We start from the raw sequence: 72089 nt of genomic DNA on the forward strand, positions 1-72089 counted from the left end.
CTGCCACCTTGCTAGATTCATTTATTGTTTCCAGAATTTTTGTAGATTCCTTAAGATTTTTATATATGTGATTATTTTATGCAAGAATAAAGAAAGTTTTGCTTCTTTCTTTCCAGTATCCATGCCTCTTTTTCTTTTTCTTGCCTTGTTTTGCACTGCCTAGGACTTTCAGTACTGTGTTAATTTAAGGACTGAAAGCAGACATTCTTGCCCTGTTCTCAGTTTTTGGGTGAAAGAATTCAATGCTCTTTATCAGGTTGAGAAGTTCCCTTTTTTTACTGGTTTCCTGAGACATCTTAAATGGATTTAAATATCACATGCTTTTTTTGCATTTATTAAAATAATAATATGATTTGTGTCCTTTATTCACTAACTTGGTGGCTTAATTTGTTGACTTTTTAAAGTTAAATCAACCTTGGATTTCTAGCATAAACCCCACTTGATTACAATATAGTGTCTTTTGTATATGTAGCTAAATTTAATTTGCTAATACTTTAAAAAATTTTGTATTTGTGTTCATGAGAGATATTGCCCTCTGGTCACCTTTTTCTCCCTCCTCCTCTCCCTCTCCCTCCTCCTTCTTCTTCTTCCTTGCCTTTTTTGTTTGGTTTTAATATTAGAATGATGCTGTCTCCTAAAATGAGTTGGAAAAATGTACCCTCCTCTATTTTCTGAAAGACTATAAATAAAATTGGTATTATTGTTTTCCTTAAATGTTTAATACAATTCACCAGCAAATCCACATGGTTCTAGAGTATTCTTTATAGGAATATCTTTAATTACAAATAAAAATTACTTAGTAAATATAAGTCTATTCAATTTTTCTATTCCTTCTTAAGTCCATTTTGGTTTTGTTCCTAAAGGAATGTGGCCACTTTACTTACGTTGTCAAATATATTAGCATAAAGTTGTTCATAGTATTTCTTTAATGTCCTTTTAAGTTGTTTAGGCTCTGTAGTGATATGCCCTTATTCACTCCAAATATTGGTAATTTGTGTCTATTCTCCATTTTTCTTGATCAGTCTAGCTTGAGGTTTATCAATTTTACTGATTTTTTTAAAATAAAACAGATTTTAATGGACAGTTAAAAGAAATGACCAGAGAGAGAAGCGTGTGAGCTCACCAAACAAGGATTTCAAAGTAGATTTTGTCATTATCAACAGAAGTTAAATGAACAAGTTACAGTTCAAATTTGAAGGGAAGAGCCTGCCATTGTTGTTCCACACCTGGTTGTTGCTGTTTACATTCCTTTTTTGAGCCTACATCTTCATAAGCTTTTTAGCAGGTATATGTTAAACACTTCTGTTCCATAGTTAAGACAGAATCAGAGGCCAGGATACTGACAACCGACTCATCTGTTTTTTTCTCTATTTTTCCTTGACTATATCTATTACCTTGGCTTGATTTATAAGCAAACCCTGGAATATCTACAAAAATAAGTGTTTTGTGGTTTATCTAGAAACAATACAGAAAATATTCTTGTTATTTTTGGTGAGGAAAATCAATTTTGTTTAGTATATTTCAATCTATTAAGATATAAAATGTGAATTTTGTCTGGGCACAGTGGTTCACATCTGTAATCCTAGTACTCTGGGAGGCTGAGGTGGGAGGATTGCTTGAGGTCAGGAGTTTGAGACCAACCTGAACAAGGGTGAGACCCATCTCTACTAAAAACAGAAAAAAATTAGCTGGGTATGGTGGCTTGTACCTGTAGTCTCAGCTACTCCAGAGGCTAAAGCAAGAGGATTGGGTGAGCCCAGGAGTTAAAGGTTCCAGTGAGCTATGATGATGCCACTGCCCCCCAGCCTGGGCAACAGAGCAAGACTGTCTTAAATAAATAAATAAACAACTCATAAAAAAACAAAAAATGTAAAAGAAAATAAAGGGAAAATAGTAAAGGTAGCAAAAAGTTCAGATGTACAAAAATAAAATAAAATAAAATGTGAATTTTGTTTTAAAAAAGTTCTTTTGTTTCATTGATTTTTTTCTGTTGGTTATCTTCCATTTTATTGATTTCTAATCTTCTCTTCACTATTTACTTCTGTTTCTAGTTTGTTGAGATGAAAGCTTAGATGAATGACTTTAGACCTTTCTTTTTTTCCTAATGTAAACATTTAAAGCTATATGCTTTTCTCTAAGTTGAGCTTTAGCTGAGTACCAAAAATTTTGATATATTGAGAGCAGGATTTCCAGCTTCTTACTGGGAAACTTCATGCCATCAGCAACCAAAGAGACAAATATGGGTGATGTTGAGAAAGGCAAGAAAATTTTTGTTCAGAAGTGTGCCCAGTGCCACACTGTGGAAAAGGGAGGCAAGCACAAGACTGGGCCAAATCTCCATGGTCTCTTTGGGCGGAAGACAGGTGAGGCTGCTGGATTCTCTTACACAGATGCCAATAAGAACAAAGGCATCACCTGGGGAGAGGATACACTGATGAGTATTTGGAGAATCCCAAGAAGTACATCCCTGGAACAAAAATGATCTTCGTCGGCATTAAGAAGAAGGGAGAAGGGGCAGACTTGATAGCTTATCTCAAAAAAGCCACTAATGAGTAATAATTGGCCACTCCCTTATTTATTAGAAAACAGAAATGTTTCATAACTTTTTTAATGTGTACCATAATTTAACTGGTCTCATACACCAGAATTCAGATAATGAAAGAGTGACAGAATATTTTTGTTGGACAGTCCTGATTTAACTAAGACTGGCTTGTGGTTATTCGGTTTTTTGTATTTTGATAGTAATTCCAATACAGTAAATGCTATCACTGTTTTCCCCTTCTGAAGATATGATTGGATTAATTAGTAATGTTCAACTTTTCACAAGGATGGTAAATTGCCATTTCAAAACCTGTTGAAGATTGGTTTTATATTTAGATTTACATAACTGGTTATGTGAATATATTTAAATACTAGGGAAATCCGTTCACTGTCTTGGAACCAAGCAAGACTCACTGGTGTTTTTTGGTTTGTTTTTTGTTTTTTTTTTTTTTTGAGACAGTCTTACCCTGTTGCCCATGCTAGAGTGCCGTGGCATCAGCCTAGCTCACAGCAACCTCAAACTCCTGTACTCAAGCAATCCTCCTGCCTCAGCCTCCCAAGTAGCTGGGACTACAGGCATGTGCCACCATGCCCGGCTAATTTTTTCTACGTATTTTTAGTTGTCCAGCTAGTTTCTTTCTATTTTTAGTAGAGACGGGGTCTCGCTTTTGCTCAAGCTGGTCTCAAATTCTTGAGCTCAAACGATCCACCCACTTTGGCCTCCCAGAGTGCTAGGATTACAGGCGTGGGCCACCATGCCAGACCTCACTGGTGTTTTAATTTGTGTTTATTAGCCCGTTAAAGGTGAAGGCTGGAGATAAGGTAGCAATGTTTACTTTATATATTTTTGGTCTTCGCTATGCCAATCTAATTTCCCTGTGTCTACTAAAATGCTTCCTTTTATTTATTGAAAGGCATTTTAGTGTGGTTTATGTGTAACATCAAATAAAGAATATTTAACACTTCTCACATTTTATAGACAATCTACAAGGTTAAATGCTTTTAAAAGTCAATGTGACGAGAAATAGCAAATTAAACTTTTGAATTCTTTACTACCTAAGTCAGACTAAGTTATAATTTAGGATTGTCTTTAAACAGCTCTTCAAAAACACATAAAACTGTAGAACTTCTGTATATGTGTGATTGGTAATGGTGCTTTTACCAACTCATTAGAAGGATTAAAGTAGAGGAGATAAACACAAATTTAAAAATTATATGTGATCATAACTTAATTAAAAACAAAATCACAGATCATGAAAAAAATTTTTGATATGCTGAGTTTTCTTTTTCCTTAGTTAAAAATATTTTATAACTTTCTTTGTGATTTCTTCTTGGATTCATGGAGTCTTTAGAAATATGTTGTTTAATTTCCAGATATTGAAGGATCTTCCAGATATCTCTCTCTTGATGATTTCTAACTTAACTTTACTGTCATGTAAAAATTTACTCTGTTTGATATTAATCATTTTAAATTTAAACTTGTTTTATGGTTTATCTTGGTAAATGTTCCATACACACTTTATAAAAATTTGTATTTTGGCAGTTTTGGGGACAAGTTTATTAAGAGTTGTGATGGTTACTTTGTGTGTCTTGGCTTGGCTGGGCCACAGTGCCCAGATATTTGATCAAACATTCTGGATGCTTCTCTGAGAAATATCACTTTTGTTTTAGATGAGATAAATATTTGAATCCGTGGACATTAAGTAAAGCAGATTACCCTTCATAATGAGAGCAAGCCTTATCCAATCAGTTAAAGGCCTTAACAGAACACAGCCTGGGTTCCTCCAGGCAAGAAGAAATTTTGCCAGGAGACTAGTCGTGGGCTTGAACTGCAACTCTTCCCTGTCAGCCTGTCCTACAGATCTTGGACTTGCCAAGCCCCTACAATCATGTGAGTTAGTTCCTTGAAATAAATCTCAGTAGATAGATAGATCCTGTTATTTCTTTTTCTCTGGAGAACTCTAATACAAGAGTGTTGTTTACTTTTTCTATATACTTGATAATTTTTTGTCTGCTTGTTTCATCAATCACTAAGGGAAGAATGTTGATATCTTCAATTATTAGTAGTCTTATTTCTTTCAGTTTTGTCTTTTTTGCTTTATTAATTTTGAAGCTCTATCATACCCATTTAAGATTATTAAGTTTCTTGATTCCTTTACCATTTTGAAGTATCATTAATTTTTGTTAATAGTTCTATTTTAAAGTCTGCTTTTTCTTGCTATTAATATAACCAATCCAGCTTTCTTTTCATTAGTCTTCGAATAGTATTTCATTTTCCATCCTTTTACTTTTATATTGTATGCATCTTTGTATTTAAATTGGGTTTCTTACAGACAACATAGAGTTGAGTTCTGCCATTTTATCCAGTCCAATAATCTCTGCCTTTTAATAGGAGTGTTTAGTCCACTTATATTTAATTTGACTAGTGATAGATTTGGGTTTAAATATAATATCTAACAATTTCCTTTCTATCTATCATATAGATATTTTGTTCCTTTTTCTCTCATCTTCTTTTGGATTAATTGAATAAGCTTTAAGATTTTTTAAAATCTCCACTATTGGTTTATTAGCTATACCTCTTTGTTTTATTGTTTTAGTGGTTCCTCTAAGGTTTCAATATGCATCCTTAACTTATCATCATCTACCTTCATATAATATTATATCACTTGAGTTATAATGTGAATCTTACAACAACAGGCTTCCATTTCCCCTTCCTCTCCTTTGGGCCATTGTTTTCTTGCTTTCAACATAGGTTCTAAACCCAACAATGCATTATTGTTATTACTACTACTACTACTTTAAACATTCAGTAGTCTTTTAATGAAATATTTAAGATAAAAATCTTTTACTTTAGCCTATTTTTTTTACCATTTCCAATATGCTTTATTGCTTTATATATGTCCAGGTTTCTACCTAGTATAATTTCTCTTTTGCACAATGTACTTCCCTTAACATTTCTGGTATTGCAGGTCTGCAAGCATCAAATTCTCTCAGCTTTTATTTGCCTAAAGAAGTCTATTTCATCTTCATTTTTGAACAATATATTTGCTACATAAAGAATAAAGGGGTGATGCTTACTTTTTTCTCTCAGCAGTTTAAGGATTGTTCCATTATCTTCTAGCTTGAATAGTTTCTGATAAGATGTCTGTGAAAGCAGAAGAAAATTATATTAATTATAACAAACCCTACTGCAACCCCAGCTGAAAGCCTGATAGCAGTGTTTTGAGAGTCCCTGAACCAGAAGGCCAAGCTAAACTGTACCTAGATTCCTGATCACATGGAAACTATGAGCTAATAAATGTGAGACATAACCCACACTAAGTTGTGGGGTAATTTGTTATGCCACAATAGCTATCTAATTCAGAGAATATCCTAAAAACTTCCATGCAAAAAAAATTAGTTACATGCAAAGTACCAGGAAGAAAGCATTAGACTTCTCAAGAGCTGTTTTTAAAATTGTGAGGGAAAATTAATTCCAATATACAATTTGGACCAGCCAATTTTTTAATCAAATGTCAGAGTAAAATACATTATCAGACATGTAGCAACTGGAACCAATTATCTCCCATGCATTGTTTTTCAGTAAGCTACTGAAGGATGTGTTCCACCAAAACAAGAAAATAGACCAGATAAGAGGAAAGCATAGAATTCAGGAAAAAGTGGATCTAAACCAAGATTGAGGTGAAGAGAATTCCAAGAATAAAAGTAAAGGGAAAAACCCAAGATGTTAGCTATGCAGTAGGCCAGAACAACCATCCACTTTGGAATAGATGAGCTATAGAAATGTATGCCAGGATAAGAAATAAATACCCAATATACAGCTCAAAAAGTTGAAATTAGTTGTCCCTGGGTGACAAGAACTAGGTAAGGATGGGAGATGGTGTTGAGCAAAGCACTCCTATCTCACCAACCTGTGGGGAAATTCTATCTTAATCCCTATCAGGACTTCCTCACATCCACCATTTCCCCAAATATAATTTATTTCCTGGGTTACATAACTGATGTGTCCATGAGAAGATCTAGCTTCACACAGAATCAGTCCTAAGAGTTCAAACATTGTTAAACAGTCTCCATCTCTTTTTTACCAGATTTTTGCTCTGCTTTATTCTGCATTCATTTCACTCTCAAGCAAGCATGCTCCCAAAGGCACTGGGTCTTCATTGCTCTAGAAAACTCCTGCAACTGAGTCTCATTGAACCAATCACGATAACCAAGAGAAAGAGAATGTGATGATTAGCCAGGCCTGAAGAACCAAATACATGAAAAGAGCCTCCATAACCACTGAAACTTAAGAAGTGAGTGTCCAAAATAACTGAATTGTGCGAACACGCCAAGTGGGCCAGGTGGGCCTGGTGAATTACCTGTGACAGCTTTCCTTTTCCCATGAATTGATTTATTATGGCCTTGAGGGAAAAAGGAAAATTACCCTTGAAGGGGTAGACAGGACATTTGGAAGGGAATGAATGTAACTAGGTCATGCAAAACTGGAGTCTTTGGAATCCCGTACCCCAACCCAAACTATAAACATGAAACAGCACAAGGGGCCTAGAGAACTGAAAGTCATCACAGCTGAATACGGGAACTGGATACCCGAGGCTAGTTTACACCTCCACTCCCTTCTATTGCCCTGATCTTTGCCAGAGATAGGTCCCTGGTGAGGGAACAGGACATTTGTTGCCTTTGGCTGCACAATGTCTAGTCCTTCCTAGCAGCACCTTGATCTACATTTGAGAAATTGCTTCTCCCCAGAAGGTTGAGGTCTGGTTGAAATAGCATATCCAGGTGCTTGCCTGCCAACAAGGGAGGGTCAAAGGGTCATATCTTATTTTTCTCTACACTGGTGCAGCCAGGGAGTCAGAAAGCAAACAAAACTGGCCTGTGGGCTGCTTCCTAAAGAAAAGGCTGAGGGACATTCAGTTCGGTGGTGGTATCCTGGCCATATCTTTCTGCAGGGATTGTTACTGTGGCTCCTGCTTCCTAGTTCTCTAAGTGTGTTTTTGTTCTTGCCCACTTTGGAGCATAGTTCTTCAGGTTCCCATTGAGTCTGTGATTCTGAAAAATCTTTCCAAAAATTTTCTCTTTGCTTAAATTTGATTAAGTTGGTTTCTCCTACTTCTTGGAACCTAACAACCCTAACTAATAACTGTGGATTACAGTAAATTGAATGATGCCATTCCTACTGTATCAATGCTATGTCTAATTTTGTTTCTCTATTGTAAGATTATTATACCTCCTGCCAGGTTTTGTAAGCTCTTATAAATCAGGCTAATACAATCCTCTCTCTGTTAACACCACTGGCAATCAATGGTAATTTAATATATACACTACTCATTTTTGTGTCATAATATAATGTAAAGGAATTTAAGCTGATGGCCTAAACTAGATCCAAATATTATAATTACCCATGACACTGATAATATATTGATTAGGGAAAATGCAAACATGGAGGAGCAGGTGTAGGTTAATTACACCAAAAAAAATGTGTAAGTTAAAAGCACAAGAAACAGGCCAGCCTCGGTGGCTCATGCCTATAATCCTAGCACTCTGGGAGGCCCAGGCAGAAGGATCACTTGAGGCCAGGAGTTTGAGACCAGCCTGAGCAGGAGCGAGACCCCATCTCTACAAAAAATTTAAAAATTAGCTGGAGGCCGGGTGCAGTGGCTCATGCCTGTAATCCTAGCATTCTGGGAGGCTGACGCAGGTAGATCGTTTGAGCCCAGGAGTTCGACACCAGCCTGAGCAAGAGCGAGACCCCGTCTCTACCAAAAAAATAGAAAGAAATTATCTGGACAACTAAAACTATATAGAAAAAATTAGTCGGGCATGGTGGCACATGCCTGTAGTCCTAGCTACTTGGGAGGCTGAGGCAGAAGGATTGCTTGAGCCCAGGAGTTTGAGGTTGCTGTGAACTAGGCTGACACCATGGCACTCCAGCCCAGGCAACAGCGTGAGACTCTGTCTCAAAAAAAAAAAAAAGAAAAGAAAAGAAAAAAGAAAAAATGAACAATAAAAATTAGCTGGGTGTGGTGGTGCGCACCTGTAGTCCCAGTTACTCAGAAGGCTGAGGCAGGAGGATTGCTGGAGCCTAGGAGTTTGAGGTTGCAGTGAGCTATGATGACACCACTGTACTCTAGCCCAGGTGATAGAGCAAGACCCTGTCTCATAAATAAATAAATACAGAGGAAATAGAATTGAATAAGGGACAATACAACCTAAAACCCAAAGGCTTTTAAAATAGTGACTTATAGCAATTTCCTGTCTCCTACTATGTTTCCCTGGCCCTGCTGCTTCTGGCATTCGTGGCTGTTCAAAGCTAGAGTGACAGTCCTACTTTACCTGGATCTAACAATGTTGCTAATGTGCTAACTCAAAACTATTCCTTTTGGTGGAAAAATTAGACAAGTTACAGAATGTCTGCTATCTCCTCTGGGGCCGTCTGGGACAAATTATTGTGTAACCCTCCTGCAACACACACACACACATGCTTTCATTGGGCTGAATGTGGGGACCAATATGAACTCAAGTTATTAATAACATCTGCTTATATAATTGGACATTGTCAATGGGCAAGAGCTGGGCCAGAGGGGATTACACTCAATTGTGGAAGGGACCAAACTGTTCTTTTTGGTAATTAGTAAATCACTTTTTTGAAAAAGAGTGTCAACAACAATTGGGATATATAAACCCCAAATCAGCCTCTGGCTGTTCACTCCATGGATAATTAAAAATTACACTGCGTGCTCTAGTAAATACAAAAGCCTAAATCAAATGTTTCTGTGAATAAAAGGGAAATACCTACTAAGTGTCCACTGGTATCCTGGGTTGAAGCTCAAGGATATCGTTTGATGGAGATCCTGCCCGTCCCTCTCAGAAGCACCCACAGCCCCCTTGACCCAGGTGTCCCTCCCCACACTCGTCCCTCTCCCCAGGGGTCTCCTTCTCAAAGAGCAAAATGATTCCCAGAAATGTTCTGGGTTGCCCAGTAAATGGGTTGCTAAAGTTGTTAAATTAAGTCCCTCATATTCGTTACACACACACACAAAAATATTAAAAGAGCAAACAAAACTTGATTCCAAGAAGCCTGGCAGTGGAGCCTCCAGTGTGTGTATGCTTCTCCATTTCTCCTTCCATGCACAGATTAGTAGTACACGGCACAGTCTTAAAATTTGAAACCATGATCTTTATTTCCACAAGAATTTGGCATAGAATTTCCACAAGAATTCGGAGCAGCAGGGAACCTGACCTCAGGAGGCTGCAGAATGATCTCCCGACTTTGGTAAGCTCCTGTCTTCCTGTGCACTTGCCCTCCGCCACTGACCTCTCCAGCCCTGGGTTGCCATGTTTACACTCACCTCTATTTAGTTCAGAACCTCTCGTCTCAGGTAGGAATCATAAATCAAATATTTTTGTCTAGCCTAGTGTTTCACCCCCCCCATCTCGTTCCCATAACATCCAATAAAAAGATTGAATATCCTGTCTTCCTCCCTAGACTAGACTGACTAGCCATGGGCATCACCATGTCTAAATAGCAGGTAGGCATTTCTAGCCTTCCTCAATTTGTGCTGGATCATTTATAGTGAATGGTCTATAAAATCTGTTATTGGTATATCAGGGATGGGCCTGAATCTTAATTTAATCCCCTTTATAGATCCCAAACTATAATATCCTGAAACGTCTAAAGGAGAACCAGGGAAATCACCATGCCAGCCAGACTGACTCATGGAGTATATGAAAAGATGAGGCTCTGACACAAGTTGCCAAGAAAGTGGCCAAAACCTCATGAAAGACGTTGAGAGAAGAACTGGGGAAAAGCCCTCAAGAAGGTTCTGTCTCCATTTCCTGTCCAAGTATGACCCCTAAGACCGTACCCCAGCCTCCCATCTCAACAAGAGCTGAAGACCTAATCACTGGGTTCCTCCCCCTTCCCTGCCCCCAGAGTCACCTAAAATCACCTTGTGTGGAGTTGCCACAAGTTTCCTGATGTTCCACTTCCGAAGATGCCAGCCGGAGATGCCAGGAGCTTTGCTATAAAGTGCCTCTTAATCTCACATAAAATTAAGCCTCAAAGCATTAGCACTGAACCCCTTAAGCCATTAAGAAGGCACACCCCAGAAATAATTAGAATATTTTTTATCTAGTAAAGGCAGAATATTTGCATATTTTAGAATACATGAAAAATGAAATAAATCTCTCCTCAAATAAATCTAGACCTCAAATAAATGCAGAAGGCCAGGTGAGAAGGAAATTCTTTGTATTTAAAAAAAAAATCTTACTCAAATAAGAAGCACTGAGAAGATATATTTTCTATACATACAAAGAGAAATTACATATAAAGAGAGGAAAATTAAAGATTTGGGGACTGGATTATTATTATTATTTTATAATCAGTTTACAGATTCATTTGGATTTATACATTGTAAACTTTGGTATAATAAAATAATATCCAGTCAGTAGGAAAATGCTACATATTATAGGAGGAAGCTCAAAAAAGAGACAATAAAAAATTTTAAAGGCTTTGATACCACTTAATATTTACTACATCAAATTTTAATGAAGTACATGAAATTATGTGTATTCTAATATTTCAAGAAATTGAATAGAAGCCAGAATTGGAGTGCCCATCCAGAACGTGTGTGTATGAATCTTAGGCACAAATATTGCGCTTGGTAACTACATACGGACCAGATATGGCTAAATGAAATTTTTATACAGAACTGGGGAAATTCATTCGCTTGATTTTCCCTTCACCTCCATCTCATAAAGTAGACTCTGAGAATACTTTTCTACCATCCTCAAGGGTTTGATTATCACAAAACAAAAAAATCTCTTGCCTGAAAACTACCACCTTCCGAGAGAACTGCCAGCTAGTTATGCCGATGCCTTTCCAGAACTGAAAACATAATCACACATGATCCATGGAATACAAAGCCTCACGGAATGAGTTATGATGCGTGACTCTACAAGAAAATAATTTGATTACACATCCTTAATGGCATATAGTATAAGGATAAAAATAACTGCAAAGAAATCTTAAACTATATTTAATAATTTTATCAGATAACAAGTAATTAGATTGATTTTGTTTGGAATCAAGATTTTAAGTATAAACTAAGGAGAGGGAACTAATAAAATCAAAATGCTTTAATTGGGAACTGTAATGTCAGAACCAAATTAGAAATATCAATAGGAAGCCGGGTGAGGGGGCTCATGTCTGCGATCCCAGCACTTTGGCAGCCTGAGCCTGGAGGATCACTTGAGGCCAGGAGTTTGAGACCAGCCTAGGCAACATAGTGAGAGTTTTGTCTCTACAAAAAAAAAAAAAATTAAATTAGCCAGGGCCCCCCACTGGCCAAAGTGTGTCAATTTGAGCAATAAAATATAATTATTATTGCCGTTGATTAAATCACATTGAATCTATGAAAAGCCATGAGTCCATCATAATATACAGGAGAAAGATTTGGATAAAGTTGAAAAAAGATGGTGAAATTAATAGATTATATTACTTTTGAATCCTTTATTCAAACATACTATTATTTTGACTCATTTGCTTTACCAGTGAAAAGTACAAAATTTAGTAAATATTAAGTACATAGAAAGCGCTTTCTGGCTTAAGGGAAGATGTCAATAGAACGATCCTGTAAATTGTGACCACAAGTTGGACAAAGTCATTCAAGACAGCCAAATTTCATTCAAGCAGATAAAATTTCAAATATCTATGAGCATTTTACGGTCTTAATAATAAGAGAAAATTGCAAGATACCATTAAACTCAAAAGTCTCTAAAGCCACTTTGAAAGACGTTTGCATGTCTTAAAATCTTGTCAAGTTAAAAGGTATTTAGAGAAGAAGTAAAAATATATCATGTATCTTAAGAGTCAAAATACAGAATCCGAGTGAGCAGGCCACAGGGAAGCAGCCAACCTCCGCGAATGCACAGAAGAAACAGGCAGTGAGCTTAGGTTACCTCCGGGGATCTGCCCCGCTCAGACTGTGCTGACCACGGGAAAACTATACGGCTGTATGTGTATTTTTCTGATATGGAAACAAGTCTGTGTTATATTGCTGGGTATAAAATTCAAATTTCAGAATAATATTAAAAGTCCACTTAAGTAAAAAAAAAAATTAATGATACGGTTTTCGAGTTTGACTCTATAGCCTTTGTATTGGAATTTTTAGTAAGGCGTATGCATTCATCTACACCTTTACAGTCCGAATTAACCCATGGCTGCGACTGCTAACCAGGCTCCCAGGGCCCCGGCCCGCGCTCCCCCGCGCCCCGACGCCGACTCCGGCCGCAGCCCGAGCGCGGCGCCGTCCCGGGCGCAGACTCCAGCACTGCCGCCCCGCGCGCAGGCGCACTCGGGCCGGCGCCCGCGCAACGCGGCCGTCATCAGCCGGGCTCTGTGCGTCGTTGTTACGCCGGTGGGGTTTCGTGGCCTTTTAAAAATGTCTTCCAAGGGGTGACGTGACGGCTCGGAACTGAAGTGAAAAGTTACTGCGTACGCAGAAGGCCAAGCAGGACCCATCTTTGATCGTCTTTGGGGGGGGGGGGGAAGAGACGGCCCCGGCCACGTGCATCGGGCGGACGAGCCGGTTTGCGAGACGCGCACGGACTCCGCAGCCGACGAGGCCCCGGGAGCCGAGCGCGCGCAGGGGCGGCGGCGGCGCAGGCCGGTCTCCCGGCGACCCCGGAACCCGGGAAGGAGGAGCCGCCTCCGCGGCCCCGGCGTCCCGGAACCCCGTGCGCGCCCGGCGCTGCGGCGGCTGCGGCCCTGTGCGCGCGGCACGCCGCCGGCGACCCCGGAGCCTCAGGCTCCTCGATTAAAATCGGAGTAAATGAGCTATTACTTCTGATATCTTTTGCCGAAACTGATGAAAAATTTGCTGTTTGGCTGATATTGAAGTATCTTAACAGTCATGCTGCCAATGAAAGGGCAGAAGACGTAAAAGCGTGACAGCCTCACGCACAATCTCTGCGTCCTCTCCTTTGTTTCCTTTGTATTTCCATGTGGTGCCTACCCTGTTGTCAAATTTCGTTCTTTGCCTTTGTTTAGGGATGACATAACTCATTGTATTTATCAGATTAGTGATAGCCCTCCACGTTTTTAGTATATTCTGTACCAATAATGCAACGTGCTTTTATATCTTTAACCTCAAAATTTAAGAGCAGGAAAAATACTTAAGTTAAACTTTAAATTAGTTTAACTTAAAATAAGTTACTTCCGCCCTGGTATGATAGTTTTACACCAACACTATCAAATCTGTTTCCTATTAATATAAGCCCATGCATGTTTTTAATGAGTTTCACAAATAATAATTAGCATTTAGGTGTTACCTACGCTAAATCAGGGCCTGATCTAAGTATTTGAAACCCTATTAATCTTCACAACAATCCTGAGGTGGGCATGTTTTCCTCACCTTGCAGGTGAGGAAACTGAAACTCTGGCATGGTAAGGAACCCAGCCCATCAGGCCCCGGAAGCCTTTGCTCCTTACCCTTTCTCACATACGAAATACTATATATTGCACATATGTGTGATAACAAAATCAGGATTAAAAATTAAATTTAAGTAAGAACATAAGAATTTATGTGCTAGTCGCTACTCACAGGGAGAAAAAATAGGGAGATAGATCCTGCTTTCCGGGTAACTGCAGTTTGCTGACTAAGAGAACTATTTTAAGATCCCTTAAAAAGGAAACAAAAGCTCTTGTAAAATGGTCACTCAAATAAATATTCTTGGGCAGATTGGCAGATGACAGATCTAATGAACTTGGGGTTTGTGGATACACAGAGTAACACATTTTTAATACCTTATGTTTTATGTAAATAGTAATATCAACTTTAAAAATGAATTGTTTATGTGATTATCTTAAAAATAAAGATTATATAACAAATCACATCATTTGCATTATGAGTAATACCTAGGGAGCTAAGGCACTCTATTGCTCTTATTCTGCTAATATTCACAGCACTCCTAATATATAATCTTTTCAGAGCCTTGGATTATAATTCCAACTATGTGATGGCTATTGAGTAAATTTTGCAGTGTAGATATATTATAGAATATAATTGTATTTCTTTTGTATTTTTCTCTACTTATTGTCATCCTTTTATGTTTTGGGTTTGCTACAATTACACACAACTGCATTTCCTCTAAAATTCCACAGTTGACTGGGTGTGGTGGCTTTTGCTGGTGATCTTAGTACTTTGGGAGGCTAAGGTGGGAGGATCGCTTGAGCCCATGAGTTCCAGACTAGCCTGCACAACATAGCACGACCACCTGTCTCTATAAAAAATAAAAATAAAAAAATTAGCCAGGCATGGTGGTGCATGCCTCTAGTCCCAGCTACTCAGGAGGCTGAGGCAGGGGGATCACCTGAGCCCAGGCATTTGAGGTTGCAGTGAGCTATGATGTTACCACTGCACTCTATCCTGGGCAACAGAGAGAGACACTATCTCAAAAAAATAATAATAAAATATTCCACATTTTACATTTTTTAAGATTTTTGTTGTTGTTAATCTGGACAGGACTCCCCAACTTGTATTCCAAAATAATAATGTTTATTTTGATAATTATTGGCCTAATTTCTTACATGAAAAGATTAAGGCTCAGACAGGTTAAACATTATACATAAGATCATATCCTAAGCCACACAGATAGCATAGAATAGAAATCCTATTCCAGGGCTTCACGGACTTCAAATTGCTTATGTAAATGCTCATGTTTATTAACTTACCTTTTCAGAGCCAATATACTGCAGAAGCATACACTGTCATCATAAAAATGTGGTTAGCCATCACCTTTATGCTCTAAAACACAGAGGTTCTTTACAGGGTACTTTAGAAGAAGGAACTTTACCATTTAATTTTTAAAATGTAGATCTTAACACTTTTGTGTGTTTTTTAATGAACAGGGTAACATTGGTTATTTTCCCAAAGACATAGTATGAAAATTAATTTTTTATTATAGAAATCAGAAAGGAAGCATTTATTGTTTGATGGCAAGACCCTGAATTTAATTTCAACATCTGATTTTCCACATTTTGTATAGGTACCAGTGATTCTGTGCCATTTGTATTTCTTCAGATTTTTCCTCTTCTACAATTCTCCAATATCTGTTATTATTTCAAGGTCTGATCATGGCTCTGAATTACATTTGTTCTTTTTGCGTCCCCCAACTCTAATTCAAAACTTCTGCCACTCATTTGCTGCGCAGTCTAGAAGCTCTCTTGCAAGGAGCTTACTGAGTGAGGCAAATTGTGAATTGCCTTGGAACAGAAGGATTGTTAGGAAGTCAGTATGATGCTAAGAAATCTTGTTAATTTGCTATATGAGCTGAATAAAGTGTAAGAGAATTCTCCTTCCCCCTGATGAATTGGGATGTGTGTGTGTGTGTGTTGACCTATATCAGTGATTCTATTTGGATTGATTACTTTAAGGTTGCAGGTTTTTATCCATATGAATATTGCACCTAATTTTCACCATAAGTGGTTAAACAAATGTCTGCTGTTTGTATTTCAACCCTTCCAGCCCATAACTGCTGGGAGCGATTTGATGCAGCTGGAGAATAACACTAACAATCATCTTAGCCTCCGAAGTGTGAACCGATCTCATTCTACTTTGTGGTCTTCTTACCCTAAGGACTGATAATGTTCAGCAAATGAGACTTGAAAAAAGCCCGTTTTATTATAATTAAAGAACTAGTGTAAAAAGGAGAGTGAGTTCTAGGGCAGCTCAGTGCTGTTCATCTGGTGAGAGCTTGTTTTTATAAGACTTCACTTGACGTGTGGCAAGGAAAGGCTTTCATCTGAAAGGGATTGTTGAGCTTCGTTCTGATTCCCGGCCCCCATGCGATAAAAACCCTCGCTGAGTGACAGCACAGATGTAGCTCATTTGGAGAAATGAAGGAAGAGGAGAAAAGGGCTGGGGTGGAATGAAGGAGTAGTCAGTTATGCTCCCAAACTCCCGCGGTTTCTCCTGTTTTCATTCACCGGAGCGACTCTGAGGTCCACCTGGAAAGTGCGATGCCCTCGCCTCTCGCCCTGCGGCCCCACCTCCCGGGCGAGTTGTCCCCGTCCCTGGACTCGCGGCCCTGCAGCAGCCCTGCCGAGCTCCCCGGGAAGGTGGGGAAGCTCTTCCTGGGGGCCACTCCTCCCCGGGCCCCGCGGCTGCCTCGCCGTCTGGCCTGGTGCTCTATAGACTGGGAGCAGGTGTGCTTGCTGCGGAAGTTGGGAGCTGGAGGGTTTGGCTCGGTGTACAAGGCGACCTACCATGGTGTCCCTGTGGCCTTGAAGCAAGTGAACAAGTGCACCAAGAACCGCCTAGCATCCCAGCGGAGTTTCTGGGCTGAGCTCAACGTAGCAAGGCTGCGCCACGACAACATAGTGCAGGTTGTGGCCGCCAGCACGCGCACGCCGCCGGGCTCCAACAGTCTGGGTACCATAATCATGGAGTTTGGTGGCAATGTCACTTTACACCAAGTCATCTACGGCGCTCCCGGGTACCCTGAGGCGGGGGAGCCTCACTGCTCTGCTGGAGAACACTTAAGTCTGGGGAAGTGTGTGAAGTATTCCCTGGATGTTGTGAACGGCCTGCTCTTCCTTCACTCACAGAGCATCGTGCACTTGGACCTGAAGCCCGCGAACATTTTGATCAGTGAGCAGGATGTCTGTAAAATTAGTGACTTCGGCTGCTCCCAGAAGCTGGAAGATCTGCTGGGCTTCCAGACTCATCCTTACCACCCAGGAGGCACATACACCCACCGAGCCCCGGAGCTCCTGAAAGGAGAGACCATAACACCCAAGGCGGACATCTATTCCTTTGCCATCACCTTCTGGCAGATGACTACCGGGGAGGTGCCTTACTCGGGGGAGCAGCAGCAGGTGCTCTACGCGGTGGTGGCCTACAACCTTCGCCCGTCCCTGTCGGCCGCTGTCTTCAGCAGCTCCCTGCCTGGGCAGCGACTCGAGGACATCATTCAGTGCTGCTGGAGGGCCTGCGCTTCTCAGAGGCCAAGTGCTGAGCTGCTCTTGGTGGATCTTAACTCTTTAAAAGCTGAACTTGACTGACTGCAAACCTGTATCAAGATAAGCTTTTGTCTTTGTTTCTATTTGTTTTTAAAGAAGTGGACATGTAGAAGAAAACATTCCTAGGATGGAGTTTTAGAAAATAAAGTTACTAAAAACCTCTTTAGTATTAAATGCTTTCTCTAAGACAAATGGCAAAGCTACAAATTTGGTACCTGTATTTGTCTCAGTAGTTAATAACTAACATTTTTCTTTTATGTAGTTATATGCTTTGCTTTCTGTGGCCAATGTGCTTACCTTAACCATTACATAGTAGTGCATTTATTCAAATTTATTGATAAAACCACTTTGTCCAAAACGGAACTCCATTGCAGAAATGCTAAAATTTTGTTAGGTAGATAGCGAGGGATTCTGGGATCTCCTAGGGACGCAACTCGGTGCTGTTGCCCCCATCGTGGTCCTGCCCCACCCTAATTCTCCATACCTGGGGGAGGAGGGAATACACTATGAATCTGCCAATCAGAACTTGGAGGCCAGCTGCAAACGAATCCAGAGGACTCTCTAGCCCACAGGCCAAACAGCATGGGTACCATAGAGTCCGGAAAGTGACCTAGAACCCACATGCATAGTTAAGGCTCAGGTCACCTGACTCCTAACTGTCCAATCAAAGTGGTTCCATGATGACCTCTGAACCACAAAGGAGGTCCCTCTCCAGGCACTATAAAATAAGACGCAGACCATCCCCAGTCCCTCTCTTTGCGCTTTTCCTTTGGCTCTCACTTTGCTGCAACAATGGGTCTTGTGGTCATCTGTGCTGCATGTATCTTGCTCTGTAAACCTGTACCGTGCTCTTGCCCTATAATCCTATCTTTCCTCAACCCTCATTTTTGTGCTTACCTTACTTTGGGGTTTCTGGTCATTCTTTGGCCATAGGTGCGCCAAGAACTGAAATTTTCAGACTAAAACCTGACATTTTCTATAAATTCACATGTCCCCATACCTACCACCTAAATACAAACTATTTTTTTTTAATTTATTTTTTAAAGACAGGGTCTCACTGTCACCCAGCCTGGAGTACGGGGCATGATCATAGGTCACTGCAATCTGGAACTCCTGGGCCCAAGTGACCCTCCCACCACAGCCTCCTGAATAGCTGGAACCACAAACACATGCCATCACGCTGAGCTATCAAACTACTAACAGTGTACTTGGTCCCATACCAAATCAATAAAAACTTTTTAAAAATTAATTTTTCCCACTCCTCCCAATAGAATTTCTTGTTTGTAATGACCTTCAACATAAAATTCACAAGCTGAGGCAAATTTATTTTCAAAGGAATAATATGTTAAATGGCATATTGTAATATTTTGAATTTGTGCATTGCCATGAGTAGAAAAATTTTGCTAAAATACTTTTAAACTGAGTCTCTTTTACGTGGTGTTTGAGCTCAGAAGTAGATGACAATATAAAGTAAGATTGTATGATGTGAGGGCAGATGATAACCTTGAGGAATAGTGGAATTAACACTGGGACAGGAGAGCAGACCGATAGAACTAGATTGTCCATTCTAGCTGTACTGGTACGTAGGATATAAAGAAGGTGGTAATTGGATCTTGTCATTAGGACAGCTTTGACTTTCTTTCAGCAGTTTCAGTGAGTGGAGCGATGGCCGGGAGAGGGAACAGCAAGGGTTGGAGGCAGCAGGGCTGCCAGGGAAGGAGGGAGAAACAAACCGTAAAGGGGTATAAGAGACACAGGAATGTTTGGGGACTTTTGGTCTGGTTTAGTTTATTTTTAGGGTAAAGAGGGTAAGTTTATTTGTGGAATAAGCCAAAGGAGACAAAAATAATAAAATTTAAAAACTTGCAGAAGAGATGAAGCGTAGTACCTGGGGAAGGAGATTGCAGTCTGGAGAGAGAGGGCATCTCTTCCCAGGATGGGAGCCAACGAGGGTGGGGACTGCCCTTAGAGACACGCTGACAAGTAGGAAAAAGGGAGCTGAGGGAGCCCGACCTGTGGACTTCTACGTTTTCTCTTCAGCTTGGTTGAGGGTGGGTGTCTGCAGAGTGAGACCATGGTTTAGAACTGTTAAAAAGCAAAAGGGAGCTGTATATGGCCATGTACAATATTAACAGAGTGCTACTAACTTTGTCCAGGTAGCTTGAGGAACAAACTATCCAAATAATTCCCTCCTCTGTTTATTGTAGCAATAGGAGTTTATGTTGGTAAGTTTAAAATATAATTAAGAAAAATTACAATGGAGCAGTTTTGTTTCGCCAAGTATGTTAAAATGAGACTCAGACTGAATCTCCTGCTGAACACCTCATTAATGAACTGCCAGTGAGCTACATGAGGATCCTCTGTTAAAGACGTTAAAATCCAGAACTGACTTCACAGCTTAGATTCAAGTATCGGCCTCTCCCACAAACCACGCAGAGTGACAAGGTAAACAAGGGAGAATAAACCCTGTGAACTCCATAATCAGTGAAAGTAGGAGACAGAGAAAACAAACTCCAAAATATATACAGTGATGCCTAAAGACTGGACAAAGCTGCCAGGAAAGAATGCAGGCAATGCAGGGGATATACTGGGTGTCAGGGACCAAGAGATCCAGCAATAACAGATCCCAGAAAGACCTGCAAAATTAGACACCCTAGAGAACAGAAATCCTCTGGGAAGTGCAAAAGTTGGGGAAGAAATTCCTGAGAACAGGGCTCAGATCAAACAGCTAAGTTTACAAGAGTTGGTGGAAAAGAAGGAACAGAAATTGTTAAGGAGGGTCCAGCCATGCAGAGCTCAGGAAGTGGCCGCAGAACTCAGCTCCTGACATGAGAGGGTCACTCTGGGGTGGGGGCAGGGAATACTAGACAGGGGCAGAAGCCTCCTGAGCCCAGTTTGCTTTGGACAGAAAAAGTTGTGGCCGCATGGAGAAACCCACAGCAATGTGGCATTGAAAGGAAACAAGCAGACAAGGAAGTCTTAGTTGCGGAAAGACCCCCTGGTGGGAGGTAGAATAAGCTCACTGACTGCTCCATCTGCAATAGCTAAGAGTCCAAGGATATTACTTAAAGCTGACATATCAACTCAGAGGTAAAGGCACATTTAACAGTAAGTACAAAGATAAATATTAGGAAAAATGATACTATTGACTGAAGTTACGGTGGGGAAGAGGGAAAAGATACAAGCTGTCATTGGCTATCATTGCTCCTAGAAATAGTAAATAGATAGATGTGGTCCAGGATTGAGAAAATTATATACAGACAAACGATAGAACTGAAAAATAATAGGGACACATAAAATTGAAATGTTAACAAAATTAGAAAAGAAAAATCACCATTTGTCTGGAAATTTTAAAACTCAAGCAACTATGTGTCAAAAGAAAATGCTAGTCAAAACTGTACCAATTCTAGAGAGAAAGAATAATGAAAATACTTATATTAGAAACTATGGGATAAAAATAAAGTAGAATAAAATTTGTAGTCTCAAGTGCTAATAAGAAAATAAAAAGCAAATAATTTAAAAATATGAGTCAAAGTTAGGAAAAGAACAAAAAATGGGGAAATTTAAAAACAGGAGTTAAAGCAGACATGAGTTAAAAGAAATAGAACAAGTAAATGAATAAATAAAATACTTTGTTAAATAAAAATTAAGACAGACAAACCACTAGCTAACTTAATGTTACAGCAAGTGTTATAGGGGGTGGTCGGGAGGACAAACCCAGCCTCACACAGAGAATCGGAGAATCAAGGCTTATTCACCAGCGGGCTCAGAGGGGTCTCACCACAAAATTCTGAGCCCCGTCTACCCGGATTTTTCCCACTTTTATTAAGTTGGGGTGGTCCGAGGGGTGGGGTCTTAGGTGGCTAAGGTAATAGGTTAGTTGATGTATCAGGTAACAAGTTAGTACTATGTTGATGCTCCAGGTAATAGATTAGTTGATGGGCCAGGTAATAGGTTAGTATTATGCTGATGTGGGTCTTTCGTGAGGGGTGGGGGTCTCAGGTGGCTGATGGGGGTTTCCCTTATCATTAAAAGAAATAAAATCATATATATACAAAATTAGAAATAGAATAATGATCAAAACAGGAAAATGCTTGTCATTTTAGGAGGAAACTTTTTGTAATGATAGAAATAAATTTTAACACCTAGGAGAACGTATAATTTTCTAGGAAACTATAAATTACCAAAATTGGCCCCAATGACAGTAGAAAGTCTAAAGAGATCAATTTCTATAGAAGTAGAAAGGGTTATCCAATCCCTCCTGTCTCCAGAGGCATTAAGGCCAAAAGTCTCATTGACTTTTACAAAACCTTAAATACCAGGTCATCGTGATGCTACTGAAGTTATTCCAGAGCACTGAAGGAAAATTTCCAAATTCCTTTTAAGAATAACATTTACACCAAAACCTGACAAAGATTGCTTTAAAAAAAGAAATTACAAATCAATCTTATTTAAAACTACCAGTGTTGGCAGGGTGCAGTGGTTCACACCTGTAAACTCAGCACTTTGGGAGGCCAAGGCAAGAGGATTACTTAAGGTCGGGAGTTTGAGACCAGCCTGGGCAACACAGTGAGAGCCTGTCTGTACAAAAAATAGAAAAATTAGTCAGGTGTGGTGGTGTGCAACTGTAGTCCCAGCTATTCGGGAGGCTGAGGCAGAAGGATTGCTTGAGCCCAGTAGTTTGAAGTTGCAGTGAGCTATGATGATACCACTGCACTCTTGCCCAGGCAACAGAGTGAGACCCTGCCTCAAAAACAAAAACAAAAACAAAAAACCTATCAGTGTTAATAATTCTAAGTAAATATTAGTGAACAGAATCTAATAGTTAATTTCAAAAATCATTCACATGATATTTTTAATCATGTGGGTTTCTTCCAAGGTTTCTTGCATAGAGCAATGCAAGGATCGTTCAATATTAGGAAGTCTATTAATTTAATTCATCACATTAGTAGGTCAAAAGAGAAAAATAAGAATGTGTGCTGAGAAGACATTTGACAAAATTAAACATTCATGCCCAATTATTAAGAGACTCAAAAAGAGGAATGAATCCTTAACCCGATTTTAAAGATACACACACATAACCAATGTTAATTTCTTAGTTTTTATAAATTTCTTAGTTTTGGTTGTATAAGATGTTAAGATTAGGGAAAACTGAGTGAAAGATATACAAGAATTCTCTGTACTATCTTTGCAGCTCTCTATATTTCTAAGTAAAAAGTTATCTTCTGCCATAGAAGTGTCAGAAAAAAAAAAAGTTAAAAACTTAAAAAACACATACATTTCGGCCCCAAAGCCACCATCTTAACAGGAAATCCCTGGAGGCATTTCCACTAAAGTTAGGAACAGTATGAGAACGCCCACTATTGCTGCTGTGATTTAACATTTTGTTAGTCATGATATTAAAAAAAAGAGAAGGAAATTTAAGATCTAAAAATTGTAAATAGAAAGGAAAAACAAATTCTCTTTGCAGATTTCTATTTTCAGGATGGATACTTGAAAAAAAAAACACCCCGAAGAGAATTAATAGAAATATTAATTCAAACATTAAGAGAATTGTACAAAGTCAGAGGATATAAAATTAACATACAGAAATCAATAGGCTTCAAACATATAAACAAAAACCAGCTAGAATTTATAAAAGAAGAGGATTCCTTTCACAATACCAATGAAAAAGATAAAATATTCTCTCTGACACAGCCATGGCCTGCATGGTTGGTGATACCAAAGCCAGAGGATGGGGCACTTGGCCAATATGATAGGGACATTAATTATATACAGGAGGGCTGAACAAGTAAGTAAATATATTGAGGATAAGGACAGCCAGGTTTTGTTAAGTGTTGGCAAAGAGGATTACAAGAACAGAAAGAAGTCAGGAGTAACCCCTATAATGTTGGATTGAAATTGAAATTGTATCAGAGTGAACTCATACTTTTTCAGAGATGTAGACAGATACAGAAATAGATGTAAATGTGTGTGTATATGTGTGTATGCACATACATGTATTTCCTAGTTTTGTCCTTTGGCAGAGACTAAAGTAATGACACTCTGGAGTAGACTTAGCCCCCAGATTTTAGTCTCTGTATTCTGACTTTTTGGTTTCTGAATTCTTAATTATCCACAACAGAAGGAAACCAGGACTTCTTGGAAAAATGGCTGATTCCAGAGCAGGGAAAATTCAAAATGAACCTGGAAGATCTGGTGACTCCAAATAAGGATATGCTCGGGAATGATAAGGACACAGGAGCTAGCTTGAAGGGTCTCCTACTGGCCAGCCTGAAAGAATTTGAGCATTAAAATAATTGATGATAGTAAATAAAATAGGAACAAATAGTCATAGTGAATAAAATGGGAATTTCTACTGATACAAATAATTAACTAAATAAATATGGGAAAAAGGAATGTTCTACCTTATAAATAATTAGCTAAATAAATATGGGAAAAAGAAATGTTCTACCTTACAACAGAATGTCAATTAATCTTAATTACTAATAAATAACAAATTACTTATCAATTATCTTCACAGTGAAGAAGTCCTGCTGACATTATCTTGCAGTGATATGGAGAGATATACAGATAGATGTTTTAATCAAGTTCATGTCACCAGCAATGGGACAAGTGTGCCACCTCACGTGAGGCACTGAGAACACAGCACCACTTCTGTGGTGGTCCTGAGAAAGATATATAACCTGACTCCAATCATGAGAAAACGATTACAAACCCAAATTGGTCTATACACTTCAAAACTATCAAGGTCATAAAAGACAAAGAAATACTGAGGAGCTGTCGTATGTGGAAGTACATGACAACCCAATGTAACACATACTCCTGGATAGGATGGTGGTCCTGTAATGAAGATTATTAGGACAACTAATGAAATCGAATGGAGTCTCAGTATTATATACTATTATATCTGTTTCTTGGTTTTGATAGTTACACTGCAGTCATGTTGGACATTGTCCTTGTTTTTAGGAAATACTCAGTGAATACCAAAAAGGTAATGAGGTATCATGTCTGCAACTTACTCTCAAATGGTTCAGAATAAAAATAATCATAAACATAGAGAATAAAGTAAATGCTCAAACTTAACAATTGGGTAATCTTTGTTGAATGAAGAAAATTTGGGAGATCTTTGTATACTCTTGCAACTTTTTCTGTAAGTTAGAAATTACTTCAAGCTAAAAAATTAAAATGAAAATACCTAGGCAAAGCTTAATAAAAAACGTGTAAAATCGTTTTGAGGAAAACTTTGATCTTGCTGACATACCAACAGACATATGAACAGGTTTATTCATTTGCAGCATTTTTGTTAGATCAAAATGGAAGCAAGTAGCCATCAATAAGAACTGGTTGGATTACGATACAGCCATATAATAAAATACTATGCACATGAACAGAAAGAATGAAAAAGGTTTTTACTGTCAATGAAAAATCTGCATAATATACTTTTAAATTAAAAGCAAGGTGTAAGACAGTAATGAATGCAACTGAGTGTGCCACAGTATGCTGCTTTTTGTGAAAGACAGGAAATAAGAACACATGTTCATATGTGTTTGTATTTGCATAGGAAGACTAGAAAACAAAAAGTCATTATCTGTGGTAAGGAAAAGAGTTATCTGTGGCAAGGATAGGCATGACAGTTTTCACTGCATACCTTTTACATTTGATTTTTGAGCTATGTCAATGTATTGCCTGTTCAAAAAGAATAACATTTAATAGTCACACATATTGAAACATAAAGGCCGGGCGCGGTGGCTCACGCCTGTAATCCTAGCACTCTGGGAGGCCGAGGTGGGTGGATCGCTCGAGGTCGGGAGTTCGAGACCAGCCTGAGCAAGAGTGAGCCCCCCGTCTCTACTAAAAATAGAAAGAAATGATCTGGCCAACTAAAATATATATAGAAAAAAATTAGCTGGGCATGATGGCGCATGCCTGTAGTCTCAGCTACTTGGGAGGCTGAGGCAGGAGGATTGCTTAAGCCCAGGAGTTTGAGGTTGCTGTGAGCTAGGCTGACACCACAGCACTCACTCTAGACCAGGCAACAAAGCGAGACTCTGTCTCAAAAAAAAAAAAAAAAAAAACATAAAGTGAAACCTCAGTCTGCACAAGTATGCTGTAAAGCACCTTGAGTCCACTTTTGCTTGTATATCACACTAGTTCCCTTTCCCTTCATCCAGTTTTCCTCAAGCTAGCTGAATCACGTAAACCTGCTTTTAACTGTTCCAGGAAATTCGTTTTTCTCTAACCACTTTCTGAGGTTCAAAGCAGAGGGCAGCTGACAGGGCCATAGCCTTTGAAGGAAAAAGACTGAAACGCACCACAGTTAAGTTATGCCCCTCTGATAAACACTCCCATTGCACTGCACTCCTTCATGGCACTCATCACTCTTGTAATTACTATTTTCACTGCTCAGAAAAAAATCATCATTTTTATTGTTATCATAGCTAAAATTTATTGAGAGTATTATGTGCCAAGAATTGTAAAGTGTTTTACATATATAAAAAAATAAAATCCTCACAACTAAACTAACATATTTGCTGTTATTATTTCTTTTTTAAATATTAGGAGACTGAGACCCAGAGAGGGTAAGTAACTTGTCCAGGGTCACATAGCCAAGTAATGGGGGCAGAACCCTTGTCCTTAACCATCACACTCCACCACCTGGGATGGTGGTGGTGGCAGGGAATACCCTGCTTTCAGCTTCATTATTTCAAATATTTAAACAATTTATTTTATCTAACTCATTTAATAAAACCAAGAAATTACTATAGAAGACATTATTTGACACAAATATTAGAATATTGTAATTGAGACAGAAAAGGTATATGAAAAATACAATGTAGTACCCAATGCTAAAAAAACGAAATAGTTTATAGTGTGTACTTAATACTTTCCTTCACATTGATCATAAAGTAACTCTTACCCATGTAGACAGATATTCTGCAAGCATAGATTTCATCAACATATCCTCAGCATCATGCCAGGCTCAGTGGGGGAAAGCTGAAGTACACATAGACCCAAGAGTTGATTTTACATTCTAGTTGAAGAGATCATGCACTACTAAATTTAATTCAAGATTTTAGAGATACGGGCTGGGCAGGGTGGCTCAAACCTATAATCCTAGCACTCTAGGAGGCAGAGGTGGGAGGATCGCTTGAGCTCAAGAGCTCTTGACCAGCCTGAGCAAGAGCAAGACCCTGTCTCTACTAAAACTAGAAAAATTAGCCAGGCATCATGGCGCATGCCTGTAGTCCCAGCTACTCAGAAGTCTGACGCAGGAGGATCACTTGAGCCCAGGAGTTTGAGGTCACTGTGAGCTAGGCTGATGCCACAGCACTCTAGCACAGGCAAGAGAATGAGACTCTGTCTCAAAAAAAAAAAAAAAAAAAAAAAAAAAAAGGATTTTATAGATACCAATTTCATTATTGGTATGGTGAATACATTTCCAAAATTTGAAATTGCTTGATAAACAGTCTTGGAAAATGTTGGAACCTCTAGTGAATGACGAAAGGCAAAACATACTCATTTATCTCTGTTCCCTCTTAAAATCCTCATTACATGACAGTAAATGGATTTTTTTTAAGGCATTAACTCACAAAAATAAAAAGGATGAGAGAGAAAATTATAGGAGCAAAAGTTTGGATGCTGGCAAGTTCAATATGCTCTAGAAAGTTTAATCCTGGGCCAGCAGCAGGGGAAACTAAGAGGCAACCTGAGTTGTACAACAGAATGCCCCAAAATCATGTCATTGGCGGTTGAAATTCACAGGATCTGGCAACTGAGCTAATACCCTATAGGCAGGAAAATATGAATAGTCCAAGTAAATAGACATGAAGATACTGATGATGGAAGTTCCCCAGTAAAAACAACAGAATAACTTACAGTGAAGCTTTCATTCTTAATGATCCATCTACATGTGCAGAGTTAGCAATCAGCTTTTAGTGCCCTACTCTTAAATGGGAGCAGATAGCCTAGTTTATTTCTGAGTAGATCCTTTAATATGAAAGAGGAAGAGCAAAAAAATCTTTACTATCCTCAGAGACATATAAAAGGAGCTATGGGCTACATGAAACAAAAATAAGATTTTTTAAAACTAAATAATAATGAGCTCTTGGAAGTTAAAACTATAATAATCTAAATAAAAAATTCATTAGAAAAATTGATAAATACAGATAAGAAAATCTCTCAGAGAGTAGAGAAAATTAAAAAATTGAAAACAGCAAAGACAAGACAATTGGAGGATCAGTCTGAGGAGTTCAACATCTAAAAAATAGAATAATAAAAATAGTGTAAGTTCCAGGAGAAAATTGTAAAAAAGCCACTTAAGAAACAAAAGTTTTCAGTTTGAAAGGATGTATCAATTGCCCAGAAAAGAGACTATGAGAAGGCATATAATCATGAAATTTTATAGTATTGAGGCAATAGAAAAGTTCTAAAAGCTTTCAGAAATTAAAAGCAAAAGCAGGTCACATACAAAAGACAAAGACACTAAGACAGTGGAGGACACTGCCTCCAAAATTCTGAGCGAAAATCATTTCCAACTTAGAATTCTATACCCAGCCAAACTATTGATAGTCTGTGCAGGTTGAATAAAGACCTTTTCAGACATGCTGGATCTCAAAAATTTATTCCTATGCAGCCTTTCTCAGGAAGTTACTTGAGGGGGTGTTACACCAAAGCAAGAGCATAACTGAAGAAAGAAGAGAACATGGGATCTAGGAAACAGATGGAACTCAATGGAGAGACAAATGATCTCCAAAGATGATGGCAAATGAAGATTGATCACGAGCTGTCAATTGTGCACCAGTGCAGACTGGAGCAGGTCCAAAGACTCAAAGAAGATAAAACTAATGAATCTGTGTTTTTGAGTGGATTGAAAGAACATTTCCACAATTTGAGGAGAGTTTGGGGTTAACTTAATGATGAGTACAGAGAAAACAAAGCACATGAAACAAAAAATTCATTAACTTTAAGAGAAACAAAAACTTGGGCAACAAAAGAAAATAGTTGCATAAAAATGGTACAACTCAAAATAGCCTTTTATAGATACAATATTGCAACATTGTATGTTGATCTAACCAAAGTTATGATGGAAGGATGAATGGAAGGGAATTGTGACCATATGTACCAGAGATAAGAGGGGGAGAAAAATCTAAATCCTCATTTTCCAAAGAGGGAAGTCGATAGATACTGCCTAAAATTTTTAAAAACTCATGAAGTATTCACATAGGCACACTCTTTAGAGGTATGAAGTTACGACACCAACATCAACAGTAGAAGGGAGTTGAAAATGGTTGGGAGACTCCAGGAGTTGGTGCGGCACCCTAGAGGCCTGTTGTTCTACACAACACTTCTAGTGTAACTATTTGACTCTTTAACTGGTATTCATGTATAACTCATGAATATTAAAATTAAATTTAAAAAATAAAAAGAAAATGAGTATTCGGGTACGTCTTAGGAGAAGGTGGATGCTAGGGAAATATTTTAACGTGCTTCTTCTGTGAAATATGTGTTTTAACAAACAATATCAAAGAGATCCAACTAAATATTCTTTTTGATTACTTTGATACACGTGAATCAATTCATTATGTGAAATCCATACTTTCCTCATAAAGAATGTTAAAATAGTACAAGCCCCTTGGAAAGGGGAAAACCTACAGGATGAAACAAGACACACATTCAGCTCAGGCAGGCGAGCAGCTGAGCAGGACTAAAGCAGGAGACAGCTTCCCAGCCTGCTGCACAGGGCGTCAGATTACAAAGAGGGAGAAACCTAAAGGTCTATGGACGAATAGAGAGCAGCCAGGAGACATTTAAAGAGAAAGGAGAAAAAAACTTGACAGAATAATGGCAACCAATGCCAGAAGCATGTCCCCTCGAAGAGGGGTCAAATTACAGAATTTCCCTGACTTCACAACTGGAAGTAGATTTTCCCATTTTCAGGAACACTGAATCATATCAGAACACATTGTACAGTCAGTCTGACCAAACATTTGTCTAACATGAGTAATCTTTAAGGCCTTAAGAAATTTTGATTCTACCACAAACAATCTGAAGAATAAATCCTTAAAAAAAGAAAGACAGAAAAATAACCTTTCTCTCATATTTCTCAAATGAATGTCGTGACAAGGGCCATGCTAGTTTATGGTAGATTGTTTGACTATCATTCATCGTCTATTCGAGTGTATCTTTCCATAATCATTTCATAATTTCCTGCTGTTGTAACTTGAGCTAGAATAAACCCATCACTAGGACAATTCTGTTTCTGCACATAGAGTCAACTGAATTTAGGCCTGAGTATGCAAGTAGCAGATTGTTCAGGATTTTCTCTCCTGGCTTTCCTGATGCCACGTTTTGGCCATTCTGGTACTCATCAGCCCTCCCCTAGGGTGTCCGGAGAAAAAATGATGCAGATACATTCAACAATTTATTTTTCTATTTTCTAACAGGATCACTATTGAGTATTGGTTTTAATTAGATTTGAAGACTACTTCTAGGTTTCATTCATTTGTACTCACCCCCACCCTTTCTATTTTATGGATTTCTCTTTCGGTGATAAAAATTAAATTCTAGAGAATTTTGTGGGCTTTTTCTTTTTTTTTTAAACTCTCTAAGGAGGGTTCCGGAGCCAAACACATAATTGTAACTTGCAACTTCAGGCATTAGACCTTGGGATTTTATTCGTACAAAGCCTCAAAGATTTCATGGAAGAGATCACTGAGAAGTTGGAGTTCATAGTTGGCATCTACCCACATCCCTCCACCTCTCCATATCAAAAAATAAAAAGCCAACTAGGAAATAATGGCTTCTCCTTAGCTGAGGAGGAGCTGTTCAAACGGAGACAAAATGCACCCTAAAGAGAATGTCAGAGCAAAGTAGCCTAGGGGCTGAAGGAGGGGCTCTTTTGAAGGGCCTTTCGGGAAAAATTACCTGTGGGGAGGGTGGAGCATTGTACGAAACATTAATATGAAAGAGGCGCCAGGGGGCGCTGCTGGCCCAAGGCCGGGGAGCCCTGGAGCAGGTAGCCTTTTCCCTGATGCCGCAGATTCAGGTGGAAGATGTCCACAAGGGACAAGCGGGGAAGCAACCCTGGGCAGATGTCATGACACCAGCAAGGGCACAGGTGGTTAGTGTCTCCTAGCAGAGGGAGCAGACAGGAGGAGTGGAGACCCACCTTTCTGGATGTAGCGTGGGCAGCAGCAGCTGAGCAAAGAGAAGCTGAGTTTAGTGATCCTCTGTCTGGAAGAGTCAGGAGACCCAAGAGTGAATAAAGCATGCTTCCTGTTTTCAGGCAGCTTTCAGCCTACCACCATTAGTTTTACTAAAATGATATTTTTTTCAATAAATACTTTACATACCACATACCAAAATCATTTCCAGATGGATTAAAGAGCATATATAAAACTGGAAAACACAGAATTGAAAAGTTATTATAAATTGGAAGAGAGAAGGGATTTCTAGGCATAAAAGCAGTGGAAAAACTATAGAGGAGATTGCCACATTTAATTACAAAAGTGCTAATTTTTGTATATTAAAATATGAATCGAATACAGACAATGGGCTGAGAAAAATTTTGTCAAAATGAGACAACAGATTAATATTTTTATTATGTAGAGAACATATACACTGTTTCCGGGTGGCACGTGGGGCTCAAGGCCGGGGGCTGCTCCTGCTGCCATCAACGTGGAGACTTTGTACCAAGTCCCATTCTTAGTGCTCGAATGTCCCCAGCCTGAAGCTGAAGAAGCCACCCTGTGTGCACTTGCCGTGGGCCGTGACGGTGTGCGCTCTGCTGATGGTGTTTTACTTCCCCATCACTAGAGGAATAATTTAGGATGTTATTGTTGAACCTCCGAGTGTTGGCTCTGCGACTGGTGAACGCGGGCGTCAGAGGCCAGTAGCTTTCTTGGCCTACAGAGTAAATGGACAATATATTACGGAAGGACTCGCATCAGCTTCCTGTTTACAACGGGAGGTTTAGGTTTCATGATCCTGGACCAATACAATGCACCAAATATTCCAAAACTCAGTAGATCTCTTCTTCTATTCATTGGATTCGTCTGTGTTCTATTGAGTTTTTTCATGCCTATAGTATTCATGAGAATGAAACTGCCCAGCTATCTGACGGTTAGAGTGCCTTTTGAGAAGAAATCAATGGATACTGGATTTGCTCCTGTTAATGAAGTTTTAAAGGTTGTACCAATCCTCTAATAAGAAATGTGGGCTGAGTGCCGTGGCTCACGCCTGTAATCCTAGCACTCTGGGAGGCTGAGGCGGGTGGATCGTTTGGGCTCAGGAGTTCGAGACCAGCCTGAGCAAGAGCGAGACCCCGATCTCTACTGAAAATAGAAAGAAATTGGCTGGACAGCTAAAAATATATAGAAAAAATTAGCCGGGCATGGTGGCACATGCCTGTAGTCCCAGCTACTTGGGAGGCTGAGGCAGGAGGATCGCTTGAGCCCAGGAGTTTGAGGTTGCTGTGAGCTAGGCTGATACCACGGCACTCTAGCCTGGGCAACAGAGCAAGACTTTGTCTCTAAAAAAGAAAGAAAGAAAGAGAAAAGAAAGAAAGAAAGAAAAAGGAAGGAAGGAAGGAAGGAAGGAAGGAAGGAAGGAAGGAAGGAAGGAAGGAAGGAAGGAAGGAAGGAAGGAAAGAAAGAAAAGAAATGTAGAAAAGAATGAAGAGCAGCAGTAAAGTATCTAGTGAAGTGTATTAAAGCTTGGACTAGAACTTCTTCGTGTCAAAGATAAGTTTATCACAGCATTTTTTCCTGCACACCTATATTGACGTACCAATGATGTTAAGTGGTGTTTTCTTTTTAGGTTTTCATTTCTTAAAATATACTCCGTATCTACAACTATAATATTAAATAAAATGATTATTTTTTACAACCTCTTTAACATTTTTTGGAGACGACATTTCTGATTTCCATAAGTTAATGTAAAATAAGGAAGCAAGCTTGCGTTAAGCTAAGAACTTGGACAGCTGATCAGCATTACCTACAGTGTTTTGCCCTTAAACAGAGCGTGTGACAGTACATTATTTCAGAGACGTGTGTAAGACTCTTTCCTGAACAATAAGATGTATGAAAGGAGGGGAAATAAATAATTTTTATAATTAAAAAAATATAGAGAGAACACATACAAATAAAAGTGAAAAATCACCATGCCCTAATGGAGAAATGAACGAAAATCTTGAAAAGTCAATTCACAATAAAGAAAACATATTCAGGAGACAAACATGAAAAATAGGAAAATGTTATCTTATGAGTACTTGAAGAACTGCAAATTAAAAATAAGGTATCTTAAAACACACACAAAAACTTCTTAATGTAGTAACAGGATCTTCTATACACTGCTAGTGACAATATATTACCACAACTTTTTGGAAAGCAATTGCAGTTTGACAGTGTTTCAAGAACCTCAAAAATGCTTATATTCACTGACTTACTAATTTTGCTTCTGGAAATCCATCCTATGAAATACTGCAAAATAAGAATTTTATTAATAATTGACAAAATTCACTAAGAGTCATTTATTCTGGAAATAAATTCAAAGCAAGATAAATGTCCAAAAATGATTAAATAAATTGCAGTGGAACAGTTGATTCAAAATGCTATGATGATTGCACTAACATTACTAACATAGAAATACGACAGTGTTAAATGAATGGGTCAAAGTACAAAAGTACACATTCAGTTTGATTATAACTGTTTTTTTTGGAGACAGGGTCTTGCTCTGCCCCCTGGTTAGAGTACAGTGGCATCAGCATAGCTCACTGCAACCTTTACCTTCCAGGCTCAAGTGATCCTCCTGCCTCAACCTCCTGAATAGCTAGGACTACAGGCATGTACCACCACAACCGGCTAATTTTTCTATTTTTTGTAGAGATGGGGTCTTGCTCTTGCTCAGGCTGGTCTCGAACTCCTAGTGTCAAGCAATCCTCCCGCCTTGGCCTCCCAGAGTGCTCGGATTACAGGCATGAGCCACCACTCCTGGCCTGATTATAACCGTTTTTTTTAAATCTACAAATTTTCTTAAAACATACAGAGAGAAAAGACTGAAAACAAAATTTTGCTTGTCTGGGGCTAGTTGTCTGGGGGACTGTGGATTTTTTCCTTTATTTTTTAGACTTTTCTTGTTTTCCAAATGCTAGGAATTCTTTATGACATACACACCTATTTAAAAATAAAAATTACTTGCATCTCAGTACACTAATAATGAACAATCTGAAAAGGAAATTAAGAAAAAAATTCCATTTACAATAGCACCAAAAGAACAAAATACTTAGAAATAAACCTAACCAAGGAGGTGAAAGACTTGTACATTTGCTAAAAAAACATTGCTGAAAGAAGTTGGAGATGACACAAATAAATAAAAAGACATCCTGTGTTCATGGATTGGAAAACTTAATATTGTAAAGATGTCCATACTACCTAAAAGAATCTATAGATGCAATGCAGTCCCTATCAAAATCTCAATGGTATTCTTTGCAGAAATGGAAAAAAATTCATCCTCAAATTCATATGGATTCTCAGGATCCTGAATAGCCAAAACAATTTTTAAAAAGAAGAGCAAAGTTAAAGGAACACACTTCCTAATTCCAAAACATATTACAAAGGCACAGTAATCAAAACATTGTGATACTGGCATAAAAACAGACAAATAGACCAGTGGAATAAAATAGAGAGCCCAGAAATAAACCCTTATCTATATGGTCAAATGATCTTCATCAAGGGCATCAAGACCCCTCAGTGCGGAAAAGATGATCTCTTCAACAAACCATATTGGGAAAACTGGATGTCTACATGCAAAATAATGAAGTTGGACTCTTACCTTATACCATGTAAAAAATTAACTCAAAAGGGATTAAAGACACAATGTAAGACCTAAAACTCCCAGAAGAAAACATAGAGGAAAAGCTTCATGACATGGGATTTGGCAATGATTTATTGGATATGACAACAAAAGCACAAACAACAAAAGCAAAAACAGACAAATGGAATTACATCAATCTTAAAAAACTTTGTGCATGAAAGGACACAATCAACAGAGTGAAAAGGCAACATATGGAATATATATTTGTAAATCATATATCTGATAAGTGGTTAATATCCAGAATATATAAAAAACTCCTACAACTCAGCAACAAAAAATCAAATAAGATGATTAAAAAATGGGCAAAGAACTTGCAGTAATACAAATACAAAATGTATATCTCCAAGTGTATTCTAGAAAAAAAAATTTTAAAAATTAAAAAACAAATAGCCAACAAGCATATGAAAAGATGCTCAATATCACCAATCATCAGGGAAATCGAAATCAAAACCACAATGAGATATCACCTCATACCCATTACAATAGCCACTATCCAAAAAACAGAAAATAACAACTGTTGATGAGTATGTGGAGAAATTGGAATCCTTGCACTGTTGATGACAATGTTAAATAGTGCAACTGCTATGGAAAACAGTATGGCAGTTCCTCAAAAAATTAAAAATAAAATTACCACATGATCCAGCAAAGCAATCCCACTTCTGGGTATATATCCAAAAGCATTGAAAGCAAGATCTTTAGCAGATACTTGCACAGCCAGGTTATAGCAACACTATTCACAATAGCCAAGAGGTAGAAGCAACCCAAATGCCCTTTGAGGGATGAATGGTTAAATAAAATGTGGTTTACACATAGAGTGGAATATTATTGGACCTTAAAAAGGACAGAAATTCTGTCACATGCTGCAAAATGCATGGATTTTGAGGACATTATGTTAAGTGAAATAAGCCAGTCACAAAAAGACAAATACTGTATGATTCCACTTATGTGAGGTATCCAAAGTAGTCAAACTCATAAAAACAGAAGGAAGAATGATGGTTAACAGGGGTTGAGAAGAGTGGGGAAAGAGAGTTATTATTTAATGGATTAGAGTTTCAGATTTGCAAGATGAAAAAGTTCTGGAGATTTCTTTCACAACGATATGAATGTACTTAATACCACTGAACTGTACACCTAAAAATGGTTAAGATGATTAATTTTATTTCACGTTTTATTTAATAAATCTTAATTGTTATTAATTTAATAAAAAATCTTAGTATCAATCTTAATAAAAATCTTAATAAGTACTCATCTTAATAAAAAAATTAAGAAGTCAAAAATAAAATAAAATGGCTGTTGAACACCTACTCATATACCATTTAAAGTAAAAGTTTTTGAAAGAGTTGTCTCTACTTCAAAACCACTTTAATATTCTATTGAAACATCTCATATCAAAGTTGCCCCACTGTTTCCATTTTATAAAATCAATCCTCAATTCTGTCTTCAGTCTTGTTTTTTAATAATAGCTTTATTGAGATATGATTCACACATCGTATCATTCATCTATTTACAGTATGCAATTCAATGGATTTTAGTGTATTCACAAAGTTGTGCAACCATCATCACAATCAATGTTAGAAATATTTTCATCAACTCCCCTTCCCCCTACAAAAATCCCTGTAACTGCCACTCCACTTACACTCCCCTCCTAGCCCTTAGGCAACCACTAATCTACTTTCTGTCTCTATAGGATTGTCTAGTCTTGGCATTTCATACAAATGGAATCATATACTGTGTAATCTTTTGTGACTGGCTTCTTTCACTTATCCTATTGTTTTCAAAGTTCATCCCTGTTGTAACATGTATCAGCACTTAATTCTATTTCATTGCTAAATAACACTCCATTTTATGGATATAACACATTTGTTTCATCCATTCATCAGCTGATAGACATTTGGGTTGTTTCCACCTTTGGGCCATTGTGAGTAATCCTGCTCAGAACACTCACATGCAAGTTTCTGTGTAGACGTATGTTCTCATTTCTCTAGGGCATATACCTAGAATTGGAATTGTTGGGTCATATGTTAACTCTATTTTTAAACATTTGAGGAAATGAAAAATTGTTTTCCAAAGCAGCTGAGCCATTTTACATTCCAACCAGCAATGTAGGAGGGTTCCCAATTTCCCCACGTCCTTGCTAACACTTGTCATGATCTGTCTTTTTAATTGTAGCCTTCCTAATAGGGATAAAGTGATGTCTCATTACAATTTTGATTTTGATTTCATTTTCATGGCTAATGATGTTGAGCATCTTTTCATGTGATTATTGGCCATCTTTATATTTTCCTTGAAAAATTTTCTATTCAAAATTTTTTGCCCATTTTTAAATTGAGTTATTTGTCATTTTATTATAAAATTGCAAGAATTCTTTATATATTCTATATATAAGTCCTTTACCAGATATATGATTTGCAAATATTTTTCCCATTCTATGGTTGTCTTCCCACTTTCTGGTAGTTTTCATTTGCCATACAAAAGTGTTTAATTTTGATGAAGTCCAGTTTTTCTTTTTTTTAATTTTGTTGTTCATGCATTTGGTGTTATATCTGCAAAACTATTGCCAAATCCAAGGTCAAAAATGTATGTTTTCTTCTGAAGAGTTTTATAGTTTTAGTTCTTACATTTAGGTCTTAAATCTATTTTTTTACATTTTATTTATGTATGTATGTATTTATTTTTTTAAACAAAGTCTCACTCTGTTGCCCAGGCTACAGTGCCAAGGCATCAGCCTGGCTCACAGCAACTTCAAACTCTTGAGCTCAAGTGATCCTCCAGCCTCAGCATCCCAAGTGGCTGGGACTACAGGCACATGCCACCATGCCTGGCTAATTTTTTGTTTCTGTTTTTATTTCTATTTTTTTAATTTTTAATTTTTTTTTTTTTTTTGAGACAAAGTCTCACTCTATTGCCCAGGTTAGAGTGCCATGGCATCAGCCTAGCTCACAGCAACCTCAAACCTCTGTATTCAAGAAATCCTTCTGCCTCAGCCTCCCGAGTAGCTGGGAGTACAGGCATGCGCCACCATGCCCAGCTAATTTTTTCTATATATTTTTAGTTGTCCAGCCAATTTCTTTCTATTTTCAGTAGAGATGGGGTCTCGCTCTTGCTCAGGCTGGTCTCAAACTTCTGAGCTCAAACAATCCACCCACCTCAGTCTCCCAGAGTGCTAGGATTACAGGTGTGAGCCACCATGCCTGGCCTATTTTTAGTTGGCCAGCTAATTTTTCTATTTTTAGTAGAGACGGGGGTCTCACTCTTGGTCAGGCTGGTCTCAAACTCCTGCCTCAAGCTATCCTCCTGCCTTGGCCTCCCAGGGTGCTACAACTATAGGTGTGGGCCACCATGCCCGGCCTTATTTTGTTTTTAATTGGCACAATAATTGTATATATTTATGGGGTACAGGGTGATGTTTTAATTCATGCATACATTGTATAATGATCAGATCAGGATAATTAGCATCTCCAGGACCTCAAATACCTGTTATTTCTTATGGTGAGAACATTCAAAATTCTCTTTTCTAGCTCTTTTAAAATATACTATACATTATTGTTAACTATAGTCACCCTACTGTGCAGTAGAACACCAGAACTTATCCCTCCTGTCTAATTGTAACTTTGTACCCATTGACCAATCTCTCTCCATCCCTCCCCCACCCATCCCTAGCCTCTGGTAACCACTATTCTACTCTCTACTTCTCTGAGATCGACTTTTTTAGATTCCGCATATGAGTGAGATCATGCAGTATTTGTCTTTCTGTGCTTGGCTTATATAACTTATAATGATCTCTAGGTTCATCCGTGTTGTTGCAAATGATGGCATTTCATTCTTATTAATGGCTGAATAGTATCTCACTGTGTATATATATCACATTTTAAAAATCTATTCATCTGTTGATGGACGCCTATATTGATTCTTATCTTGGCTATTATAAATAGTGCTGCAATAAACATGGGAGTGCAGATATTAGAGCCATTTTGAATTTTTTTTTTTTTTTGTATATTGTGTGAGGTAGGGGTCCAACTTCATTCTTTTGCATGAGAAGATCCAATTGTCTCAGCAACATTGAATTTCCATTAAATTGTCTTGGCACCTTTGTCAAAAATTTATTGACTATAATTGTTGAGAGTTTACTTCCAGGCTCTCAATTCTGTTCCACTAAGCTATAACTCAGTCCTTATGACAATACTACACTGTCTTGATTGCCATAGCTTTAAAGCAAGTTTTTAACTCAGGAAGTGTAAGTCTTCCAACCTTATGTTGCTTTTTCAAGATTGTTTAACAATAGGCATATGGGGTTTGTGAACTAAAATAAAATTTTAAGGCTCACCCACCCCCCCACTGGCTGACTGAATGGACCCCCTCATGGCCAAAGGAATATCCTAAAACTAAATTGCCTGCCAAGAGAAGGGAGGTCAGACATGCCTCATCATGCCCCCTTCTTGGGGACATCCTTTGTAACCCATTAACAGGCCTAATGGTATGCAAGACAAACCTGCAGGTCCTCAATTTACATAACAAATCTATGTCCGGTGGCTCGTCTCTGATAAACGACTCCTTATGTTGAAACACTCCAAGCCATTAAACAAAGCTTCATGTCTTCAACCAACTACAAGTCAAAGAGTCTTTAAACCCACCTATAACGTATAAGCCACCCCCCCTTAGAGATGGCCCACCTTTTTGGGCCAAACCAATGTCTGCCTTCCACGTATTGATTTATGACTTTACCTGTAACCTGTGTCTCTCTGAAATGTATAAAACGAAACTATAACCCAGCCACAGCGAGTCCACTTGCTCAAGACTTCTTGAGCTTGGCTCTGGGTCTTGGTCCTCAAATTTGGCTCAGAGTAAATCTTTTTAAAATTATTTTACAGAGTTTGGCATTTTTTTCCATTGACAGGCTTAGGATCAGCTTAACAATTTTGGCAAAGAAGTCAGCTGGAATTTTGATAGGGATTGCACTGAACCTGTAGATCAATTTGGTAGTATTGTCATCATAACAATATTGAGTCTCTCACTCAGTGAACATGGGATGTATTTTCCATTTATTTATGTCTTTTTAAATTTCTTTCAAAAATGATTTGTAGTTTTAAGAGTATAAATTTTGGATTTGTTTTGTTAAATTTGTTCTAAAGTATTTTATTATTTTGATGCTATTGTAAATGCAGTTGTTTTCCTAATTTCACTTTTGGATTGTTCATTTCTTGTGTATAAAAACACAATTAATTTTTAATTGATCTTATATCCTGCAACCTATTGAATGAATTTATTCATTCTAATAATTTTTTAACGTATTCTTTAGGATTTTCAGTATACAAAATAATTTCATCTGTATATAGAAATAGCTTTAATTCTTTTTCAATCTTGATCTCTTTTATTTTGTTTTCTTGCTTAATTGCCCTGGCTAGAACTTCCAGTAAAATGGTCAACAGAAGTGACAAGGGCAAATATCCTTGTCTTGTTTCTGATCTTAGGGGGAAAATGTTCAGTCTTTCACCTTTAAGTAAGATATTAGCTGTGGCTTTTTCATAGAATCCCTTTATCAGATTGAAGAAGTTTCCTTCTATTCCTAGTTTGTTGTGTTTTTATAATGAAGGAGTGTTGAATTTCTCAAATGCTTTTTTGGTGTTTATTGAGATGATCAGGTGGTTTTTGTCTTTTTGAAATTACTGTAGTATAATACATTAATTGACCATTCCCTCCGGTTGAAATTACTCTACTTTCTTCTCTTGGCTTTTATTATTCTATTTTCCTCCTACCTCCTGGGTTCTTTTTCCTCAGTCTCCTTCTAAATGCTGAGTGCCCCAGGACTTTGCTCTGAGTCCCCTTCTCTTCTCAGGCTGTGTGTGTTCTCCTCAATGATGTCATCAGTCCCAGGACCATCTCCATGCTAATGGGCCCCAAACACATTTCTAGCCCCGTCTCTTCTTTGAGCGCAGAGCATATCCTGCTGCTTCCTCTCTATCTACATTTTCTATCTACATTTCTACAACTCAAACTTTACTTGCTCAAAACAAAGTGATTGTTTTCCACTCCTTCCCAAGTCTTCCTTATCTGAGTTAATGACCCCCAAATGCACTGCTTTTAAAAGCCAGAAACTAGAAATCATCTTAATTCTTCTTTTTCCTCCATCCTCTAATCTTGTCATTTGGACCCCAGAAATGTATCCAGGAATCAACGACTTATCATCTACATTGCTAAGGGCTAGCTCACATCGCTGGAAGAGAATATAAGAACTTTCTCACACCTTGCTTCCCTATTGTCAATTCTCCATGAAACAGCCCAATCTAGGTGTTGAAAAACTAAATCACATTGTACCACTTACTTTAAAATTTCCATTGTCAGAATATTATTCAGCCTTAAAGGGTGTTCAACTGGGTGATCTCCTGACTTGGAAAGGCTATTGCACAGAATCAAACAGATCCAAGGATATCTCTCCACCACCAAAACATTGCTAGATGTGCCAGATGGCTTCTGCCTTCTCTCTCCTTCCTTCCCACTCCCCAGCAACAGAGTGGCTGGGTTTAGAATCCGCGGGGGGAGAGGCTTGACGGAGCAGAGGAAGGTCCCTCCTCCCTGTTTCAAGTCCTTCAACCTATTTAGGGTGCCTGTTTATCCACTTTGGCCCGATAGCCTCAGTCCATGGCCAAGGTACTACTGTTAATACTGGTGCCCACTTTTCACTCAAAAGTGTTACAATTTCTATTTTAAATTGTATGGTCCCTTTACTCATACTCAAGTGTAACCAGTCGGGGAAAGTTTGGACTGGATATCACTTTAGAGTTTTAAACTGAACTGGACTGAGTTTTAATAACCTGAAATTACCAGAAAGTAATAGACTCTTTCCTAGATTTTTATTAAAGAATGGGACCAGGAAATGGTACCATGTGATGGAAGCAGACCAGCGACTTTTCAGGTCGTGTGCAGCCTGGGGGGCCGGGGGAGGCGGGATGAAGGGGCACGTGTGAGGCCTAGTGGGCAGGACAGTCTGCGGTTAAACATCACTGGAAATTACCAAGCTATGTTCCATAGGACTCATTCTCAGTAAACAAACCTTACTGTGTCCCTAGTTCTGTTCCTTCACCCACTTTAGGGAAACAGTTTTAATGAGCAAGTAGAGTTTACTGGCCTTGGGTATCTACAGAACCTCAAAGGAAGGAATGAGAATTTTAAAATAGGCATTCTACCTTGTAGTGGACACAATAGTAGCTCAGTAAAATTGCTGACCTTAACTATAGTGAAAAATATAAAGCCCTTTCATGCCATGTTACTTAACACAATAGGAGTTTCCATCTCTCAGACACACTACCACTACTAATGATAAAGGTGAGCACTAACTGCACTGGTAACACAGCACAGTGGCTAAGAGTGCAGGCTCTAGAGCTAGACTGCACAGATCCAAACACTGGCTTTTCCTGTGACCCTGAGCAGTCACCTACCTCAGCTTCCTCATACATAGGATATAAATAACAGCACTTACATCTTAAGGTTGATGTGAGGATCACATGGCCTGGTATTAATACAGACAGAGCACTTCCAACAGTGCTGGCCGCCCTCCTATGCTGAGTACTCTCCTAAATCCTCCCATATAATCCCAGGAAGCCACGGGAATTGCCCTAGAGTCCACTCTCCTTCCAGGACAACACGGGTCACCACAGCAGAAAGTTTTAAACTCTGATTTATATTCTTAAATTTCAGACTAAAGAAGCTTAACAAAATAATTTTATTTAGATCAAAAATTATGCAGATAAAATACAGTAGTTCCCCCTTACCCACAAGAGGTAATGCCAAGACCCCCACTGGATGCCTAAAAGCTCGGAGAGTACTGAACCCAATAGACACTATGTTTTTTCCTGTACATACATACCTATGATAAAATTTAATTTATAAGTTAGGCACAGAAAGGGATTAATAACAATAAATAATAAAAAACATAATTATAACAATATCCTGTAATATATACTTTATGTGAAGGTGGTCTCTCTCCTCAAAAAACCTTTTTGTACTGTGCTGCGTGCAACTGAAACCTAGGAAACCAAAACCTTGGATAAGGGGGCATTACTTTTTGTGTATAAATAGACTGATCTATGTTATTCATTGACAATTTACCTTTTTAATTTCATTCGTAAATATACATATGTATACTATGAATTTTTGATCACTATAAATTTCCTTCTGAAAGAAGATGACACTGTCATTGCAGCAAAAGACCAGTAGATGGCTGTCCACAGACCCACACAAATACCTGCAGTACAAGCCTTTACAAGATAATTTGAAAGGAACTATAAAAATTATTAAGAAAGGCTATGGATAGAGACTGTGAACACACCAATTTCATGGTTGTCTTAGGAATATTTTTAAACTTAAAATGAAATTCAGGGCAGGCGCGGTGGCTCACACTTGTAATCCTAGCACTTTGGGAGGCAGAGGCAGGAGGATCACTTGAGCTCAGGACTTGGAGACCAGCCTGAGCAAGAGTGAGATCCCATCTCTACAAAAACAGAAAAAATTAGCCAGGTGAGTTGGCATTCGTTTGTAGTCCCAGCTACTCAGGAGGCTGAGGCAGAAGGATTGCTTGAGCCCAGGAGTTTGAGGTTGCTGTGAGCTAGGGTGACACCATAGCACTCTAGCCCTGGCAAGACAGCGAGACTTTGTCTCAAAAAATGAAATTCAATTTTTTTCACACTAAAATCCTTATTATACTGCTGGAGGAAGTATCTGTTTGGGCACAACCTTCCCAGAGGGCAACTTATTTAATACCAAAGTATTTAAAATATGCTTATTCTTTGATTAAGCTATCAAAGGAAAGTATATTTAGTAATTGATCTAAGGCAATAAAGATGAGCTAAAAGATTCATCCACAACAGTGGTCTCAACCAGGACTGATTCAAACGTCTCGACACTATCTAAAGACATGTTTGATTGTCACAAATGCCGGGGAGGAGTTGCTATTGGCATCTAGTGAGTAGAGGCCAGAGATGTCGCTAAACATTCTACAATGCACAGGACAGTCCCCCAAAACAAAGAATGGCCCAAAATGTCAATTGTGCTGCGATTGAGAAACCCTGACCTACATATTTACCTCATTATACTGTTTGTAGGAGTGAAATATGGGAAAAGAAAACTAAATGTCTGAAAACAGAAGACTGATTCAACAAATTATTCAATTCATGATAACACAGTCATTAAAAGGCATGTTGCAAAAGTATATTTACTATGATAAAATATTCTGCAAATAAAGCAGGTGACCAAACTCTACATAGGATACAAGCCCATTTTTTAAAAAATACATAGTTGAAGGTATAAACAGTGCTTATCTCTGAATGGTGAAATTATGTATTGTCTTCTTATTTTTTGCCTATTGTTAGTTGTTACTTTTTGTTCAATGAATATCTCACATCTAATATTAGAACATTCCATTTTAAATGGAAATTGGGGGCCACAATAGCTGCTAACTTTCAAGAGAAAAATACAACAAAATGTTTGAAACTATAATAAAACTAATAAACTTTAAAATAGTGATCTTTTTTTCCCCCACATCTCCCAACCTCCCTCCATACTTCCCCCTACCCTGGTAACTAGTATTCTGCTCTCTGCTTCTGTGAGTTTAACGTTTTTAGATTCCACATGTAAGTGAGGTCACCCGGTATTTGTCTTTCTGTGCCTGGCTCATTTCACTTACCTCATGTTCTCCAGGTTTATCCATGTTGTTGCAGGATTTTCTTCTTTTATAAGGCTGAATAACATACATTATGTGTGTGTGTGTGTGTGTGTGTGTGTGTGTGTGTGTGTGTGTCACATTTTCTTTATCCATTCATCTACTGATGGACACGTGGGTTGTTTCCATACCTTGGCTATTGTGAATAGTGCTGCAGTAAACATGGGCGTGCACATATCTCCTTGATTTACTGATTTCATTTCCTTTGGGTTTATACCCAGAAGTGAGATTGCTGGTGGTTCTATTTTAATTTTTTGAGGAACCTCCAAACTGTTTTCCAAAAAAAGTATTATGTTTGGCCGGGCGTGGTGGCTCACACCTGTAATCCTAGCACCCTGGGAGGCCAAGGCGGGAGGATCACTTGAGGTCAGGAATTCGAGACCAGCCTGAGGAAGGGCAAGACCCCGTATCTACTAAAAATAAAAAGAAATTAGCCAAACAACCAAAAATAGAAAAAATTAGCCGGGCATGGTAGTGCGTGCCTGTAGTCCCAGCTACCCAGGAGGCTGAGGCAGGAGGATTGCTTGAGCCCAGGAGTTTGAGGTTGCTGTGAGCTAGGCTGATGTCACGGCACTCTAGCCCAGGCAAGAGAGTGAGACTGCCTCAAAACAAACAAACAAAGTATTATGTTTTCTATTATACTTATCTAATAGTATCTTAACCAGCTGTTTCCTTAGTTCCAGTCACATCAGCCATTTTTCCCATACATGGTGGGCCATATTTTGCTTTTATCTATACTGAAATTCCTTTTTTCGTGGCCAAGCAAGTTAATTTGTTCACCAGTTTCTCAAGTACTTAAAGGGTAAGGCAAATCTAAGAAAAGATGTACCAGATTTGTTATTGAAAAGAATTACATTGTATGTCCCAATGAAATGCCTTCCTTGAATTTCTGGTTGTCTTTGAGCATGAGTGAAACATGAAGGCCGCTGTTCGCTTTCCCTGCAGGTGCAGGCTCACGTTTGGGACTACGGCAGCGGTGGCTGATCGCATCCCGGGGGGCTGAGCGGTTATTGCACTTCCAGCAATACCAACAGGTTAAAGCCAAAAGTTATGAAGTCTCGTTTACGTTATAGCTAGTACAACAAGATCGCAGGTGTTCACATTTTCTGCTGCAAATTCTACTAATACAGCATTTGCAGGCAATGGATTACATTTAAAAAGATAACTGAACTGGAAATTATCCACATTTTAACATTTAAATTAATTGTTAAATGGCAGCAAAACCTAGTATATGTTGTGAGCCAAAGAAAGCCGGTTATTAGCCATGTTCCATTATCACCAAATATTAATAGTTACAAGTATAATTCCCTCTCAAGGGACAGAAAAGAAAGCCTCAAGAAAGAGCCCTGGTTGGAGGAGTCAGAGCTCTGCCCCTCCCCAGTTCAGTCTATCTAAGCAAATAACTTTTGGCTCAGAGCTTCAGCTGTGAAGTTACATAAGGTTATTTACCCTTCCTTCTGCCCTGGATCAAACCCACCTCGCGACTTCGTCTCCAAGGGTAAGTGTGCTCACCACGCGCTCTGCGGCCGCGCGCCGTGGACCACTTTGGGTTTTCCGCTGTACTTTGTCGCATATTTGATTGTGAACAGATGTTCAGTATTAAGGAGTATATCTTCTTAATATTCCCTTATCCGACACCGGGGAGATGAGGTCTTAGGACTGGGGTCCCAGGCTGGACCACCAGGTACAACACTCTCCCACCCTGGACCGAGCGCGCAGCCTGGCATTTTCGCCCTCACTTTCCCGGAGGGAGGAAAAGCCAAGTTCAGGTACTCTCCGGAAATAGATGCAGATGATTCAGCCGGCGGGGAAGCCAGATGCTGAAATATCACAAAGTGACATCGCAGGTTATGAAAATAACTGTCCACTAATTTTAAAGTAGCATGTTGAGCTTATCAGAACCATTGCTCCCAATACTCATGTCAGTTAAACACAGAAAAGTTACCAACTTCCTCAGAGAACAACGAGTGTCTTGGTTTGCATGGGAAGCAAAATTTGTACTTTACCAGGGCGAGGGGTAGGTGCACCGGACAGAGGAGTTTCTCAGGCTTCAGTCTCTTCTGTCACCTGGCGGGGACCCTACCCCTCGGGACTCTGACTCCGCCGTGCCGACAGGGGGCGCCCACAGCTGCGCCTTTCCCGCCAACTCCACGGGTGTTCCCGCCCGGCCTTGCGCGACCGCCCTAGAGCCCGTGGAGCAGTTCCTCTTCCGGGGCGTGTGGGACCCGGATGAGAGCGTGGTTATATAAGCGTTCCTCAGCCTGCACGCCTTTCTTTTCGAGGAAGAGGCGGTCGCGGGTGCAGTGGAGCTCTGTTGTGCCGGCTTCTGCTCCTGACTCACCGCTGTTCGCTCTCGGCGAGGAACAAGTCGGTCAGGAAGCCGCGCCGCAGCCATGGTGCGTTTCAGGGCGCCCGCGGGGCCCGAGCTCGTGCTGTTTGGGAGCGGATGCGCGGGTGGAGGCGGTGAGAGGACGGGCTGGCTCGCTTACTGGGGCTCCTTCAGTGGTGGAGGAACCCGGGAAGCTTCGTAAGGAATCCTTCCTCCAGAAGTGACAGACGGTTTTTGTCTTACTGTTTTTCCCCCTTAACAACAGGCTTTTAAAGACACCGGAAAAACACCCGTGGAGCCGGAGGTGGCGATTCACCGAATAAGAATTACCCTCACCAGCCGCAACGTAAAGTCTTTAGAGAAGGGTTAGTACAGTAGTTTAAGGTGAAGCTTCAAACAAAAGGCGATGAACTTGATTTGCTGCTGTGCACGGTTGACTTTAAGAAGTCAAGTGAGAAGTAGCTTGAAATGATAGGAGAAAACGGCATGAAGTTATTTTCGCTGTCCTTCTTACGCAGAACTGGCGATGAGGAGATAACTACTGTGTTGAATTGATAGTGATAGTTTTATACGCTATTCTGAGCCAGCAGAAGTTGAAATTTGTCGGGATGATCTTTTTTTAGAATGAACTGAAATGTGCTTTTGTTTCCTTGTAGTGTGTGCTGACTTGATCAGAGGCGCAAAGGAAAAGAACCTCAAAGTGAAAGGACCAGTTCGGATGCCAACCAAGGTAAAATAAATCAGGGGCGGGAAGGGGTAGGGGTTGTTTCTGGTGGTTGCATAAATTCAAATTTCCTGTCCTTTAAGGGTTTGCTTGCCACAGGCATTGTTAAAAAATACTGACGCCAACGGTACAAACTCAAATAAGAGTTGTTGGTAGATTTTGGTTCCTATTATGTATGTGTTTGCTGTTCAAAGTTGAAGCCTTATTGCTGCTGTTCTCTTGGTGTGGTCTGGTGCTTGATAGTCCTAAGGGGGTGGTATCCTGGCAGGGTGAAAACGAACCCGGCAATTTAAATTCATGGTCTCTGAAAACCTGTTAATGTAAAGAGGAATACCAAGCGTAAACCTCTTGAAGTATTTCAAAGTAATGATTTTCCAGAGGTTCTAGGGATAAGTATAAAATCATAAACTCTTGGTTTCCTTTGTCTTTTGTTGCAGACTTTGAGAATCACTACAAGAAAAACTCCTTGTGGTGAAGGTTCTAAGACTTGGGACCGCTTCCAGATGAGAATCCACAAGCGACTCATTGACTTGCATAGTCCTTCTGAGATTGTTAAGCAGATTACTTCTATCAGTATTGAGCCAGGAGTGGAGGTTGAAGTCACTATTGCAGATGCTTGAGTCAACTGTTTTAATAAATTGATTACCAGTTGTTAACTTTTGTTGACTTTTATTCAGAGTGCTGACATTTTAGGAATGTAAAGATATGCCATGAAATTTATTCCACTGTTTTTCAAGTGGAACTCAAAATTATGTGTATGTCCTATAGCAGGAGTCCATCCTGTTAACACTGTACTAGTAAGAGGCCACTAAATGAGTTTATTCTTTGTTTAAATCATTTGAAAATTGAATTTCATTAACTGAAGCATGTCATACAGGTCTAATTCATTTAGCCTAAAGCCCTGTTAACACAGTTGGAAATTATTTCATTGGTAAGCTGTCTTAACCTATGTGATTTTATTTTCTTGAGGGTAGTGATGTGCATACTTGTGTAGTACCCCAGAGACTGGCTTTGAAGATTAGATTTGCCTGATGTCCTAGCACTTTTTAACATGGCTGGGATATTAACAAGACCAGAATCCATCCTCTTAATGTCCCATTAAGATATTTGTGGTTTTGGTATTAAAATTTATAATCAAGCCGTTATCCGTACATACTTGTTTAATTTAGAGATTTCGAGAAATATTTCTTAGGAAAATATGTGTTTTTACAAGTTGTAAAATTGCCTTCAGGAAATTTTTGCTATTTTTAATAGGATTACAGTTAGTGGCATAATTCACACTTTTTCTTTGCATGTGGGCCAAGGCCTGGGCCTTGAGTCTGGACTATTTTGTCCATACCCATGACTTCAGTCACTATGTTCAAATCAACCTTCAGCTGAAATTTCTGTATACAACCAATTGCATAGTAAACACCTGTACCTCACAGAGCTCAAAGTTGACGTGTAAAATGAAATTAATCTTTCCCTCCTAGAAACCCTCTTCTGTGTCTTCTCATAGTCCACTGTGCAGCCACATGTTGTCCAACATGCAGTTCCTTTTGATTGTACCTTTATTTCTCTTGAGATCTCTCAAGAAAACCAGATTTTGAAATATCAGGGATTTGAGTGGAACTTAGCTGGAGTGAATTATCAGTTTTTCTTTAAAAAACTAGCTTGGGAAACAAAGACCCTTAGTAAACTGTTTTGGGGAAGATTTACACAGTATGTCTGTAGGTAAGTTGCTAAAGCTAGCAGTGACCAATACTGTTTCATGGGAAAGAATTCTCAAGGGCCAGGGATCAAGCCTACAAATCTGTTTTCTAGCTCAATTTTCAGCATTCTCTACATGAGGGAGCTGTTTAGTTTAAGGTCGTTTTAAAGCTAAGTACCTGGTAATGTGCAGCCTATATAGAAGTAACTACAGGCTTGTATTAATGATCTCACTGTATTATACAACATAGAAGTCTTTGGGACACACTCAGTATCCTGAGAACTGATTGAGAAAAGATCGTAATTCGATGAAAACAAAGCCACTTATGACCAAAGAACAAATAGTGTGAAAAATCTTAAGTAAATAAGAAGGTATTGGAAAAAACAGCTTCATGGCTTTCATGCAGTTGTGAACTTTAGCAACTGTATTTCGCAAGCAAAAGTTGAATTAAAGCTATTGGTAATTGAGAGACTGGTAATATGGCTAAGATAGCAATTAAAATTTGGGGGACTGATCTTACCTTCAATTCTTCAGACATTTAAAAGTATCCACTTGGAAGTAAAACCCCTACAGGGCCTTTGAATATAAATAAAGGACTGTGGATAGATTAAGTAGTGGTAATAATACCAACAAAAAGTTATAGGCCATGTTGTATTGGTTGGGGAGTTAAAAGATGTTGCAAATGGGACACTCACCAGTCCTTACCTCGTTCTCTGGATTCACAGAGAACAGCTTCAGGTTTAGAAATGTGAGCTAGCAATAACCAAGAGAATAGGGCCCACCATGGCTGTTCATTGCTGGGTAAGATTTCTGCACCTGACATCCCTAGAGTGCCTATGTGTATGTTCTGTGGTTACAAGATGAACAGGCAAGAGGGTGTAGAAATGGAAATCCCTGGCCATGCAGTCAGACAGGTGGCTCCAAAATTAGTTACTTGGATATAGGAGCTTGATCAAGTTACTTGACTTCTTTGAGCCTCACTTACGTGCCATATGAGAATACCAATAGCATCTCAAATGCATATATGGATGTTGTTCACCTTCTCTCTTGGAGACACCAAACCAAGACTGGCTTGCTAAGGGCATGGATTTCTGCCACTGGCATATTGATTCCAACAGAATGTGGTGCACTAGCTGTCTACGGTCTTCCCTCAATATCTGTGGGGTTAGTTCCAGGGCCTCCCTCATGCCAAAATTCTTGGAAGCTCAAGTCCCTAATACAAAGTGGTGTATTTGTGAATAAGCTCTGCATGACTTCCTGTATGCTTTAAATCATCTCAATTACTTAAAATACCGAATACAATGTAAGTGGTATGTAAATAGTTGCTATACTGTATTGTTTAGGGAGTAACAACAAGGAAAAAGTCTATATGTTCAGTACAGATGCAATTTCTTTTTTTCAAATATTTTTGACCTGCAGTTGGTTGAATTCACAGATGTGGAACCCAGGAATACAGAGGTCTGACTACTTAAAAAGAACACCTTGAGAAGCGTATTTGAATACACTTGCCCAGGGACTTGTCCTATCTAACTGCATCCTCTGTTAGGATGAGGTGACCAAGTAGATGTAACTGGAGAACCTGGCAAAAGCTAAAGTTTTATCTGGAAAGTGAGAGCAATAAATAGCATATTTCACTTTCATAGCAAATTAAACTCTTAGAACCAGAAAACCAAATTCTTCTATACATTTTGTTCTGTAAACTATTTACTTATTTTTGCTTTACATGTTGCAATTATCTTTCTTCATTAACTTAAAAAGAACCCACTCCAACAGGTGTTAATACTTTATTTTTCAGAACTTTTTATGTACATGTCAGTATGTAATAGTCTATATATTTATCTAGCTAGATAAAAATCTGAATCTTTTAAAAACAATACAAATGAGACAATACTAAACATTGTTCTGTAAATTATTTTTGTTATGAATTATGTATCTGGGAAATGTTTCTATATCTGCACATACAGATCTACCTCATTCTTTTCAATGAATATTACATTATATGAATATGCCTTAATTTTTTAAACCAGATTCCTCTTAATGGACTTTTAGGTATTTGCGGGGTTTTTGCTATTAAATGCACTTTTTCAATAAATATGCTTTTGATACTGTCTTTGATCACTTGTACAACTATATAGGATATATTCTGAATTTTGGTTACATTACAGATATGTATATGTAGTGGCTGATATAAAAAGAATTAGTCATTTAAGAACATTTGTTAAGCATTTACTATGTGTGCATGAATTAATGTTTTTCTAGGATAGTTTAAAGAGAAATAGGTATTTTCAGTCATAGAATATGGGAAATTTTAATTTTAAGAAACACTACCAAATTGATGCCTTCAAACAACGTGCCCATTTATAGTCCTCCCAGTAGTGGGAGTGGAATAACATCTATCTGATGCACAAAAAAAAAATCTCATTATTTTAGTCCTGCCCTCAATTTGTCCCTTCTATTTCTGGGACTCCTGTTGTTTGCATGACCTTCTGAAGGTCGTGTGTGTCTCATAGCTTGCTTTCATACATTCTCTTAAGTCTTTTTTATTATATATTCTGAGAGATTTCCTTGACTTTCTTCTCCACTTCTATTGATTATTTTTCATTTTGATCATCTTTTTTTTTAACTCCTTCATGATGAAAAATTTCAGACATACACAGAAGTAGACAGAATGGTATAATAAACCCACTCAACTTGGAGGATTGTCAGCTGATACTGGTTTTATTTCATGTGTGGCTCTACCCACTTCCCCAACCAACCTTCAGATTAGTTTGAAACCAATTCCAGACATCATATTTTTTACCCATATATTTTCTGGTATCTAAATCTAAAAGATAAAGACTTTTCCCTTTTAAACAGTTCAATAATGTAAAGCATATTCACATTGCTGTGCAAAAGATCTCCAGAAATTTTTCATCTTGCAAAACTGAACCTGTATATACATTAGAAACTAACTTCCTATTTCCCCCAGCCCTTGGCAACCATCATCTTACTTTCTGTTTCTACAGTTTGACTGCTTCAAATACCTTAGGAGTGGAATCATACAATATTTGTCTTTTTGTGATCGACATTCATTTAGCATAATGTTCTCAAGGTTCATTCATGTTGTGTCATGTGGCAGGAATTTTCTTCTTCAGGGCTGAATAACATCACAGCATATGTATACACCACATTTTAAATATCCATTCATTAGTTCATGAACATTTGAATTAATTTCACCTCTTGGCTTTGAATAATGCTACCATGAACATGGGTGTGCAAATATGTCTTAGAGATCCTGCTTTGAATTATTTTGGATATATGCCAAGCGAGATTGCTGTGTCATGTAATATTTCTGTTTTTAAATTTTTGAGGACCTTCCATACTGTTTTCTAAACCTGTTGCACCATTTGACATTCCCAATTCTCCATATCCTCACCAACACTCAGTACTTTTATAACAGCCATCCTAATAGTTGTGAAATGATATCTCATTGTAGTTTTGATTTGCATTTCTGTAAATATTAGTGAAATTGAGCATCTTTTGATATGCTTTTTGGCCATTTCTGTATCTTCTTTGGAGAAATGTTTATTCAAGTCCTTTGCACATTTTTTTATGTGGGTTATTTTTATTGTTGAGTTGTATGAGTTCTTTATTCTAGATATTGACCCCTTATCAGATATATGATTTGCAAATATTTTCTCCTATTTTGTAGGTTGCCTTTTCACTCTGTGGTTGTACCCTTTCATGAACAAAAGTTTTAAAGTTCAATGTAGTCCCATTTGTCCATTTTTGCTTTTGTTGCCTGTGTATAGCCAAGAAATCATTGCCAAATCCCATGTCATGAAGCTTTCCCCTATATTTTCTCTTTTTTTTATTGTTGTTAACAGAGACAGGGTCTCACTATGTTGCCCAGTCTGGCCACAAACTCCTGGGATCAGGTGATCCTCCTGCCTCAGCCTCTCAAAGTGCTAGGATTGCTAACATTGCAGGCATGAGCCACCAGGCATGCCCCCTACCTTATGTTTTCTTCTAGGAGTTTTATAGTTTCAGGGCTTACAGTTAGGTCTTTAATCCATTTTGAGTTAATTTTTGTATATAGTGTAAGGTAAGAGTAATTTTTATGTATTGAGTAAGTGTTCTACATTATTCTTTTGCATGTAGATATACAGTTTTCCCAGCACCATTTGTTGGACGGATTGTCCTTTCCCTATTCAGTGGTCTTGGCACCCTTGTTGAAGATAATTTGACTGTATGCACAAGTATTTATTTCTGTGCTCTATTCTAGTCCTTTGGTTTATTTGTCTGTCTTTATGCTAGTACCACACTGTTTTAATTACTGTGGCTTTGTAATATGTTTTGAAATCAGGAAGTGTGAGTCCTCCAATCCTGTTCTTTTTCAAAAATATTTTGGCTGTTTGAGATTCCTTGAGAGTCCATATGGATTTTAGGATGAATTTTTTTGTTGCTGCGAAAAATGACATTGGGATTTTGATAGGTATTGTGTTGATGCTGTAGATAGTTTTAGGTAGTATTGACATTTTTTTTTTTTTTAAAGAAATAGAGTCTCACTGTGTTGCCCAGGCTGGGTTGCAGTAGCATGATCACAGCTCACTGCAACCTCGAATTCCTGGACTGAAGGGATCCTCCCACCTCAGCCTCCCAAGTAGCTAAGACTACAGGTGTACGCCACCACATTTAGCTAATTTTTTTATAGCGATGGGATCTTGCCAGGCTGGTTTTGAATTGACCCTTTTATCATTATATAATGTCCTTCTTTGTCTCTTGTGACAGTATTTGACTTAAAGTTTATTTTTTTTGACATTAGTATGGTCACTGTTGCTCTCTTTTGGTTACCGCTTGCATGGAATATCTTTTTCCATTCTTTCACTTTCAGTCTATGTGCATCCTTAGGACTAAAGTGAATCTTTCATAGACAGTTGGATCTTCTTTTTTAAAAAATTAATTCAACTAATCTGTGTCTTTTGATTGGGGAATTTAATTCATTTATATTTAAATTAATTACTGACAGTGAATGACTTACTATTGCCATTTTGGTTTTTTTGTATGTCTTGTGGCTATTTTTTAAATCTCGTTTCCTCTTTTACTGCCTTCCTCTGTGTTTTATGATTTTTATAATGAAATGCTTTCATTCTCTTCTCACTTCCTTTTGTGTATCTTCTGTAAGTATTTTCTTTGTGGTTACCATGGGGATTACATAAAACATCTTAAAGTTATAATCTATTTTAAACTAATATAAACTTAACTTCAATTGTATACAGAAACTCTACTTCTTTACATAACTGTCCTCTGGTGAATTTTTCAGTTCTATTATTGAGTTAATCAGCTCCAGGATTTTTGTGTTTGTTTTTTTTTTATAGTTTTCATCTCTCTATTGATATTCTTATTTTGTTCATGGATTGTTTTCCTGACTTTGTTCAGTTGTCTGTTTTCTTTCAGCCCATTAAGTTTCTCTATATTGGCTATTTTGAATTTATCAGGTAATTTATAAATATCTATTTCTTTAAGGTTGGTTTCTGAAGATTTATTTTCTTCATTTTATTGGGCTATATTTCCCTCTTTCATTGTGTATCTTGTGATCTTTTGTTGGTATTTGGGCATTTGAAAAAAACAGTCATCTCTTCCAGTATATATGGATTGGCTTCATATATACTGGAAAACGTTCATAATCAGTCTGGCTATAGATTCTGGGGGACCTCCCTCTCAAACCTTTTCTGGTGATGCATCTTCTCTGTGCTTGTGTGTGTAATTTTCTAGTTAAAAAGGGCTTGCCCCTGTTTTCTCAGCAGTCCATAATCTCTTACTCCCTCTGGTGTCTGTTTTCAGTACTGCAGTCTTCCTGGAGCAACGCATGATGCTCACCTTTGTTCTCAGTGGTCCCCAACCTATCAGCTAAACTATGTACCTTCCCCCCTCAGTTCTCTGAGTCAGATAAGATAGAAAATAATCGTTGGGCAGCCCCCCACAAAAGCCAGCCTGTTGGGTTCATGTTCTACTCTTCTTTTTCCTTCCTGAGGGAGAAGCTGGGACTTGAGAGTTTTCTTTTGATTGCTCCATGTTGCATGGAGCAGGGGGAGGGGTTAAGGTGGGCAAAATGCAAGACGCTTTCCTACTCACTTCAATGTAGTTCTTCTCGGCTTTGCATTCACCTGGGTGCCGTAACTTCTTAACTGATTTCTGGAGTTCTCACAAAGGCAATTTAGTCTGTATATTGTTGGTAAGTTGGCTGGTGTCTTCATGGGAGAACAAGGGCCTGGGGCTTTCTATTCTGCCATCTTGTTGATTCCAGTCTAAGTGCTCTTTTAAAAATATAATCAAATATCATCACACTTAAAAATAACAGTTTTTAGTGTCATTAAATATCCAGTAGTATTCAAATTTCCTTGAGTGTTTTTACTGCTTGTTTGTTTGAATCAGGATCAAATTGGTTTCCTAAACCTCTTTTAATCTAGTGGTTTTCTTTCCATCTAAGAATGCATTTAAGTACAGACAATCCTCACTTTACATAGTAGTATGAGACCAAAAAACATGACCAAACTGAGAACATTCAAAAGGATCTTAATAATCAATAGGGAAAATTATAGTTGTTCCATGACCTGTAAAATTTTTGTCACAACATTACAAATTATCTTACTGTGAGTAAGATAAATGTAAAGGGAAATGAAAAATAATAAAAAGTAAAACTAATGTGTAAAATACTGTGATCTTTTCTTTTAATAGTCCTTTATTTAGCCAAAGTGATAATTCAGAGATTTTTTTTTTTTTTTAATTTTAGAGATTGGGTCTTGCTCTGTCACCCAGGCTGGAATGCAATGGCACAATCATAGCTCACTGTAACCTGGAATGCCAGGGTTCAAGCAATCTTCCCATCTCAGCCTCCCAACTAGCTGGGACTAAAGGTGTGTGCCACCAGGCCAGGCTAATTTTTTTTTTTCTCTTGTAGAGATGGGATCCTGCTATGTTGCCAGGCTGGTTTCAAACCCCTGCCGTCAAGTGATCCTCCCACCTCAGCCTCCCAAGGTGCTGGGATTACAGACGTAAGCCACCGCATGTAGCCCTACACTGTCATCTTAAACATGAGCAATATTGAGAATTAAAGTATTCTATTTCTTTGTAAAAAAAAAAAACCCTCATCAATTATAGTTTGAACGGTACATGCTTTTGTTTTTGTCCTCATATAACTTACAAGCATTTTTTCCTATGCCTTGTGTTATACATCTGACTTTGAATCAGCTTCCAACATTTTGTCTTTTGTGCTTTCAATGTCAAGATATTTATATTTCATTCATATAAGCTTTGTTAATAGCATCACTTTCTCTAGAACAGTTTTCCTCCTTTTTCTCACAACTGCTTTTCTCATGCATGTCGATAAGTCTGCCTCGACTAAGACCCTCTGGCTGCACAGCTCATCTTGAGTTGCTCAAATATTAGCAGTGTCCACACACTCATGGTCAAATAGTTTTTCTAAACTCCATTTACATTTGGTTTAAATTTCACTTCCAGTATTACCACTCTTTGTTTCTTTGTCTTTGTTGGCCAATTCCCTGTTCTCACTGTTCGTTTTGTTAAATGTCATGTGGATTTATCATGGGAGACTAGGAGGTAACACAGCTACACACCTTGCTATCTTTGCTGTCTCCATGAGAATTCAATAGCATATGTACGATGACCAATCCCCAGACTTTGAAAGAAATGACATGATTGATCAATGATCATTATGTGCAAGTTAGTTACTTAGTGATTTGTGGACTGAAGAGCTAGCAGTGAAGTTTATACTTGATGCCATTACTCACAATTAATATATCATAGTAACTGATATTTAAACTGTGTTATTGGAGGACTGGTGTTATCTACCTAAACTGTCATAATTGAAATTCAGTTTATCAGAACCTTGAAAAGCAAGGACTGCCTGTTTTAGAATTACCTCTGATTCTTCAGAGGCAATTGTCTGTTTTGGCTTTTCTCTTTAAAGCTACTGTTTTCCCTATATGTCTGGGAGTCTTTGATTTCTTTTATTTATAATTAAGAATTAAAATTAAATCTTTCTTCCTGGGTACAGGTCTGGATTTTCCCTGTTCTTATGTAGATACACCTGCTTCTCTTATATGCCCTCATTCTGCATTAGGATTTGCACGGGCTTCCCTTTAGGGTGCACCCGTAGGAGCCAACTGCTATACGGGGGCCTCTCACAACAGACACCACTAACATGAAGAGCAGCAGTCCTCCTACGTGAGAGCTCCGCTCTCCCCTCGGTTATTCAGTCTATACGTGGGCACAGGTCCCTTTATCCTTGGTGAGGCCGAGGTTCGCCAGGCTGACGGGCAACGCTGCTAACTTTTAAGTTAAGCCCATTTTTTAGCCTCCTCCTGACTCCTGCATTCCACACCAGACTCCTCCCCACCCAGAGCTGCCAGTTCCCCGGGAAGAGCAGCTCCCAGCACCACACCCCATCTGGAGCACATCCTGGGACATGGCCTCCTTCATTCTGCTCCTTCTTCTTCCAGGCCTTCATCAACTTTCTGAATCCTAGAAGTTTGTTGATTTATTCTTTTGTTTTCCTCTACAATAATTTTGTTGAGGCTTTTTGACTTCATTGAGACAAGCAAATGTCTTTGCTCAGTCTGCAATCCTGAGCTGAGCCTTAATTGACTCTTAAAGTTTCTCAAGCACCTCTTGTGTGCAGATAATTCTTCCAGGGCCCTTCTTGTTATGAAGAGGGATCGAGACTATCCATGTCCCAAATTCGACTCAGCTCTTCCCCAGCTGAGACTTTGGGTATGTTGCTTACACTCTTGTATCACGGTTTTCTCATCTGTAAAATAAAAATAATGCCTCATGGAATTGTATGAAGAGTAAATGAGCTAATATTTTTAATATACTTAGGGTAGTGCTTGGCACAGAGTAGGAGCTATATGAGTATTTGAAAATGAATGAATTTGAATTTCAGAAATGAAACACATCTGAAATTGCCACCCCTTGAATTTCTTATCTCACTCATATCTGGTACAGCATTTCCTGAATACAAGGAGCTTAAAATTTTTTTTTTCTGCTTAGAAATCAACCAGGCTCAAGGGTGACTGCTTTTGCAGTTAAGTAGGTAGTTAATAAAAACTAAATGTATCAGTGCATTTGAATGACTATGTGTATTCTGTACGAGTGACTGAAAAGACATGTAGTCATCTTAGTAGCAACTGAAATGAATTCACTGTGTATCCAAATCATAGAAGCAAGAGAGACAACCTGGCAAAGGAAACACTCAGCAAGAAAAATTTCAAATATCTGTCTCCTTTTATTTTTATTAATCATTGCATTCTCACAATCTTTCATCCAAAGCTTGAGGAAAGTGAGAAATCTACCTATGTAAAGCACAATAAGAACTCCATAATAAAATATTTAACAAGGAATATAGTTCTAACAAAATTTCAATAAAAACTGTTGTCATTGTTTTCCTATAAGCTTTTGTCACTTGTTTTAAAATTATATATCTTTTATATTTGTTCACTAACGATTGAGCACATGTACACATCAAGTCTCAAGTGCCTTCATTCCCAAAGAGTCAATACTCTGAGCTTGAATCTTTTTCAAAGACAAATTCTATTTTTTTGAGAAAGTTGTAAGGATTTTTATTGTCAAAACAAGAAACTATAACAGAAGACACAGATAAATTAATTGTTCTGATAATTTTAGACTCCAGGGCATCTCTACAAAAGGATCAGCTCCTCACGCACTGATAGATAAGATAGTCTCCAGAACAAAACACAGGTACCCGAGACAGTGCTGAAGACAGTGGCTGGACAAGTACACAATGAGGAGGAAGAAAAGGGCAGTTTCCCTGTTCCCTGTCCTCAGTGAGGTATGTGCTGCATGAAGGTATGAGGTTCATTGTGGTGACAAATGTGAAGACAAATACTATTAGGCTTTTCTTTAAAGAACATAAGAGAAAACCCACAGGAGCAAAAAGCATACTGTCTCTTAAAATTGGGGAAAAAGAAATGAACCAGCGCCATAAAAACTGTGAGCCTGATTTCCTACAGTTCGGTTACCAAATGCCAGAAAGTAATCTGGATAAGCACATGGTCTTTACAGATTCTTCCGTTTATTTTTCTTTTGAAACAATCTCAAACTTACCTAAAAGCCGCAAGAACAGCGCACAGAACATTTTCCTTGACCGTTTGTTCAGGTGTAAGTTGCTAACATGATGTGCCGTCACCGAAACACTTCGTGTATTTCCGCACAAACATACATTCTTCAACCGACCCTAAGACAACCAACAAAACTAGGAATGTTAACAATGCTGCATGACTCCCACCTGATCCTCAGGTCTCATTCAAGAGCCACCAGTTGCCCCCGTGTTGCCCTTTAGAACACAGGGACGCAGATCAGAACCAGGCACCACGCTGAGTGACATAACACGTCCCCAGGCTCGTTTAGCCCCGAACAGCTCCTCAGCCTGCCTTTGAGTTCCATGACCTTGACGTGTTTGGAGAGGACAGGGCACGGCCCCACTCGGACCTCTTCCTGACCCTGCTCAGGCTCCGGCCCCTCACGCAGGGCTGACTGCTGCATATATGTCCCCGTTGCCCACAGATACCTTCCCGCCTGGGCCCGAGGCCCTGTGCTGGGCCACTGTTGCTGCTGCCACCACAGCGACACCGTCCCCACCTGTCCAGGCACCAACACCCTTGCACTGCCCCCCCACCCCGGCCCCCCGCTGCCAGGGGGCGCCAGCACCACGCAGTGGGGAGCCCCTACTGCAGACGCCCACCCCACCCGGCTCAGGCCCCGAGTGCCTTCCCCACTCCCCTGCGTGGACGGTCACATCAGCAGCCGAATTGCTTGGGGAGGGGAGCAGTCTTAAATACATTTTAGGATTTGTCTAAATATGAATCGTAGGGAACAAGACTTTGAATCACTTGATGATCTAATGTCATTTTACTAAGCAGAATCACAAATAACCTTTAAAATAAAATACATTTTCACTTTGGTTTATATCATGAATCTCAGAGGAAGATTTTGAGATATTAAAATGAGTGATCACATTTGGCTGTGATTATTAAACACGCACACAGAATTCACTGTCTTAAACATTTTATGTGTGTGCACAAACATGACATTCAATCTACTTTGCTTGAACTGAAAAATGAAATTAGTAAATTATTGTGTAAATATGTCTAAAGTAGTAAGTACGAGATGTGGGTTTATATTCTGTCCTGGTGAACCACACATTCCCACGGAAGTCCCCTTGCGATGCCTGCGAGGACGAGTCCGCCCCACCGTCACTCCCCACTGGGCTGTTGCAGGAGCCTCCTTGCCCGTCTCCCTGCCTTCACTCTCGCCCGCACCCACAGGCTCATTCTGGTTTTTGCATGGAAATTACAATTATCTTCCAAATATTTAAATCAAATCATGTCATCTTTCTGTATAAACTTCTCCAACAGAGACTTCTCGTTTCTACTCAGGATACACAGAACTAGGAAGAGAGTCACTCCCACCTTTTACAACAGTAAAAGCTGAACAAACTGCAAGTTCATGACTTTTGTTGAACCCATTGGGGAGCTGAGGTCTAAGGCAACCAACCGGCCTGAAATCTAAGGAGACGCAGGGGCTGCTGAGAGAGACAGGACGCCAGCACTTGCTCACCTGGGGCGGGCGCAGCTGCTTAGAACAATCAAACATGTTTTTATCCTTTGTAATTTCTAAGTTTTCTCTGTATCTTATAATATCTACTATGTACTGATATAGTAATTGTATAATTCAAGTTCTAAGCAGTTTGGTGTCACAAGTTTAATGTAGATTTTCTGAATAGTCAATAGTTAAATACAGAAACACCTCAATTAGGGAATGTTGCATCCTGAAAAATAATTTTTTAGGTAATTAAAGTTTAATCCCATAATTTCCAAAACTTTGTTTTTAATCCGTTCTCGATGGAACACTTTTGAAATGCACTATACTTTTGCCTGATTTATTAAATAGGGTGTACTGATTATTAGGCATGCATAGGCTAGTGGATCACTCTGAACCTCGGTTGCTATCCTGTCTAGAGGACCGTCGTGTCCTCCAGGGCTGCTGCACCATGAGAAGCCCTGGATCATCTAAAGAGATGCTGTTCTAGCTGTTATTCTCTTCCTTCAGGAAAGCCTCTGAAGTCCATCTTCCCCGGAGGCATATTGCCTAGTGGATTACCCTAGGTCTCCAGTGGGAGGGACCAGTAAACCAAGTAGCAGGGGAATGAACTGCAACTCATCTAGGTCCCTGGTCAGTCCTGCACCCATGTATACCCGTCTGCCCTCCCAAGGCTTTGATGGCATATCTGAGGGATGACACATCCACTAAATTCAGGAGCGTGTTCATGACCATCCAGGGCTGGTTGTGACACTTTTCTTAGTATCCTATATTGTATTGTACCAACAGCTCTTGCTTGACGAAACGCTTGTAACTGAGCATCTTAGGATCTCTAGAAATTGTGGGTGGACTCCCGTGAATTCACTCTGAGACTGTAGACAAAAATGACTGATCTTTTCTGGCAGAAAATCCAAAACGTTCATTGGATTCCAGGAAGGAGATGGGCTGAGGCGTTACCCCTCTGCCTCCTAAGAGAAAGAAGTGATGACGAGAGCTGCTCTGTTCTGCACACGCTCGATCTGAGCGGAGCATCACGTACCACCAAATTCAGAGTGAAGCACAGGGGCCACCCTGTGGAGCTAGCCCCAGAGGCACACATAAATGTGTCACACTCAAGTTATAGCACTCTCTGCACAGTGTCCTGCATTTTCCTTTTTTTCACTTACTATGTCTTGGAAATAATCTTATTTTTACGTTTATAGAACTATACTATTCTTTTTCAGTGATCACACAGTATTCGATTGTATGGCTAAAGCATAATTTATTTATCTGCTGCTCTGCAATAGACTGAATGTTTGTGTCCCTCCGAAATCCCTGTGTTAAAATCCTAACCTCCCAAGTGATGGTACTGGGAGATGAGGCTTTTGGGAGGTGATGTGGGTGGACCCCTCACGAATGAAATACGTGCCCTTATAAAAGTGACCCCAGAGAGCTGTCTCGCCTTCTTCCTGCCATGTGAGAATACAAGAAGAAAACAGCAGTCCAAAACCCGGAAAAGGGCCCTCACCAGAACTTGAATTATTTGAAAGTATATTAAGAATTTGGTTCTATATAAGGAAGAAGGCTGAGCCCTGTGTTGAAGGCAATGCTTGGAAAATTATATATTTTTCTGTAAATTTCAATATGGTTTTGATGAAATCATGGTTTCAATTTAACAAGTATTCATTTTATTATCTGCACAGCTCAAAGCGAGATGTTTCGCCTAACTCAGATTTAGGAGTTTTCCAAGGGCTCAATAGCAATGTAAAATATACGAAGAAACAAATTAGATTGGGGGGTGGCGAGGAGAAGGAGAACAGGGGAAGAGGTGCTTCAGGCAGAAGCCCCTCGCGGGCAAGGGGCATGCATGTTAAGGGGTCTGCAAAAACTCGGGCGTGAATGGAACATACGGACGGGGAGAGAGGGCCGGGGAAGCAAGACGGGCCGGATCATGCAGGGGCCGTACTCTCCACCAGGGAATGTAGCTTTTATTTTCAGATAAAGGGGAGAACACCGGAGGGTTTTGGCTAGAGGAGTAAGGTGATCAGACACTCTATGAAGAGTGGACTGGAAGGGAGGGAGAAGTCTGAAGGAGGGGAGACCGGTGCCGGCGTCCGGGCAGGACCTGAATGCAACTTGAGGCAAAACCCTGGGTGTTGGAATGGTGAGGGCACTGGCGCAATGAGAAGTTTTCAGAGGCAGCATCTACTGTACTTGGAACTCGGTTGAATCTGAGGAAGAAGGATAAATGAAGAGTGCATAGTCTTGGAACTTGAACAGATGGCAGAACATTTACAGAGAACACGGAAGGAGGTGTCAGGGGCTGGCAGCGGCTGTGGGACATCCATGCGGAGATACCTGGCAGGTAGCTGAGAAAGTGCACCTAAAGATTGCAAGAAGAATCTGAGCAGGAGATGCAGACGTGGGGACCTTGGCACTCTGATGCTCATGGCAGTCACAGGGGTGGACGAGGGGGCTGGGGAGTTTGAACCAAGTGAGAGCAGGAGAGGGCTGCATGGAGCCCTGCAGGATACCAGTCCTGAGAGGAAGGGAACCCAGAAGCTCAGTCGAGAACAGCCAAGGGACCAAGGAATGAGGGATGCCAAGGGAAGTATTTCAAGAATGAGGGAGGTGTCAACTGGGTCAAATAAAATACAAGATAAATAAGCCGAGTCCATTAGATTTAGCAAAAACTTATATAATGGTAGCTTCAAAGGGGTGGTGGGGAGGGAAGGGGGACTAGAGAAGATGGGGGATGAAAGGCGAGAGGTGGAGACGGCGCACTAACACATTCTTCAGAAGTCTGGCTCTAGAGGAGGTGAGGGACACAGCAAGAGCTGGAGGGCAGTGATGCACGGTTTGTGTTTTTCAGATGAGCTCAGGGTCTGTTTGAACATGGATGGGAAGGAGGCAGTCGAGAGGCAAGATTCAAACCCACTGGAAAGGGAGGCTCCAGAGAAGGAGGGAGGGATGGAATCCAGAGACAGGCAGAGGGATGAGCTGGGAGAGGAGGTGGGATGCTCACCCCTTCCCTGTTTTAACTAGAAAAAGTAGGTAAGAACAAGCTACCGGCAGGTCGGTTCACTCACTTAGTGCCCAGCATTCAGGAAGTTCTCATATATCATGCCCAGTGTCTCCATGAACAGGAGAAAGCCTTGTATGCTGAGTAAGGAGGGATCTGGTGGGATTTAAGACCAGCAGAGAATGGGGAAAGTTTGAAAAGGCATTGGGGAGAACAGGAGAGAAAAAGCTGACTAGAAAACGATAGGACTACTGGGGCAGTAATCTTGATTATTTGCTTTTACAGAGGCACCAATCTGAGCCATTTTGTTATTTTTTCTCTAGTTGTCCTTGGTGATCAAGATTTAGGTGCAGTCTGGGTGCAGTGGCTCACGTCTGTAGTCCTAGCACTCTGGAAGGCCAAGGAGGTAGGATTGCTCGAGGTCAGGAGTTCGAGACCAGCCTGACAAAGAGTGAGATCCTGTCTCTACTAAAAACATAAAAAATTAGCTGGGCAACTAAAAACACAAAAAATTAGCTGGGTGTGGTTGTGCACACCTACAGTCCCAGATACTGGGGAGGCTGAGGCAGCAGGATCGCTTGAGCCCAGGAGTTTGAGGTTGCTGCGAGCTAGGCTGATGCCACAGTACTCTACCCCAGGCAACAGAGTGAGACTCTGTCTGAAAAAAAAAGAAAGTTTAGAAGCAGAGAAAGAAAATTGTAGCACTGATCCAGGATTGGGATTTGCCAGGTTATGGCAATGGTGGGAGAACATTATCAATAATATTACCAAGTATTAGACTATGAAATCAATGAATGAAAAGGAAGATGCCCAGTGAAGGCAGGTTCTGATAATAACATTCTGGCAGAATGACAGAGGGTTGAAGTGTGTGTTGATAATCTCATAGCAGCAGCATTCAAGTTGTGATTTACATGAGTGTGTGTGTGATCATCCACGCAACATGGAGTTGAAAAGGCCATTGGTATTGAAAGATATGGTTTCCAGTTCCTGTTCTTTCCTCATGTTTGTCCTTGAGAAAATCATTTAACCTCTCTGGGACTCAGATGCCTGTTGTATGAAGGCTTAGACTAAATGAACTCAGAAGTCCCTCTCAGCTTTGAAATTCTAGAATTCTATGATTACATCGAAGAGAAATAATTTTTCCATGAAAATTATTTTGCTTTTTCACACTTTCCCCATTCACAAAATGGATGTGATGCTAATTTCCTCTTATGGCTATAAAACATAATTAGTAAGCGTGATGTTATTCTTCATAATTATGAGGTCTTCCTATTCTTTTAATTCTGACTAAAGATCTGAGAATATCGGCATTATCAAGCTTAGAGAAGTGTTAGGATTTTTAATTTTAAAGTGGCAATAGCAAAGAGTCTAGTAGCATTCAATAAAACAAGGTTTTGTTGTTAGAAAGTTCTAGTAAACAATAGATGCTAACTAATATTTCATTTAAAAATAAGTGTACATAGTATTTCAAATCCAAGGAGATGCATAAAACTACAGAAGTAATAAAAAATTAGTATCAAGAGAAAAAAGTTACTTTAAACCAATCTCCTGACCTTTATTGTCTTTGATGATATGAATGTGACTATCAAGAAGGCTGCCCAGACATCCCAGATTTCCAGGGACAGACCTAGTTTATGTCTGTGTCTGCCGTGTAATTAATGAAATCTCTCTCTTTTACCCTCAAAAATGCCCTAGTTTGGAGGCCAAATTATAAGACCACCCTACCGTTAGTAGATTCCTTTCTGCTTTGCCTCATTCCTAAACCTGCTTCAAAGATATTCTTCATCTGGCTCTCAAATGCTTTACCTCTTCAGCTGGGCAACATGAAAATCAATCGAAGAAAAGTAGGTTTCCTCTTTCTTTCTTTTTCATTTTCTAGCTGCAGCATTATTAAGAGCCAAATTTATAATGGTGATCCAAACTGGTAATGTTAAAGCAGTTTTTGCTCATAAATGAAAAGAGGCCAGAAATCATTTTTCTTTTCCTTACAAGAAAAAGCTGGACAAACTGAAAAATCAAAGACTTTTCTTGGACCCATTAGAGAACTGAGTCACAGGGCAACCCAACACTTTGAAATCTGGAGAGGCGGACACAAGCAGAAGATTTTGGAGCAGAAGCCACCAGACGCCATAAGCTGTTAGGAATACTTAAACAGTAATTTTGACAAGTTGCTGGAAGCTGAGTACAGACTAGCAGGAGAGTGAAAAGCTCTTAGAGTGGCTTTAGTCATGAGGTGGGATCCACACTTGCACAAGGTTTTCCTGGAGGAACCCCACCAGGTAGTCACAAGGAAGGTTCTAAAAAGCTCCCCATATGGAATTATCAGAGGTAAGCAAGGAGTAGCCCTGGTGAAACCCTCCCAGACTCTTCTCCCTAACAAAGGCCTGACCTCCAAGGGGAAGGTCTCCTGCCCCACTCCAGCCTGCTTCAGCTTTTCTGTCTCACCTGAATAAAAGTAAATAAATAAAGCCATTGTCAACAGGGGAGGAGACTTGGAAGAAAAAGTTGGGGGATGCTGAAACCAGGAGAGGGACCAGAGGGCAGGGAAGAGGGACAGCTCCACGGATGGAAAAGAGACAGAAACACTTCTGAAGGCCACACCCCCAAGACAGGACAACTGAAAGACTGAGACTTAATTAGAAAATTAGAGAATGCCTGCTCCCCGACAATCTATCACTGCATTGATAGTAATAATAACAACAGACGGGAACTGAGAGAGCTGCAAGACATAGCAGATCTAAAGGAAAGCCCTAGTGGGAAGCTTTAATGGCTCTAATGAAAAAAGTAGATAAATAATATGCATGAACAGATAGGTAATGTAAACAGAGAGACTGTACCTCCAAGGAAGAATCAAAAGGAACTGTGAGAAGTCAAATCACAGTAACATAAACAAAGGCTTCTTTGATGAAATCATCAGTACACTAGACACTGCTGAGGAAAGAATTGTTGTGTTTGAAGGTCAGTGAATAGAAATTTTGTTAAACTGAAGTGCAAAGGGAAAAAAAGAATGGAAAAAAACCATTTTATACATTCTAAACATTATTATACAAGGGATAATTATAAAGGGCATAATATATGCATAACTGAAATACCACAGGGAAAATAAAGAGAGCATGGAGAAGACATATATTAAATATTTAAAGTATTAATGTTTGAGAATTTTCCAAACTTAATGACACACACCACCAAATCACAAATCCAAGAATCTGAGATAACACCAACTTGATTAAATACCAAGAAATCTACAGCTAAGCATACCATATTCAAACTGCAGAAAACCAAAGATAAAGAAAACACTGAAAGAAGTCAGGGTCAGGGAAAAGGAGAAACACCTGACCTATAAAGGAAGCGGGATTAGAATTACAGCCGACATATCCTCAGAAACTATGTGAGCAAGAAGAGAGTGGGGTGAAATCTTTAAAGTGTTGAAAGAAAAAATTATCAGCCACAAATTTTATATCCAGTGAAATTATCTTTCAAAGTGAAGCAGAGGGCTGGGTGCGGTGGCTCACGCCTATAATCCTAGCACTCTGGGAGGCTGAGGTGGGAAGATCGTTTGAGCTCAGGAGTTCGAGACCAGCCTGAGAAAGAGCAAGACCCTGCCTTTACTAAAAATAGAAATAAATTAGCTGGACAACTAAAAATATATAGAAAAAATTGGCCAGGCATGGTGGCACATGCCTGTAGTCCCAGCTACTCAGGAGGCTGAGGCAGGAGGATTGCTTGAGCCCAAGAGTTTGAGGTTGCTGTGAGCTAGGCTGATGCCATGGCGCTCTAGCCTGGGCAACAGAGTGAGACTGTCTCAAAAAAAAAAAAGGCCGGGCGCGGTGGCTCACGCCTGTAATCCTAGCACTCTGGGAGGCCAAGGCGGGTGGATCGCTCGAAGTCAGGAGTTCGAGACCAGCCTGAGCAAGAGTGAGACCCCGTCTCTACTAAAAATAGAAAGAAATTATCTGGCCAACCAAAATATATATAGGAAAAATTAGCCGGGCATGGTGGCACATGCCTGTAGTCCCAGCAACTCGGGAGGCTGAGGCAGTAGGATTGCTTAAGCCCAGGAGTTTGAGGTTGCTGTGAGCTAGGCTGATGCCACGGCACTCACTCTAGCCAGGGCAACAAAGTGACACTCTGTCTCAAAAAAAAAAAAAAAAAGTGAAGCACAAATAAAGACTTTCTCAGACAAACAAAAACTGAAGGAATTCATTATCCAACAGATTTACCCTGGAAGGTTAAAAGAAAGTCTTTAGGAAGAAGGAACATAATATAGGTCAGAAACTCAGATCTACATAAAGAAAGAAAAATATCAGACAGGAATAAATGAAAGATAAATTATTTTCTTTTTTGTATTTTTGACTGATTTAAAAGATAACTGTTTAAAGCAATAATGATAACAACACATTAGGAGTTATAGCATATAAATAAGTAAATAAGTACAATGAAAGCCAGTGATGTCACAAGGAATGAGAGGGAGGAATTGGGAATCAAGTTGGCTCTCCGTAACCATGGGATCCACATCTACGGATTCAACCAACGGCAGATCAAAAATATCCCCCACAAAAACCAATAATAAAATAACGGACTCTGTGCTCATGACCTGCGTGGGGCTCAGAGGTCAAGGTGAGCAGATGGAGATGGAGGCACGCCACCCAGGAGGAAATTAAGGGGCAGATGGACAGCGAGCAGACCTGCCACTGCTGCTGCAGGGCCTTCAGGTGCACAATGCGGTGGACCAGTTCTCTGGGAAACGGTGCAGCAAGCTGCAGATCTACACGTGGACGGATGCAACCTTGAAGGAACTGACTGGTTGAGTCAAAGAAGTCTACCCAGAAGAAGGATACACACTTCAATTTTGCAATAGTTTTACCAATCTTAAAGCCCTGGCTATCCAGTTAAGCAGATTGGCAGCTCCAGGTCTAGCAGAGAGGGGTCTGACGATCCCATGGCCCTGCAGTTGCTGAAGTTTCATATAGGAGATTATTTGGACATAGTGATTACCCTTCCAAATTGGGCACCACCTCCGCCAGGGCGCATGAGACGATATTAAATTCTATTTACTAAAAACAAAAACAATACAATAATAAAAATAACACAAATAAAAACATAAAGTATAATAATTATTTGCATATTGTTTACATTATGTTAGGTATTATAAGTAATCTAGAGATGACTTAAAGTATAGCCACACCCCACAAAAGGATGGACTGCATATACAACAGTGGTCCCGTAAGATGCCAATAGAGCTACAAAATTCCTATTGTTTAGTGACAGTGTAGCCACCGTAACATTGTAGTGCAATGCATTACTCACACGTTGCGGTGATGCTGGTGTAAACAAACCAGTCATATAGAAGTCTAGTCCATACAATTAGGTACAGTACAAGCTCGATGATGATAATAAACAACTATGTTACTGGTTTATGTATTTACTATACTATACTTTTTATCATTATTTTACAGTGTACTCCTCCCTATTGAAAAAAAAAAGTGACCTGTAAAATGGCCTCAGGCAGGTCCTGCAGGAGGTATCCAGAAGAAGACATTGTCATCGCAGGAGCTGACAGCTCCATGCGTGTTACTGCCCCTAAAGACCTTGCAGTGGGACAAGGTGTGAAGGTGGACGACAGTGACATTGATGATCCTGACCCTGTGTGGGCCTAGGCTGATGTGTCTTGGTTTTTTGTGTGTCTTGGTTTTAACAAAAAGTTTTCAATGTAAAAAAAAATAATTTTTTAATAGAAGGAAAAGCTTATAGAATAAGGATACAAAGAAAATTTTTTTGTATGGCTGTACAATGTGTTTGTGTTCTAAGTGCTATTACAAAGGAGTCCAAAAGTTAAAAAAAAATTAAAAAGTTTATAAAGTAAAAATTACGGTAAGCTAAGATTAATTTATTACTGAAGAAAGGACATTTTAAAAAAATAAACTGAGTGTAGCCTAAGTGTGCAGTGTTTATAAAGTCTACAGTAGTGTTCGATAATGTCCCACGCCTTCCCCACTCGCCACCAACTCACCCAAGGCAACTTCCGGTTCAGCAAGCTCCACTCACGGGAAGTGCCCCCCACACGTGTACCATTTTTTATCTTTTATACCACATTTTTACTATGCCTTTTCTATGTTTAGATATGTTTAGGTACACAAATACTGGCCATTGCGTTACAACTGCCTACAGTATTCACTACTGTCGTTAAGTCTTACGATGCCATGTCTGTGACATTTCAGAAAAGAAAAAACCATGGTGACCAAAGGTAGAGGAGCGGTTGCCGGGGACAGGGGTGGGGGAGGAGGGTGCGCAGGAACAGCAGGGAACTTCCTGGCGGGATGGAAATGCTGTTGTACCTCTTGATTCTGGGGGCGGTTACTTGAGGGCGTAGACATGTCAAAACTTCGCACATTTAAAATTATAACTCAAAAATTAGCTGATTTTTTAAAAAAGCTAAAACGCCCTCACCTTAAAACAGATGGGAGAGCCGAGGGGGCAAGCTGAGCTGGCTGTCTGGGTTATTTCTCATCTCCGGGGCTGTGGTTGCTTCGCTGGAGCCCCGGGTCCTGGGCGCTGAGAGAGGAGGACCCCCAAGGGCGCTGATGACTATCTTCTCTGTCACTTCCCTCGAGGCTCCAAGGGAGGGTGGAATGATACATTGTAATAAGGAAAGAAATCTGGACTCTATTTCATCTCTCTTCTCCTTCCCGGATCTTCCCCGGGACAAAGGGGAATCACACCAAAACCCCCAGATTTCCGCCCTCCTTCCAAACAGGGCTCTCTGGCATCCCTGTCATTGGCCGTTTCGTTGGGACTGGAGACCACAGGGTCCTGTCCCGGCGCTCCCTGGCCCCCAGCGGGGAGCGGCACACGCCCTCGGGACTCCCCGGCCCTCTGCGTCCTCCCCGCTTATGTGCAATGTCTCTTTAGTTCTTCCACAACTACGATTCACTTTCAGCACAGGCTATCTTTATGTGTGTTTATTAATGCCAGGGATTCAGCGGTGGCCTAAAATTTACTAGAGCAAATTTAAATCATTGCGCAATCTAATTTCAACTTTGAAGAGATTCCTGAGAGGGATTTTTTTCCCTTGATAATTTGGTAATATAACCCGCTGGTCGTTAAGCTGCCTGGGCAGTCAGTGGGAATGTGTTCACACCCGTAGACCTCGTTCAGTTATAAATCTCTGTGACCTGCACTCACCAAGCCATGGCACTGAAAGTCATGACGTTGCTTTATCTACCCAATCCGTAAGGGCTATCTTGACCATTTTAGTTGTGTATAAAATTTTGTGAAATCTGTGAACGATTCCTGAACGCACAGCAAACACCAAAATAGTGAGGAGTTGCATTAAAACCGAAATCCTACTTCATTCCTCCAATAAGAAAACAGTTTTATGGTTCAAAATTTTTATTTAGGCCGGGCGCGGTGGCTCACGCCTGTAATCCTAGCCCTCTGGGAGGCCGAGGCGGGTGGATCGCCCGAGGTCAGGAGTTCGAAACCAGCCTGAGCGAGACCCCGTCTCTACTAAAAATAGAAATAAATTATCTGGACAACTAAAAATATATATATATAAAAAAAAAATTAGCCGGGCATGGTGGCACATGCCTGTAGTCCCAGCTACTCGGGAGGCTGAGGCAGGAGGATCGCTTAAGCCCAGGAGTCTGAGGTTGCTGTGAGCTAGGCTGACGCCACGGCACTCACTCTAGCCCGGGCAACAAAGTGAGACTCTGTCTCAAAAAAAAAAAAAAAAAATTTTATTTATTTTTAAATCAACTTGCGTAATTGCATGCTCTTTCATAAATATCCTTAAGAGAAGACATTTCTCAAAGAATACTAAATTTGCCATCTGTGTTGAAAATGGGAGCAAGGGGAGGTATGTTTGTTGCAGGCGCTCCCTCGGGAGGGCACAGGGGGGCAGCGGGGGTCCACTGGCACTTCTCTTTGTTGGCTCAGGATTTGGATGCTATAGACCAGGGGTCACTATGTTGAATTTAGTGACTTCTCATTTCATGTTTATTTTTCCATGATAAGAAATCCTTAAAGTAGACAGGACCTTATTATATTCGTCTTTGGAGAGAACAAGAAATTTTGGAGGACAAAAGCCCAAAGGATAGACCCAGTGGTGGCACACTGAGAGGAATATATTCTTGGCTATCCCTGGGGCCTTGTGCCAGGAAGAGAGGAGGTTATAGGGAGCTGCCTGGGTCTGCAGTGCAGGTGAGGAGTAGAAAGTGCTGCCCACGTCATGGCCTGAAGGCACTTGGTTACCTCACGGGAGAGGGGGGAGGTCGTATTTCACTTGGCTGCAGCCCCACCTAACACTTGGCAAGACATGCCTACTGACTGCAGCATTAGTCGGCGCGCTCCAGAGTAACAGAACCAGTAAGATAGACAGATGCACACACTCGCACACGCACACATTTATTCTGGGAATCGGCTCACACAATTACGGAAGCCAAGAATTCCCATGATCTGCTATCTGCAAGCTTGCAAGGGCTCAGGGTGGTGATGTAAGTCTCAGAGTCCCAAGGCCACAGTATCAGGAACTCCAATGTCCAATGTCCAATGTCCGATGTCCGAGGGCAGGAAGA

General features: G+C 39.6%; 2 protein-coding genes, 1 non-coding gene and 2 pseudogenes across 3 annotated transcripts; all 5 read left to right on the plus strand.

The window, feature by feature from the left end:
* Positions 1 to 2239: 2239 nt before the first annotated feature.
* LOC123644608 lies at positions 2240 to 2556 on the plus strand (annotated as a pseudogene).
* A 14008-nt stretch (positions 2557 to 16564) lies between these two features.
* Positions 16565 to 17608, plus strand: MOS (MOS proto-oncogene, serine/threonine kinase). The gene has a single exon (XM_045560481.1). It carries the CDS (start codon positions 16565 to 16567, stop codon positions 17606 to 17608), a length of 1044 nt encoding a protein of 347 aa, XP_045416437.1.
* Positions 17609 to 30599: 12991 nt separating this feature from the next.
* Positions 30600 to 31780, plus strand: LOC123644426 (annotated as a pseudogene).
* A 14590-nt stretch (positions 31781 to 46370) lies between these two features.
* On the plus strand, positions 46371 to 47862 carry RPS20 (ribosomal protein S20). The gene is made up of 4 exons (XM_045560813.1): positions 46371 to 46549; positions 46748 to 46847; positions 47139 to 47212; positions 47644 to 47862. Exons 1-4 carry the CDS (start codon positions 46547 to 46549, stop codon positions 47824 to 47826), a joined length of 360 nt encoding a protein of 119 aa, XP_045416769.1. The 5' UTR covers positions 46371 to 46546; the 3' UTR covers positions 47827 to 47862.
* Positions 47004 to 47071, plus strand: LOC123645506. The gene has a single exon (XR_006737618.1). It is a non-coding gene; the product is annotated as a small nucleolar RNA U54 (small nucleolar RNA).
* Positions 47863 to 72089: the final 24227 nt, after the last annotated feature.

Source organism: Lemur catta, chromosome 9 (genome assembly GCF_020740605.2).
Source record: "Lemur catta isolate mLemCat1 chromosome 9, mLemCat1.pri, whole genome shotgun sequence".
NCBI classification, from domain to species: Eukaryota; Metazoa; Chordata; class Mammalia; order Primates; family Lemuridae; genus Lemur; species Lemur catta.

Excerpts from the sequence above, each read along its gene's own strand:
- MOS (XM_045560481.1), top strand. The coding sequence starts at position 16,565 with ATGCCCTCGCCTCTCGCCCTGCGGCCCCACCTCCCGGGCGAGTTGTCC.
- RPS20 (XM_045560813.1), top strand. Across the intron at positions 46,848-47,138 it reads CGTAAAGTCTTTAGAGAAGG|TGTGTGCTGACTTGATCAGA; the intron begins GTTAGTACAGTA and ends GTTTCCTTGTAG. Across the intron at positions 47,213-47,643 it reads CAGTTCGGATGCCAACCAAG|ACTTTGAGAATCACTACAAG; the intron begins GTAAAATAAATC and ends CTTTTGTTGCAG.